Raw genomic sequence first — 55379 nt, forward strand, 5'->3', positions numbered from 1 at the left:
TAGTTCAAGAACCCTAGAATCAACCGACGATGAAGACTTTTTCTATTCGGAGCTTCAAATGAAGATTCCACACGCGTACACCCATTTCTCTTGATGTTTTCAATCTTTCTTCAGAAGGAAGTTTTCTATTCCGACATCCGATGCAAAAAGTAACTTATCGGGTAAAATAGTTTTACACCGACTTTGCATTAGTCACCTAAAATACAAGGAAACCTCTTCTTAGTTTTGAAATTATGTCGCCAAAACTTATCTTAGAATTCACGGAGAATGAAGCCGGAAAAATCGGAATCACGAAACTTTCATTTTCCCGCGTTTTTCCAACCTCTATATATAGCATGAAAAATGAGAAAAAATCACAAAACTTACCCATTTTCATCCAAGAAGGCCGCGAGCTTCACAAGGGGAGGAGGAGAAGAGATTTTCTTCATTTTTTGCTTGATCGTTGATTCAACAGTTGCTACTTGAAGGTATCGAGGTATAGTCGCTAATCCTTACCTCTGATCGTCTTTTCCGTAGCTTTTCTCTATGTCTTTCTGTGCTCATAGTTTTGAGGTTTTTGCAAAACTATCCTGATAACTTCATTTTTCTATCTAAACATCTTCCCTACGTGCCCAAGAGCATGTTTAGCGAATAATACTGCGCTGATTCTCGAAAAACTACCGTCGAGTTTCAATTCTGCTTAAAATACCCATTTTGGGGCAAAGCTTCGTCCTTTGGACTGAAAACTATCGCCTTAGCTTAGTGCTAGTAGGATTAGTTGTCATAAACGTCGTTGGTGACGTCCCCATCCAATTTGCTTTTCGAAATTTCAGTTTTGAAATTCTGAGCTAAAAATATTGACCAAAATACCCCTGCGACAGTTTTCGATCCAATAATTTTTCCGAGTTTAGAATACCCTTAGTTACGACTAATGATAACCTAGGAACCAAGTTTGATCGAAGAAAAATCGACCCACCTAATTACCAATAGTGGCCGAGACTATCCTAGGAGGAGGAAGAAAATTCTTTTTCGAAAACTTGTCCTTTCGCGCTAGATTATCGTACCTCGGAGTATATACTACTTCGTGTAACCTTAGTGAGTATTGATTTATGAGTTTCTGATAGTTTTTGATGGAATTCTGTGGTTTTACTCTAAAGGTTCTTTTGAAGAATTTCCTGAAGAACTAGGAGCGGATTGTGAAGGAACTTTCGAAGATAATCCTGGAGAATCTACAGGTGAGGGCTACTCACTGTTTAATGCTTAGGCGTCGATGCTTTCGACTTGATTTACTGTTTATGCACTTGTTTGTGTTTGATTGGAAAAATGTTTTCTGAGGCTTCGGCTGACAATGTAGATGATTCATCTACTGACTGCTTTTGAGATTGACTTACATGCTATGTGCTAAGTGGTTAATCTAGGATGTGTGATGTATGCTTTATATGCTAAGTGCTACGTGCTCATCCTAGAATGTGTTGATATATGACATGTTTGTTGACTGTGCTGATTTAATTATGTCTTTTCACTGATATCTGTGATACTGAGGAGTGAGAATAACGGGCAGGTCATGCCGATTTTATTTTGAGATTTTGGGAAAAGTTTGATAGGACGAACGAGGATTCGGGCCTTGTTATGGTTTAGTGGATCGAGACATTCTCGGGGTGTTATACTGTGATTATGGGATGTTGAAAACTCATAAGATTTGCGATAAGACTAAAAGGAAATTATTTTATAAGGAAAATTCATAAGACATTAAACAACCTCTAAATCTTCAAATAATGATAACAAACTTGAAAGGAAGCTTAGGATTCAAATCTTAGTTTTGGAAAACGAGAAGTGTCGTCGGATCCAAGTGTTGAGAAAATTATATGTTTGAGTATGTTGATACTCTTGTACTCTGGGAGCAGTTGTGTTGTTGGGCTATCTGAGAGATAAGCCGGGAAACAGGTAGTTTCCGAGTATGTTGATACTCTTTGCTCGTTGAGCAGTTTTGACCATCGGATGGAGATGAGTCGGATGATTTGGAGATCATCATGAGAGAATGTGTTGTTGTGAGGATTGTCTTTTGTCGCAGAATCGACTTTACCTTAGGGTAAGCTTTTAGAGACATTAATTTAACTAGAACACGTGGCGACGTGTCGAGTGAGGTCGGAGACGTTGTTTGGCTAATCATTTTGCATTCATGCACCATTAATGAGGTATTAACACGAGACGGACTTCGGACCTCGGTGGATTCCAAAATGGTCATAAGACCCGGATTTCCGCGTAAGAGCGCTATTAGGCGACTCTTAGTAGCAGACCGAAATGGCAGGCCTTCAGGTTTTATGCTGATCTGACTACCGTTGTTGTTGGTATAAGAGGCACGCGGGCCGAAATGGTCCCACCGTGGCTGGTGCTAGGGCTGATCCGTTGATGTCCATCCTTTCCGGAATGCATTTGGTTAACTGGGTTAACCGTCATCTGCATTTCATGCAACATGCATACTGACTTAGTTGCTGAGTGTGATTGTTAATTGTTAATCCTATTTGATGCATGCTATTTGTTATTACTGTCGTTTATATTCATTGTGGAATATACAACCCTAGGATGCTATCTCTAGCTATAAGCCTAAGTGGCTAATCTCTTATCTGTATCTATTGGTGATATTATTTACATAATTCTTTGGAGTTGACCCTCGCGTCTTCTGTGTGTGTTTTGGCGGACTACGCCCTTTGTCAGATGTCCATATCGGACTGGTTCACAATGGTCCACCCTTCGGGGGGGGGGGGGGGATTAGATACGAGATGATAGACCAGGATGACCCCGGTTCGTGGGTGGTCGACCCCGCTAGCCATCGAGCGACGTACTCGGGGCGGATCATGGAGGATCGGGTAGACAGAGTAGGACACTTGATGGAAGGAGTGCTGCGGAGATGCACTGTCAGTTTCAACTTGCCACCCGGTGTGCATTGCGGACCAGGAGTGAGAGCACCACCACCACCACCGTCGTCTTCGGATGATGAGGACCCCTCAGAGGAGGAGCCTGTGGGAGGGACTTCTGCAGAGTCCAGTTCACCCACCGTTGCTGTCATTGATGATCATGGATCGAGCCCTAAGCCCGTGAGTCCAGCACCGGAGCGCATCGCGGTTGCGAGGGGAGGGCAGATAGTGTTTGTAGACTTGGTCGTTCTGGATTCTGATTCAGACGACGATCATGCTAGCATGTAGGTTTTAGTGCTGGTGTGAGCTCCTCGAGATAGGATTAGTGTAGGAGTAGAGTCTTAGCTCTGACTGTCATTTGTTTCCTTGGGGACAGGGTAGTTTCCCGCCTATAGCTTTTTATGTGGTTTCTTTACGGGAATCACAGAGAGTTGGTTGGACTTAGGAGGTCTTCTTTTAGGCCGATTGGGCTAACTTATTCTCATTTTTGAGGTTTGTGTTGCGGACACTTAACCTTTACTTTGGTCTGTACATATTGCCTACGGGCGTTACACTTTCTACTTTCCGTCACTGGAGGTTACTCGTGACGAGGTTGCTACTTACAGCGGGGGCTGTAATTTATATTGTATATTAGTTCTGATTATCTTTTATTGTTGAGTTTCATTTCTTTCAGTTTATAATTCGATGTCAAAAAAAAAAATTCACGTTTTCCGCTTTAAGTTTTTTTTTGTTACTAAAGTGACGCCACCGAAATCGGGGTGTTACATTTATTCTCTAACACATACATTTACATATTTACTTGTATCTTGTTGTCGTCATTGCCTCTCACGCTCTCTAAAAATAAACTCTTCTCCACCACACCCAGCCACCCACTGGGCGAAGCAAAACCTACTTCTAAGACGACACATCCTTACTCCGACATAGTGTTTTGGAATTTCATACTCACTGTTGTTTAACATTTGCTACCTATTTTGTTTTAATAAAAACTTGAGGATTACTAGTATTCTCATACTTAAATTAATATATTTATTTAAGTTAAAACTTAAGTTATTTACGAATATTTTATTATGTTGCCAATTTATATTTGTATCGGAGATGTTGATCATCGTCCGTATATGTTTGGTCATATGGATTACATAATTAATTAATTATATAATTTATTTTTCTGAAAATGTAAAATAAATTATGTATACAAAATATTAAAAAAAACTCCCGTGGGTCCCACAGCCACGGGTACTGATCTAGTTTTATCCGAATCCATTGACACCCCTCTCACCCTCTGTGTCATGTCTTACGACAGACTCCTAGTCAAATGTCAAAGTTAAATTAGTTGCTTCTTAATAGAGCGGTGGCGCAGCCTCGGCAAACTCAACCAAACGCAACCGTGTTTTTGGTTTTTCTTTGCAAACGCTTTTGACACTTTCCCTCCTACTTTTCTGTGCTTTTACTTTCCCTCCTTCGTTTCTTCACTTCGAAGTTTTCGCTTTGTTTCATCTTCCATTGATCTATTACAATTCTCCTCTGAGCTTCGTGTCCACCATTTTCTTCTGTCTACTGCAACAGTTACAGACCCAAGGTAGCTTATCTAACACGCACGCGACTATTCCAAAATTTTCTGCTTCTTTCGTTTGGAAACGAAGGTTTTGATTTGGTAATTGGTAGGCATGGCTTTATTTCATACAATTTTTTCGTGTTTCTTCTTGATCTTACTATTTTTGTTTATCCTTTATTCATTTTGATTAATTGAGGTTTTGGGCTTAGGCTTAGCTTCCATTTGTTCTTTAATTTATGTAAAAGTTGTATTTATATTGATATTATATATCATTGATTGATTTTTTTGTTTTTGGATTCTTGAATTTCTAGGTTACTTAAGGTGACATATTATTATTAGGTGAGTTAGGAAAGTATGAGTGAGAGCTTGAGGAATGCAAGTGGGAGCTCCAGCTCGAGTTTGAACAGCAGCTTCCAGGACACAGAGGATGATCAAACTATAGCAAGCATATTAGCAGAAGAGGAAAGTCTCAAGGAGGAAAACAGGCTTGGCAAGCGGCTTTCCCATTTAAATTCCATTCCGGTACTAATCATGTTTTCATGTGTGGTTAATGTTTTCTTAACCTTGAGAAACTGAGGAATGAATGAACCCTTATCAAATTTAGGGTGTATTTGGGTAATTAGTTTAATTATATGCTTATATCATTAAGTATTCAGCACATAAGTGTTTATGTATAAATTTATTACTTACGGTGTGTTTGGGTAAAAGCTTAGTTAAGCACTTATAGCAATAAGTGCTCAACACATAAGCGCTTATTCAGAAGCTAATTTGAGAAGCTTACTGAAATGAGTTCATAATAGGTTATAGGAAGGTATAAGCTCATATCCATAAGCTAATCTTAGTAGCTTATGAAAATAAGCTCCAAACAGCTTATAGGCAAGTCATAAGTTATTTATATAAGCTCTCTCAAACACTTGCATAAGCTCTTTTGGTATTTTATAAGTTAAATTCAAATAAGCTCTTCCACATGCACATGTAGGAGATAATGGAATTCAATAGATGCTTGACAGGGCAAACCAAATGTTAATATGGAACATCCTAGGAAGGAGACAGGAATTGTTCTGGTTGGGCTTGGACCATGAACAAATTCTACAACTCTTTTTTGTACAAATCTTTGAATAACCGAAGTGAAAGTAAGGAGGCACTTTTTGTAACAGTTATGAAAACAAGGAATTAAAATAAAATTCATTCTCTCAAATCGAAGAGGCTCTTAGCATCTGAGAGTTCCTCATTAGTTGCAAAACACACTTTGAACTGAATATACCACATTAGAATCTTCTTAGAAGAATACTAAACTCAATCTTCAAACCTGCAATTCTAGATGCTCCTTATTAGAATAATAAGGAGAGAAGCCTTTGTATTCTGGTTGTAACTTTACCTTACAATTATTATTTAACCTTCAAAAACCCTTCTTCTCTCGTTAAGAATATGTTATCTGCTTTTTCTTCTATTTGTATATTGTTATCTGCATTGAGAATTTGGGATGAGAATACTAATTCATTATGTTGGCAGCACACTCCCCGTGTTAATGGAGAGATTCCTGACGTAAATGATGCAACACAGGACCACGGGATGCTTTCTGAAAGGTTGCAAACCCTAGCTTGATGTACAGTTATTATTATTTGTTTCATTACTAGTGACATTTGTTTTCACATTTTTTGAAAAGGTAGTCTAAGTTTTAAAATCAAGTTATAACTTGATTGAGAAATTTGTTCAATAGAGAGTTATAATCATGTCAATGATGACAGTTCAGAAGCATGGGAAGGAGCATGGTTGATGTGAAACAAAATGTTTATTTTTGTATGCATAAAGTATTTGTTTTAGTTAATAGTTATGCTTCATTTTATACAGGTTAGTTACATATGGTTTGACAGAGCTACAAATGGAGGGTGATGGGAATTGCCAGGTTTTCTCCTTTTTTTTTCCCCCATTATTTCGTACTTTTGTTACTTTCTTATATGCTCCTTCTCCTTTGATATATTTTTATTCTAACATGTGAAATCTTTACTGGATAGTTTCGAGCTTTGGCGGATCAGTTGTTCGGTAATCCTGAATACCACAAGCATGTAAGGAGGCAGGTTATCAAGCAGGTATGTTATTTCAGTGCACTAATTTCTTTGTGTATTTTGAAAATTTTCAATGCAACATGGTGTGGTCGGTCCCCACCCTTTGTTTCTTACTTCAAGTTATTTATGTAAATTGGAATTGTACAGTGTTTTAATAGTATTCAGATTTCTGAGAATGAGATGTTAAAGTCTGTTTCTTAATTTTTCCTTTTTTGGCTTCTTTTGTTTTCCTCAGCTAAAGCATCACAAAAAATTGTATGAAAGTTACGTTCCAATGGAGTACAAAAGCTACCTGAAGAAGATGAAAAAGTGAGATATCAGTGCTTATTAATCTTGCTTTCATTTTTACAAAATTAGAGAGCATGTAGTATTGAGGGTGAACACTGAACACTAATTTTATATTTGCATACTATCTTCTGATAGATCAGGGGAGTGGGGAGATCATGTTACTCTACAAGCAGCTGCGGACCGTGTACGTTATTTCAATTCTGTGAATATCTTTTTTATCTAAAATCTTTACTAGTTTCATCTTTTTACCCCCTGAATTAGACATTTGTTATCATTCCGAGAACCTTGTCATACAATTAAGGGAACAATGAACCATTATATACCTAATAAAACCAGGACCACAATTACAGGATACTGAATCAACAAGTTACATTATAGTAACATCAATACTTTATGTTTTCTATCTATAGCGGTCTAGGGGTTGGCCACTCTAGGCCATTATCCCGGGATTGACAACTATGGTCCACATAGCGATATAACGTAGTGGAGTTTAACTTCACTGTGAGCCATGCAAAAATGTTGGACTAGAAAAGCTAAATCATCCAAACCAAAATGTTGGACGAGAAAACTAAGTCGTCCAAACCAAGCCTAAGGAGACTGCTTTAGATAGTATGCAAGTTTGTGAAGGCAACACAGTAGGCTACTTCACACATTGAGTAAATAAGGACGCTAAGGAAGCTCAATGTGTTATTTAAGCCATGAGGCTCTTATGCTTCTTGTTTTGGTTGGGCTTGAGTTGTGACAATCTTGTAATTTTCTACTTTTGGGGTTCTCGTTGTGTTTACTTTTATTGAGAAGTCTCACATAGACTAGAGATATGGCTAAGATGCCCTTATATAGGGAAGGCAATCCTCACCTCTTGAGCTAGCTTTTGGGGTAGAGTTAGGTCTCCCAAATTCTAATAACTTTCTATTCTATTTTTAATTTCTACATTTATTTATTTGAAGTTTTAATTCTCAGATTTGCCTTCTGTTTATTGTTCAAAATTGATTTCTGACTATTCATGGCCTTTCCTTCAGTTTGAAGCCAAAATTTGTTTAGTCACCTCCTTCAGAGACACTTATTATATTGAGATCCTTCCGACTAACAAAAGACTCACCAGAGGTATGTTTTGTTAATGTTGCTTTCTTTAACAGTTTGTTTGTCTGTCCTTATTTGAAATTCTCCTTTAGCACTTCCATTGTCTTAAGTCTTTATTTTGATGTCAATGTTCAAGAGTCTGTTCCCTAGTAAATTTTGGTTCTCCCTGGAGACAGAATGAAAATTCCTTTAGCTTGTTCTTTCAGTTACTTTTGCAATGAATTCTCTGTTCCATGATTACAGTACTAGAGCACAAAAGATTCTTTTTAAGCTGCTATATTGAGAGCCTTAAGGTTGTTACTTGTTAATCATCATATTTCCTATGAAGGAGAAGTTTAATTATCACTGAAAATGTTCAGCAACTAATTTTTCATCTTGACAAAAGGTGTCATACTGTCATAACTTGGAATTTTTCATCTTAACATGGGAAAAAATTTAATTTGAAAGGTACCGTAAAGTAATGGTGTCATACTGTCATAACTTGGAACTTTGTAAGATCTACACTCAAATCATGTAACATTCTCCTGCTAGTTTAAGTTACACTGTACCAAAGCCTGTTTGATATAGTGGTTAGCGGTCCTCACCACTTGTCATAATAATTAAGTTAATTCTGATGTTTATATAATAGTCTTTTTGAGATCTTAATATCATTCTTGAACTTCAAAGTAGATGTGCTGTTGGATATATTGGTTCTTTAATGATTATATTTATATCATAAATGTCTGAACACAAAATAAAAGTATTTTTCGTCCTTAGCTTTAAGCTTAATCTTTAACTCCCAGCTTCATGTTTCTGACTTCTTAGTTAATAATATCTGACTAGATTTTTTTTGTATTGAAGAGCTATGGCTTAGCTTTTGGAGTGAAGTGCACTATAACTCATTGTATTCAACCGGAGGTGATATTCCTGTCAACTTTCAAATGGATTTTTCTTGCTACAAATATCTTCTATCAAACAATAAGCTTATCTTTTATTTGTTCAATGAATTTACAGATGTTCCTTCTAGAGCACCCAAAAAGAAGTATTGGCTCTTTTAGACAGATGACAGATTATGAAATCATGAGAAGAACATAGTTTATTTTTAATATTTAGCGAGGAGCATATTTGTACAAATTACGTTATACGTATAGCTAAATTTAGTGAACTTGTTGTACAGATCTAATTTTCCTGCCGAGTGCAATACTTATGTTAGAATACTAAAGTATAGAGTATAGAGTATAGACTGATAAAAAACACCAGGGAAACTCATAAGGGCTGAAAGTAGGTTACAGAGAAATGAGCTATGGATACTGGAAGAACATGATGCAACTATTTGTTAAGTCATCCATCTACGAAGTATGAAACCTTATAAAAAAGGGGATCTATGTTCCAAACAATGATGCAGGAAAAGAAGTTCCCAAAAATCAGTGGGACCATGAGCAATGCAAAAAGAAACAGATGAACTTAAAAGCTAAACTTTATCTAATATGTTCCTTGAGTGAATCTGAATATGAAAAAGTCAACAATATGTCAACAACTAATGATATATCAACAATATATCAACAATCTCATGAAGGGACTGACACAATTAAGCAAAAAAAAAATTATTTTGCTTGTTGGGCAGTATGAGAGTTGCAAAATGAAGAAAAATGAATCAATTGATCACATGTTTGCAAAGATTCCAAACCATCATCAGTGGGTAAGGGGTCTTGGAAGAACCTATAAGAATGTTAATTTGAATCACAAGATTCTAAGATGTTTTCCCAATCGATGGAGACATATAATCACAACCACAAGACAAGCCAAGGACATTAACCTTGAAATGGATCAAATTCTGGGTGCTCTAAAGGTTCAAGAGATTGAGCTTGAAGAGGATGATAGCAAGAAGCCTAAGTCAGTGGCTTTAAAGTTTCGAAACCAAGAACAATGTGTTTAAAGTAGATGATTCATCAGACGATGATGATGACTCATAAGAAGAAGGTGAAGGTGAAGATGAAATGACTTTCAACTCCAAGAAGATGAAAAAGATGTGTAACAAGAAGAACTTCGAGAAGGATACATGTTTCAAGAAGACTTCTTCCAAATTCAAAAAGGAAGATGAAACAAGTTATGGCAACAACATCATCTACGAGTGTAAGAAGCCATGCCACTGTTGGCCCATGGATTCAATACCTTTTGGTAGTTATTTTATTGAGTCTTTGTAGATTATTTAGGATAACCGAGTCAGTTTTAGTATATCAAACTTTCAGCTTGATCCAACAGTGAACGAGTTCATACCAGCCGTATAACGCAAGGATCTCAAAGCTTTCAACTTTCAGGTCACAAGGTCACAAGGTGTTGTTGCTTCTAGATGTTGGCACAACTTCACCCAAAGGACACTGGAAATCATAACTCAATTTTTAAGATACCTTAATGATTGTTTTCCATTTGATTCATCCAAAGACATCAGGAAACACATTGTTGGTGACTTTGGGAAGCTTGGAGGCTCTGTTAAGACAAGGATTCTCCTCCTCATCTCTTGGTTATGAGATTCCTTCTCCTTCCTCTTCTTGTTTTCTCCTTTCTAGCTATATTTAACTATCCTAGCTATTCATTCTCATTTCTTTCCATTCCTTCCAAATTGTATCATGGGAAAATTAGTGGTAAGTTCTGGAATGAGATCAAAAGACAAAAGGACTCATCACCTTTCATCAAATTCCATTTTTCATTTAACAAAATGGAAAATAATAGCATATTCCATTCAGGTTAAAAGGGTCATTCGCAGAAGGTGCAAGATTTTTGACTCACAGCACTGCAGTGTAAGAACAACATCACACACCATCTCATTACCCGCCACGTGTACATTCATCCACGTGTAATGTTCTCACTGGCTAAACCCCCTCTCACTCTGTCACTTCCCACGTAAACTTCACTCAAAGCAAAAAAACCATTAAACCCACCACCGCAACTCGTCGGAGATTAAACGAGAAAAATTCAAACACACACACACCACGCCCTCTTCTCATTTTCTCGAGAAAACATTTTATTTTCCCTCACTTTCTCGGCGTCCAAACGCCACATTTTCCCTCGCACAATGGCGCGGCGGCTCCTCCCCAAGCTCGCGCTAATCGTCGCGGCCCTGGCGGTCCTCTTCTTCTCCCCCTCGCAATCCGCCGTTTTCAGTGTAGATCTGGGTTCCGAATCGGTCAAGGTGGCGGTTGTTAACCTGAAACCTGGTCAAAGCCCGATCTCGATCGCCATCAACGAGATGTCGAAACGGAAATCGCCGGCGCTGGTGTCGTTCCACGACGGCGACCGCCTCCTCGGCGAGGAAGCCGCGGGCCTCGTCGCTCGCTACCCGCAGAAAGTGTATTCCCAAATTCGGGACCTCATAGGGAAACCCTATTCCTCCGCGAAGAGCTTTCTGGATTCAATGTACCTGCCTTTCGATACGAAGGAAGATTCCAGAGGCACCGTGAGTTTCAGAATCGATGAAAACGGCACCGAGTATTCGTCGGAGGAACTGGTGGCCATGTTGTTGGGCTACACTGCAGCTTTGGCTGAGTTCCACGCGAAGATTCCGATCAAGGACGCGGTGATCGCTGTGCCGCCGTATTTTGGGCAAGCTGAACGGAGAGGGTTGCTTCAGGCGGCAGAGTTATCAGGGATTAACGTTCTTGCGTTGATCAACGAGCATTCCGGTGCCGCGCTTCAATACGGGATTGATAAGGATTTTTCCAATGAGTCGAGGCATGTGATTTTCTATGACATGGGTTCCAGCAGTACCTATGCTGCGCTTGTCTATTTCTCGGCTTATAAGAGTAAAGAGTATGGGAAGACGGTGTCCGTGAACCAGTTTCAGGTATGTGTTTTGCTTGTTTTGCAGTGTTGATATGATGATATGTTTTGTTACTTTGATATTGTTTTGCATTGCATTTGCAGATAGTTGACAATGTATTTGAACTTAGTAGTTGATTGTTTGTAGTTTTTGTGCTTCTTTTTGAAATGCATCATGGTCTAGAAAATTTCCAAGTTTACTTTTAGTGTCCATTTGTTTTTACAGTTAGAGAAGATGAAGTTTGATAAAATTAGGTTTGATATATAATTAAGTAAGACAAAATTAAGTTTAAAAGAATGAATTTGTGGGTAGAAACGAAGACTCCATCCTCCTGGAGTGCTGGAAAATTTTCTTTGATGTGTAAAATTAAGTTTAAAAAATGAATATTGTTTGGATCAAATAAAAGGGTTTTCACTTTTTGAGATAAAATTACTAAAATATATATAATGGGTAATAGGTGAAAGTTCTAAGGAGTGATAAATATGTGTAATAATGTAATTATAATTGTTAATTGAAAATCAGAAAACCAATTTTACTGAAGTTTAGCAAGCTCAAAACATAGGTTTCTAAAACTCTTTTCTTTTTTGACAAACAAGACAAATAAATCTAAACCTAAGTTAATGCTCACAAGTCACAAAACTCAACTTATATTAGCAAAAATTGACAAAATTGACAAAAAAATAGGCACTAAATGTTTAATATTGTTGAAATATTTAAGACTTTCCAACAATTTCTTCACTTATCAATAGTTGTGGGCTTGTAGCTACACCAATCTATGAAGTGCTTCTTGTTCGCATAAAATACTAATGGAATTGATAAAATTTTAATTTGGATAATTTTGGAAAGATAACACAATTTTTTTATAAATTTGAGGAAAGGTGTACTGTATGAAATTAATGGCTGAGAATTCTGGAAACACACTCGTGCAGTCCAGCAAAGTACATATTACTTGAGCAAAATCTGAGAGACATATCCAGCCGTCCTCAGCAGTGAGCTCCAAAGTTGCCAACTGATACAGACCCTTTGGTCAGGCCCAGATTTGGGAAGGTATATACTAGAAAGCCCAAACAGGTGCAAGCTGTACCTGATGAGCTAACCTTCTAGAAGGTATCTTTTCAAAATAACCACCAGGTGAAGTGGCAGCACCCATGTGGGTGAGGGGGGGACCATAGGCATTTGAGTATATAGGTTGGTTATGGAGAGAGAATTAGGTAGGCAGAAATTATTCTGGAATTAGGAGAGATTGAGCACTCTCGAATTGCTCAAGGTTATCTTGTATTTTTCCTTATTTGTAATTCCCCTAAACACTGCTTCTGGGTTTATCCAGAGGATTCAGTGCTATAATTCATATCATCTTCTTCATTCATTGCTCTATTTTTCTGGTACCTAACATTGGTATCAGAGCTCCCGATCCAAAGGGAGCTTTGTATGGTGCTTACCCGCAGCGCTATGGAATCGAGAGTCGACAATCTGGAGCGTTCCATTACGGAGATGAAGGAAGAAGCTCACGAACAGTTCGAGGAGCTCCGACGACTCTTCATGAGTCACGAGCGCCGTCGCACCAGGGGACGTTCCAACACCCCGCGCCACCGGCGAGTTTCACGCGACCACAATTCTGTTTCTCTGGCTCGTTCAGACGACGGGTCGCGAACCGGGTCACGAACCGGGTCACGAACTGTGACTCGTAGTCGTGAACCTCACGAGCACGTTCATCATCGGAGCCATCTTCGAGCCGTCACAGGTCGGCGTGTGGATATCCCGATGTTCAATGGTAACGACGCTTACGGATGGATTACCAAGGTGGAGAGGTTTTTCCGACTCAGTCGAGTCGAAGAAACCGAGAAGGTTGAGATCGTGATGATCGCCATGGAGGACCGCGCGCTCAGCTGGTTCCAATGGTGGGAGGAGCAAGCTCCAGTGCGAGCTTGGGAACCGTTCAAACAGGCCTTGATTCGCAGGTTTCAACCTGAACTGGTTCAGAATCCTTTCGGGCCTTTGCTCAGTGCTAAGCAGAAGGGAAGTGTTATGGAATACAGGGAGCATTTTGAACTCTTAGCTGCGCCTATGCGAAATGCTGACAGGGAAGTGCTAAAGGGAGTGTTTCTGAATGGGTTGCATGAGGAGATTAAGGCTGAGATGAAGCTGTACCCATCAGAGGATTTGGCAGATCTCATGGATAGAGCTCTTTTACTGGAAGAGAAAACTCAGCCATGAGAGGAGGCAAATCCAAGGAGGAAGACAAACGAGGATGGAAGGAGAAGGGAGGATTTGGAGGAAGATTTTCTACTAATTCGGGAGAGACCAGAGGAAGGTCTATTCACCCTAATGTGAGTTACCAATCTAAGGGAGCAGGGGGAACTCAGGGGAATGAAGGGAAACCTCAGCATCTTAAGGAAGGGACTGAGAACACCAATAATGAAGGAAAAATCCCTGAAAGGAAATGGAATGGGGGACAAAGACTTACTCAAACAGAACTGCAGGAAAGGAGCAGAAGGGGTTTATGTTTCAAATGTGGAGAAAAATGGGGAAGGGAGCATATTTGTGCCAAGAAGAATTTTCAACTGATATTGATAGAAGGTGAGGATGAAGAGGAAGAAGAAGAAGTGTTTGAAGAGGCTGAGGATGGAGAATTTGTCTTGGAAGGGAAGGTACTCCAACTCTCTCTGAACAGTAAGGAGGGCCTAACTTCCAACAGGTCCTTCAAGGTGAAAGGGAAGATAGGAGAAAGGGAGATCCTAATTCTAGTAGATTGTGGAGCCACCAGCAACTTTATTTCACAGGAACTAGTAGCAGAACTGGAAATACCAGTGGTTGCTACTTCAGAATATGTTGTGGAAGTTGGAAATGGGACTAGGGAAAGAAATTCTGGGGTATGTAAGAATTTGAAGTTGGAGGTGCAAGGAATCCCCATCATTCAGCACTTCTTTATTCTGGGTTTAGGAGGAACAGAATTGGTGCTGGGGATGGATTGGTTGGCTAGCTTGGGTAATATTGAGGCCAACTTCCAGGATCTGATCATCAAATGGGAACTAAATGGACAAAAGATGTGTATGCAAGGGGAACCATCTTTTTGTAAGGTGGCAGCCACATGGAAATCTATAAAAAAGACAAAGCATGATGAGGGAGAAGAATATTTTCTCTCATATGAATGTTCAGAAGAGGAGCCTACAGCCAATGTCACTATACCTGAACTCTGGAGCAAGCTTCTTACTGAATTCCCAGAGGTATTCCAGGAGCCAAAAGAGCTACCCCCCAAGAGGGCCACTGATCATGCTATTCTGCTACAGGAAGGAGCACCAATCCCTAACATCAGGCCCTACAGGTACCCATTTTACCAGAAAAATGAGATAGAAAAGTTAGTAAAAGAAATGTTAGCTGCTGGAATAATTAGACATAGCACTAGTCCTTTTAGTAGCCCTGCTATTTTAGTGAAAAAGAAGGATGGTGGCTGGAGGTTTTGTGTGGACTATAGAGCACTTAACAAGGTGACTATTCCTGATAAATTCCCAATTCCAATCATAGATGAACTGCTGGATGAAATTGGAACAGCTGAGATTTTTTCTAAGCTAGACCTCAAATCTGGATACCATCAGATCAGGATGAGGGAAGAGGACATCCCTAAAACAGCATTCAGAACACATGAGGGTCACTATGAGTATTTAGTCCTACCTTTTGGTTTAACCAATGCACCATCTACCTTCCAAGCATTAATGAACCAGGTTCTGAGGCCATATTTGAGGAAGTTTGTGCTGGTATTTTTTGATGATATACTGATTTACAGCAATAATGTAGACCTACATAAGGAGCACTTGAGGGAGGTGTTACAAGTTTTAAGGGACAATCACCTAGTGGCCAATCAGAAGAAGTGTTCCTTTGGACAATCTGAACTCATCTACCTGGGGCATGTGATATCCAAATAGGGTGTGGCTGCTGACCCTAGCAAGATAAAAGATATGCTGAATTGGCCTCTTCCCAAAGATGTGAAGGGATTGAGAGGATTTTTGGGATTGACAGGCTATTATAGAAGGTTTGTCAGAAACTATAGCAAGTTGGCTCAACCCCTAAACCAATTGCTCAAGAAAAACAATTTTAGTTGGAGTGCTGGAGCAACTCAAGCATTTGACAAACTAAAGGAGATCATGACAACTGTACCTGTTCTAGCTGTGCCTGACTTTCAGAAAACATTTGTGTTGGAAACTGATGCATCGGGGAAAGGGCTAGGAGCTGTACTTATGCAAGGGGGGAGGCCAGTAGCTTACATGAGCAAAACCCTCTCAGAAAGAGCACAAGCTAAATCAGTGTATGAGAGGGAATTGATGGCAGTGGTGTTGGCTGTACAGAAATGGAGGCACTACCTCTTAGGCTGCAAATTCATAGTCCACACTGATCAAAAGAGTTTAAGGTTCTTGGCTGAACAAAGGCTCATGGGAGAGGAGCAACAAAAGTGGGTTTCCAAACTCATGGGATTTGATTTTGAAATTAAATACAAGCCAGGTATTGAAAACAAAGCAGCAGATGCTCTCTCTAGGAAACTACAATTTTCTGCCATTTCCTCAGTTCAATGTGAAGATTGGGAAGATTTAGAAACTGAGATTCTAGCTGATGACAAGTATCAGAAAATCATTCAAGAGATCACCACTCAAGGACCAGTTCCAGCTGGTTACCACATGAGGAGGGGCAGGCTTCTGTACAAAAACAGAATTGTTCTACCTAAGACTTCCGGGAAGATTCCTATCATACTACAAGAATTTCATGACTCAGCTGTTGGGGGACATGCTGGAATTTTCAGGACCTACAAGAGAATTTCTGCTCTATTCTTTTGGGAAGGAATGAAGCTGGATATCCAAACCTATGTCCAAAAATGTGAAATATGTCAGAGAAACAAGTATGAGACACTTAATCCAGCTGGTTATCTCCAACCACTTCCCATTCCCTCACAAGTTTGGTCTGATATCTCAATGGATTTCATTGGAGGTTTGCCAAAAACTATGGGAAAGGACACCATTTTGGTTGTTGTGGACAGGTTTACCAAATATGCACATTTCCTAGCTCTATCTCATCCCTATAATGCTAAAGAAGTTGCAGAACTCTTCATCAAGGAAATTGTTAAGTTGCATGGGTTTCCTACATCTATAGTCTCAGATAGAGACAGGGTGTTTCTGAGTTCTTTTTGGTCTGAATTGTTCAAGCTTGCTGGGACCAAATTGAAGTTCAGTTCTGCTTACCATCCTCAAACTGATGGGCAGACTGAAGTGGTGAATAGGTGTGTTGAGACCTATTTAAGGTGTGTGACTGGGGCTAAACCCAAGCAGTGGCCAAAATGGTTAAGTTGGGCAGAATTTTGGTATAACACCAACTACCATTCTGCCATCAAAACCACTCCGTTTCAAGCTCTGTATGGAAGAGAACCACCAGTGATCATTAAGGGAACTGATTCATTAGCTTCAGTAAATGAAGTGGAAAAGATGACAGCAGAGAGGAATCTATTTCTGGACACATTAAAGGAGAACTTGGAGAAAGCCCAAAATAGAATGAAACAGCAAGCTAACAAGCACAGAAGAGACATACAACTGAAGGTGGGAGACATGGTTTATCTCAAAATCCAACCTTATAAGCTTAAGAGTTTAGCTAGAAGGAAGAATCAAAAGCTTAGTCCAAGGTTCTATGGCCCTTATCCTGTGATTGAGAAGATCAATGCAGTAGCTTATAAACTCCAACTGCCAGAGGGTAGTCAAGTACACCCTGTTTTTCATGTTTCTTTACTCAAGAAGGCACCTAATGAAGGAGTCAACAGTCAGCCACTTCCAGTTTACATGACAGAAGAGTGGGAACTTAAGGTGGAACCTGAGAGCATTATTGATTCCAGGGCAGGGGATAAAGGTACTGTGGAGGTTCTGGTCAAATGGAAGAACATGCCGGAGTTTGAGAACTCTTGGGAAGACTACACTGAACTGTTGGAACAATTTCCTGAACATCACCTTGAGGACAAGGTGATTCTTCAAGGGGGGAGAGATGATACAGACCCTTTGGTCAGGCCCAGATTTGGGAAGGTATATACTAGAAAGCCCAAACAGGTGCAAGCTGTACCTGATGAGCTAACCTTCTAGAAGGTATCTTTTCAAAATAACCACCAGGTGAAGTGGCAGCACCCATGTGGGTGAGGGGGGGACCATAGGCATTTGAGTATATAGGTTGGTTATGGAGAGAGAATTAGGTAGGCAGAAATTATTCTGGAATTAGGAGAGATTGAGCACTCTCGAATTGCTCAAGGTTATCTTGTATTTTTCCTTATTTGTAATTCCCCTAAACACTGCTTCTGGGTTTATCCAGAGGATTCAGTGCTATAATTCATATCATCTTCTTCATTCATTGCTCTATTTTTCTGGTACCTAACACCAACCTACATTATATTTAACTACCTCATAAATGCTTGATTTTCTATATTTATAATGGAATAAGCAGATCGAATACACCATTTACTTTCAAATTTTAAATGTATGTGCAAATTTTAAACTCAAATGGCTCAAACATAATTCTAATATGTGAAATCTATGAAATTAAGTGATCAGTTCATCCTTTAAACTTATTCTTTATCTCATTGTCCTGAATATCTTAGTCCTCTTGCTCACTTACTCCATAATCCATGTAGGTCCAGGATGTCCGGTGGAACTCAGAACTTGGTGGCCAGCAAATGGAATTGCGATTGGTGGAGTATTTTGCTAATGAATTCAATGCACAAGTTGGTGATGGAATAGATGTGAGGAGATTTCCCAAGGCTATGGCTAAATTGAAGAAACAGGTGAAACGAACAAAAGAAATTCTTAGTGCAAATACAGCAGCTCCTATTTCAGTTGAATCACTTCATGGTGACATAGACTTCAGGTAGGTAATTTAAAGTTGCCCATTAACTCCTTTAGTATTCCTGATTCCAACGAATTTGTGTGTATTAACCTGTATCAATCTGGAAAAAAGTTGGCTCCTTGTACATTGTAGATAATTGTGCGACTGTATTGGGTGGGTTTTATACATTATTCACGCTTCATTGAGAAGCGTGTTAGAAACTTAGATATGAAATTATTTATGTATGCCTAACAATTCAAGCTTTTGGACTGCTAATTTATTGGAATAGTTGATAATGGTTCATGCCTCGTACTCCTTGTGGCATTTGTGTAAGAAGGCATAAGTGTGATCACTTCTGGTTTTGCTTTCACAAATGAGCCCCCTGTGACGATTTAATATACGGAATGTTTTCTGCTCAAAGTAGCAAAACAAAATTCATCCTTAGACCTTAACTATTGTAGTTCATATTGGTGATTCTAATATTTGTCTCTCATTTCTCATTTGTTGGATCCTGGATTTTAGACACTGTTGCCTCCAACCACAGTTGGTAATCCTCCTCTTTTCTCATTTTTTTCACAATCCAAAATATCGCACGGAACACCTGTTGCTGATGGCTCCAAGATTAAAGCCACATGCATTGGTTAGGCCACAAATAATACACAATGGCTATAAGGTTAATGCCAAACTTCCCTCAAGGTATTATAGGCCAAGTGCTTTAGTATTTGGGAGTAGTAGCTTATAAGCTTAAACTCCCTGCTACTTAAAAATACACCATATGTTTCATGTATCTTTGCTGAAGGTTGGTGGAAATTACCGAGTTGAGGATGAATTGCCCCACTGAATAGAAGGGTTGTATTTTGATATGCTTGAGGCTGTTGCCACAAGAATTATGAGCAAGAGTGAAGAGATGGAAGGGGAAGACTGCTATGAGGCTTGTTGAGAAGTCCCACATTGCCTACAGATATGGCCAAGATAGCCCCTATACATGGAAGGCAATCCTCACCTCTTGAGCTAGCTGTTGGTGTAGAGTTAGGCCTCCCAAATTCTAAGTTGGTATGAGAGCCTATCTTAGATCCGTTAAGTGGAGACCACCCGTATATGAGCCACCCCCAGATGTTCATTCTTGCATATTCCACACTCCATATGTCCAGCCCTAGTCGTGAGGGAGGTGTTGAGAAGTCTCCCATTGCCTAGAGATATGGCCAAGATAGCCCCTATACATGGGAAGACAATCCTCACCTCTTGAGCTAGCTTTTGGGGTAGAGTTAGGCCTCCCAAATGATAAGTATATTAGATATCTTGTAAATAAGTAAGATATCTTTTATTTATGGTTATTCGCGGCCAATTTCCTAAGTTCAGCCTTGAAGACGAGGCTTGAATTGAAGTGGGAGGCAGTGTTTGGTCCAATAGGGCAGCTGGTTCCGATTTGTCACATGGAGCCAAGGTTTGGAAAGTCTCCACTAGGAAAACAATTGAGCAGGGTGGAGAGAAGGAAGAAGGGGGTGGTTACTGAGTGGCTGGAGTGGGGTATATTTTGGAAAATGGTTTGTTTGTTACGAATAAGGAGCACTAGCTCTCTGTAGGAGCCTAGCCATGTGGCAGTAGGATATTCATCCTAATACTTTTTCATTATTGAGTTATTTACTACTTAAATTTGCTTGTTGGTTGTGAGGTCAATTTCTCTAGTGCCTTTCCCGGACCCTACCCATTGTCATCTTCACTACTCTAGTGCTTGCTTGGTTGTGATTAATTAGCAAGACAGAGGCCTGGGCTCTTAATAGCCGGCTGAAAGTTGGGAAGATGCTTCAGTATTTAGAGTTATGCCATGCTCCAGTCTAGCAGAGAGAGAATGTCATAACACTTTTTAGATAAAAAATAATTTTTTGATAAAAATATTAAGTTTAGGAAATTAGCCTACTTAGTTGATTCATGAGTAGTTGTTAACCATTCTGTCTACATTGTTAATTAGGCAGTGAGTGGAGGATTGCAACTAGTGGTTGAGTCATTAGCTTGCTGGTGCCTTAAACAAGGATGTGACGGGGGGCTCTTGAGTGGGTGAAGGAAAGAGGTCTCGACCTAGGTGGTGGTGGGAATCTTGTGTCTGATTCAATGATGGGTGTAACAAATATGTGGTGAGTTCGGAGTGATGGTGTGACAATTACGATGGAGATTGAAGGTAGAGGCTTGGCTTTGATGGTGGTTCTAGTTGTTCCAGTGAAGATAGCATAAGGAGAATAAAAACCTCAAAAAGTTGGACCAAACATTACCTTAGTTGAATTTTTAGTTATGTTTGTCAGTGGTGTATATAAGATAAGTTAAAATTATATAAACTAAAATAAGTCAGCACAACAGCTATCTTGCAGTACATTATAATGCTATAAAATTTTTAGAGTCTGCTATCTGAGGTTTATAACATTTGGATTGGCTACATTGTGGTTTTAAAGACGGACCCTTTAAGCTTTTGTCCTACCTATCATAACATGGAGGTTTGAGAAATACTTTTGAAGAATGAAATTCCCGTATGTGATCAAGCTTGTCAAGTGAAATGCATGCATTAGTCAAAATAAAAATACGAACAATGACAAGGGTTTTTTTTCTTACAATCTAATTGTATATTTTCTTACTACAATACTACATATCATGCTTAAGGGCCCTTCACTCAAGGCTGCTTTTCTTTCAGGAGCACAATAACCCGTGACAAATTTGAAGAACTCTGTGAAGATATTTGGGAAAAGTCTCTTTTGCCTTTGAAAGAGGTGCTCGAGCATTCAGGACTCTCAGCGGAACAAATATATGCAGTGGAGTTGATTGGAGGAGCTACCAGAGTGCCAAAATTACAGGTTTGAATATTCTTTTTCATTTTTGATTGCAGTCATAATTATGGCAATGTGCACTTAGTGGAATTAGATCTGCAGATATTTCTATGATATTGAGCTACATGTTTTATTGCCTTTACAGTCAATATCATTCATTTTTCTGTATTGCCTTGATCATTCTATATTGTCAATCTTAGTTATTCTTGCCTTCTCAAACATGAATTCTATTTGATGATATGCTTGTTGCATCTATTTTTTGAACAACTTGAGTATGGAAAAAAGCAAGAGCAAAGCTGACAACTCACATGTCAGACTAGAGATTTTAATGGAGAAATAGGCAACACGGATCTTGCATAAACTCTTTTATATCAAATCGAAATATGATTAAATTTGAATGTGAAGAATTCATGACACACTTGTCACTCATACTTGGTATCTATTTATTCTCAAACAAAATTGCATTACTTTGTCTTTTTACCTATTTATTGTATTGTTCAATAAAGTGGTTGCACTTTAGTTTTACAGATGAATTGTTTTACTTAGCTGTCCAGAATAATTATATAGAGGTTTACTTATTGTTATTCTATTTCATAATATTACAGGCTAAGCTTCAAGAATTCCTTGGGAGAAAAGAACTTGATAGGCATCTTGATGCTGATGAAGCGATTGTTCTTGGCGCAGCTCTGCATGCTGCAAATTTAAGTGATGGAATCAAATTAAACCGCAAAATAGGAATGGTTGATGGTTCCTTATATGGATTTGTGGTTGAGTTGAGTGGTCTTGATCTTTTGAAAGATGAAAGCTCAAGACAGTTACTTGTACCACGAATGAAGAAACTCCCGAGTAAGGTAAATCAATTGATGGTTTATGCTTAATGTGACTACATATTATCAGAGTGAATTGATCAATTATATTATATGATTTTATTAATCATTTGTAATCTTGCTTACTTGGCAGATGTTCAGATCCATTAATCATAACAAGGATTTTGAAGTTTCCCTAGCTTACGAAAGTGAACATCAGTTACCACCCGGTGTTACCTCTCCCATAATTGCCCAATACAAGATATCTGGTTTGAAAGATGCAAATGAGAAGTAAGGATTAGAAACTTCCTGAACCTCTTTTCTGACATAATTGCTGATTTAAACCCCTCAGGGAATTGTTTTTCATGCAAAATATTTAGTATTTCTGATGCCTTCCTCTTTTTCTTCTCTTCTGTTCTTCTAGATACTCTTCCCGGAATCTGTCATCTCCCATCAAGGCAAATATGCATTTCTCTCTTAGTAGAAGTGGAATTCTCTCTCTGGATCGGGCAGATGCTGTTATTGAAATAACAGAGTGGGTGGAAGTTCCAAGGAAAAATTTGACCATAGAGAATTCAACTATTTCGTCAAATACATCAAATGAATCTGGTGCTGGGGACAGTTCTGAAAGCAATGAAAACTTGGAAACTGATAGTGGGATTAATAAGACATCCGACATTAGTGCAGAGGAGCAAATTGATAGTGGGGCTAATAAAACACCCAACATTAGTGCAGAGGAGCAAGCTGTTGCTGAACCTGCTACAGAGAGAAAGCTGAAAAAGCGAAGCTTTAGGGTACCATTGAAGGTGAAATCTGGCTGGCCCCTCTTATTTCGTAGTCACATAAACTGGCGGGTGATTATCAGAAAGAAAAACATTGGACCAAGATCTTGTAATTATCTAATGCTCTCTTGCTTCTTCCCCTTTTTTTTGTTGGTGGCAGATTGATGAGATAGCAGGATCTGGGATGTCCTTATCAAAAGATATTCTTGCTGAAGCCAAAAGAAAATTACAAGCTCTAGATAAAAAAGATGCAGAAAGGAAAAGAACCGCTGAGTTAAAAAATAATTTAGAAGGATATATATACACTACTAAGGAAAAGGTTTGTAGAAAACAATATGCCTTTTATTTTCTATGCAAAATTTCCAATATTCTTTCAGAGATATGCCCATGCCCCCCCATCCATTAATCTCCACATTTTATCTTCTTCAATTAATCACCATCATCTGCACCTGTTTGGATTATTTTTTCTGATTGCCATGTATTTTCATGGGTGAGAGGTATTTGGTCATGATACACCTCTTTTTACTGGTTATACATTATAAACTTTTTGCCTACTTTTTTTTAAGGATGTTAAATGTAATGATTTAACTATTTATTTTTCTATTTGTTAATGTTGCTATTTATTTTTGAACTTGTTTTCTTGTGCTTCCTTTGTTTTGTTATCAGATTGAAACTCTTGAGGAGTTTGAAAAAGTTTCTACAAGTGAAGAGCGCCAGTCCTTTGTTGAGAAGCTTGATGAGGTTTACCCTTCTCCTTGGACGACCAAAAATTATTTTACTGATAAGAATTTTGACTTGAGCTTCTTGCATTCTGTCAGGTGCAAGATTGGTTGTATACAGATGGTGAAGATGCTAATGCTACAGAGTTTCAAGAGCGTCTTGATCAGTTAAAAGCTGTTGGGGATCCAATTTTCTTCAGGTATTTTATATTTTCAGTTGTAGTATAGCTCTACTAATTTACTATGTAGGCCTTCATAATCTGGTACTGTTTTCCTAAACAGTCTAACATCTATTTTAGGTTAAAAGAGCTTACAGCTCGTCCAGTGGCGGTTGATCTTGCCCGTAAATACATTGATGAGCTAAAACAGGTACTCTCAATAAACTTCTGATTAGCGGTGGGCTTTGACACCTTTTATTTTGTTCATGTTCTTTTGTAATTGAAAATTGTGTAAGAATCTAACTGCAACAATAGATCCATGGAACTGACCACACCTAAGCTATTTGGTCATTCAGCATCTTTCATTTAAAAGAATGCACAAATTTGTCAGCCTGAGATGTTAGAGAAGAACGAGCTTCAAAATATGGAATGGATCTGATCTAACTGGAACAATTCGTTCATGTTAATATTTATTGTTGAGGCAAAACAAACATGTACAATGAGCAATTGGTTGGCTATACTCTGGACTATATCGGAAGTAGTATATTTTAATTTACACACTTTTCTATCAACTTCAGCTAGGTATTTGGTAATGTAATTCTTAAGCATTTATATGTTGAAGTTTTGCTGACATCTGCAGATTGTACAAGAGTGGAAAACAACCAAGTCTTGGCTTCCAAAAGACCGAGTAGATGAGGTGTTTGATTTATTCTGATTTCAGTACACTTGAATATATTAAAATTGGTGCATTACCTGGAGAATGTTTTTGTTTTTTTCTTTCTTATTGTGGTTTCTAACTTGCAAGGTGATAAACGGTACTGAAAAGTTAAAGAGTTGGTTGGATGAGAAAGAGGCTGAGCAAAAGAAGTAAGTTACTCTAGTTATTAGTTGTTCTTGTAGTTTTAATTTGCTTTTTACATTGGTGATTTCAATATTATGCCCAAACTTTGCATGAGCTAAAACAAGTATCTTCATGAGTAGCTGCTTGTATAAACTTTATCTTTAATTTTGTTGTCTTCCTAGAATTCTAATACTGAGTTATGGATCCTTCTGTTGTGAATCATTTATCTTAAAAAAAATAGCTGTTGAGTGAAGATACATGAATGCCTTATATTATACTTCTAAGACACCTCCTCACTTGAAATACCTTCTGGCAAGTTTGGACAATGCATATTATTAGAAGAATGAGGACAAAAAGGATTGAACTCTACACCATTTGATCATATAAATGCTTGGACGCATGTTATGAACTTATGAAGCAACTATCCATATAATGAAATAAGCATTAAATGTACGATCCAAAAATCCTTAATATTCTTGAATCATAAAATTGAGTCCTTTAAATTATTCTTCAGTATTCTTGGTTATTAATGTTTATTCTATACTTGTTTTGAACTTCTGAAGGACTTCTGGATTCAGTAAGCCAGCATTTACATCTGAAGAAGCATATTTAAAGGTGTTTGATCTACAAAACAAGGTATTGGCATGTGATTTACATCTCCATGAAAGCAGTGATTTTTTATTTTTATTTTTTGGTTAAATATTGTGGTTTTCTATGTACACTTTCAGGTTGCCAATATTAATAAAATTCCTAAGCCCAAGCCCAAGATTCAGAAGCCCACAAAGAATGAAAGTGAGAGCAGTGGGCAGAACACGGATAGTGATGAAAAAGTTGATGAGCAACCCGAAGCTCATGATGAGTTATGATTCAACTGGGAATGCATGTAGGTCCAGTTTTAATCACATCTACCTGCATAATTTATACTCCTAATGGTAGAATGGTTTGGTGAAAAGGAGGCACTTTTAGTTTTTCACCGACCAGGAGAATAGAGTTGAGGCAACATTTGGCATCAGAGTGCTAAAATTTTGAGGTTTGGTGGCATCTACATTGTTGGTAATTAATTTCCCTTTGCTATTTGAGGGGGTAAGTTGTAATTTACAGCCACATGAAATATGTTAGGGAGAACAGTTAGTAATTCTAATAGATTTGCACCAAAGTTACACAAATTTTGCTTGAGTGAGCTCTCATAATTAATTCTAAACGATCTCATTCAATCAGCAGATACAGTTTTCATTCTCTTAAAAAATAGTCTTGCTGATGATGCGACCTAAATGTTTGATTTTTGTTAAAACTATAGATTAGCACTGTGATTTACGATAGTATAGAACATAATAAATATTTTCGAATATTAATAATTAGTAGTTCCGATTGTTTTTAAATCTTAGAGGATAATATGATTTGTTATATGGTTTTCTACCCTAATTTATTGTTTTTTTCTCCCTTTTTTTTTAAATAGATAAATTGGACACGTCGTGATTGACCAGAAATTCTAATTGTTTTCTTAACTGTTTTGGAAAATCCATTCTCTTTAATGAAACTATTACGTTATGTTTATTTTAACAAAAACAAGAGGGGTAAGAGGGGTAGCTCAGTTTGGAACGCAGGCTGAGTGTGGGAAGAACTCTCAGGTTCAATCCTCATACAATACACTCTGGGGGAGAGATTAGGAGCCTTAACTATGACTAAATATCGAATCTGGCGGTATCCAAAGGGTGATCGGGTACTGCATGTGTATACAAAAAAAAACAAGTTTCTTATCGGTTTATGGTCCTGACTTTTAAGACTTTTATAAGATAAGATCTAAATTTTGGATGAGGTTTTTACAGTAATACCATATACTTACACCAGCTGCATCCAGATCTGAAACCACCACTATCTTTGAACAGTCCTCACCGGAAATTGGAATCACCTTAAGAGACCTGGGTTGACAATATGAAAAATCGAAGAAGAATCACTGCCTCAAAAATGTAAACATCCTAAATCAAATAGTTAACTCAGGCCTCTATGTTCCCTTTGGATCTTCTTCCCAATCTGGATTTGTGGTCGCCCCTGTGACTCCTGCTAGAATGATGATGGTAGCGGTGGTCATCAACTTCCCGGTGGCTCCGATAGTGGTACTAAGTGCCGATCTCAGATTTGGATGGAGGATAATGAACGTGTGTGGAGGAACAAAAGAAATGCGACGGAGGAGATCTCGTCGTTCTCCTCAGTCCCTAACTAACCTCCTTCATCAAACAATACGCATCAACCTCCTTCATCAATCGGTAACACACATATAAGAAAACCAAAACCACCACTCCTCTTATGGTCTCTTCTGAAACAGCCACCAGGAACTGTATCGACGCCATCCCTGCACTATTAGACCATCACCATCACCACCATTGCCATTCCATCTCGGAGTTAATCGCCCCCACCGTCGTTCATCTCGAACCCATATGTGTTTGAAGAGAGGGTTCAAGAATATAAACAAGATTTAGAACATTCAACCTCCACCGCATGTGTCCTCGAGTGCACAATGACGGACCAGGTCTGATTTGCAGCGGGGTACCAAGAAGACGACGTAGGGCATGGTCGTCGTTCTCTAGTTGATGTTTTTGAGATACTCGGGGAGAATGGCCTAATTTGTTTGGAGCTTACCCAATTCATTGCTAAAGCGAAAATCACTCTCAATAACAACATTCCTAAAGATGTTTCAAAAAAAAAACATTTTTAAAGATGAATGTTGACGAAAAAGAAGTGAATAAAATGGCTGCTTTAAACTCAGGCTCATGCCTATCCGTAATTGTAACGCCCCAATTTCTCAACTGAGGAGTCACATTAGTAACCTAACAAAGTCTAAGGACTATTTCGTAATTCTAAGAAAACACAATAATTTTTTCTTTTCAAACAACTAAACACAGTTTAATACATAACATAGTCTTAATTAAACAACTCGTTCCCGACATATAATAATAGTGTCTTACAATAGCCTAAGCAAGTTTTCAAAATAAGTACGCACACTTAAACAATGACGAAAACAGGGTTTTAGTAGCAAAGTTTTCAGATAACGAAGAAGACTCAAAGCATAAACTACTAAGAGGAAACTATATAGCTTCTTCCATCCTTGCTCCGCCGGTTACTATCCCTCCTCCATCTTAGCATGGCTAAGCATCGCCAGAAGGCTCTTCATCGCCTAATAGCGTTAAGCGCCCAAACAACAAGTAGCAAATAGAAAGGGTTAACTCCATGAAATTACCACATATAAAAGAGAAAACATGTTATCCATATTTAATTGCATAGCCGGATGAATAAACCAATAATTAAAATCCAACAACATAGGGTCAGGTGTTAGTTCCCTATAATGCAACTATATGCTGCTACCAAAATGGATCGATCAATAACGTCTCGCAAGACGGGACAATCACGCGGGACTACACCCCACCTCATCGCCACTTTAGGACATCTCGCAAGATGGGACAATCACGCGGGACCACACCCCACCTCATTGCCACTTAAAGACCAAGCCCTATATGCCAAGTCAGTAAACGACAATGCCCAAACCAATGATTAATTCAGAGTAACCACATGTTATTCCTATTATCAACGAAAATAAATCAACTCAATCGCATACCAACTCAGTTCAATGACAGAAACCAGTAAACGGCCGAAGCTTCTCAGAAAACGGAGACACACGTCTCAATAAGTTCACTCAGCCGAAGTCTCCAGAAAACATTTTCCCAGTTCAGCATAATAATCATAATCCAATGCCAATTAATATAAACATTTTCATCTCAAACGCAGGCAGGGCGATAAAAGCAGGCAAGACTCAAAGACACGCTAAAACTGAGTTACCCTTACCTCCGTGAGTAGAAGTTGTGCATGGAAGTTGCGAACCTAGAACAAGGAAACACAATCATCAACACAAGCCCTACTAGAAGTAATCAATCTAATAACACTAATTGAAACCGGAAAGGAAGCTTTAAAGCTTCGGAGTTCCTATTTAGACACGAATTGACAACAGAACTTCGTTCGCTAAAACGCGCATAACTCGAGCTACAGAACTCAGAATGACACGAAACCAAAGCCAAAATTTCGACAACGAAGAGGGCTACGCTATGGCTCAGGCCATACAAACCCAAAAATTATTTTTGGACACGGTACAGCCCCAAAAAGTTTCGGCCACTACCAAAAATCGGGTTTCCCGAACTTTTTCTTCGATCTAATTTAATTCCTAGGTACTCGTAGGTGATATCTAGGCCAGGGAAACTCTCAGAAAAATTTAACGACTGAAAATACGACTTAGGGGTATTTTGGTTAAGAATTAATGACCAAAAACTCAAAGTTGAAATTCTGAAAAACAAAATTGATGGGGTTGTTCACAACGACGTTTATAGCACTTAATCTCAAGGACACTAAGCTTGGTTGCGACTTTTTGATAAGAAAGTAAGCACATGTGAAGAAAATGAGTTTTTAGTCAGTTTTTCAGATCTACGGTGACTCGGTGAAAATCCGAACGATCTGACAGTGATTATAGCATGTTGGGTTGCAGTAGAAGATAGTTGGAAAGAAAAATCGAGGTAATCGGACATTTTTACAAAAAAGCTCAAAACTTTGAGCACAGAAAGAGATAAAAAATCCCAACAGAAAGAAGAAACAGAAGTAAGATTAAGCATCCTTACCTCTGCACCTAAGCGTAGCTTCCGAAATCAGGACGATCGGGCAAAGGATGAAAAAGCTCTGCTCCACTCTCTCTCTCTCTCTAAGCTTCGGCCACTTCTTGGGAGGAAATGAAGAAAATTTCATTTTCTCCCTTTTTACAGGTGAGGAGAAATTTTGAAAAATCGAGATTTCGCGGTTCCGGTCGTATAAAACAATAAAAGCCATATTTTGGTACTTTTATTAACTTAGCACAAATCTTTGAAATAGGAAAAAAAGTATTTCATTTTCACTTAATAAATAAAAATAAAAACACATTCCTCCAACCAATTAACGCCATTCACATTTCTCAAAGAACAATACAATAAATAACAATCACAAGTGCATGTTACACTTATAACACAACAATGGGGAAACGAGCAGAAGCATATTTTGTCTGCCATCCCTCAGGGCAAATCCGTGTTCATCACAGGCTCTGCTGGGACTGGTAAAATCGTATTGCTTGAGGAAATTCTCAAATTACTAAATATATTATATAGCCAATCAAAAGCACACGGAGACTCACCCCACTGATATCTCCAGTATTAAAGGATGCGAATACATAACAATGTAGAACTTATAGAATGCTAAAAATGCCAAAGAGATGATACTTTCTCGCTAGAGTGTCAAAGCATAGGCTTCCCCTAATATGTGTTGTTATTCTTGAGGTGTTTAAAATGTCCTTTTCTGAATGTTGATAAGAAGTTGATTGAGGTCTTTGCAAAAGGTGAACAAGGAGCATGTACTGCTTCTTGCTGCAAGGGCTTCCAGGACTGAAAATCCAGGTTTCTTTTGCTAGTTTCATGTTTCAACTTTGTGTAGAAACTTTGCATTTCCTTCCAATGGAGTTCCCCATTTTCAGGCCTCCTGCTGCTGCTGCACTGATCCGGATTTTTTCCTCATTGTCCAAAATGCAGCAAAGTAACGATTCTGCAAAGAGGATCACAAACCTTTTAGCATACTAACAAATGCTATCAGAAGATACATTATTAATGATTTGTTAAGATTCTAATGGATGGGGAAAACGTCCAAACTAAGAAACTTTGTTTGGTGTAGTTGAGGATCACCCAATTGCGGATCAAGATCCTCTCTCTCCAAATAGTGTCTCATTCCATGTCTCACTAATGAAATTGTAAGTGGTTGGGTTTTTGCTAGCTTCTTTTGTTGGCTTGGTTATTATGCCCATGTGAAATGGGTTGTTTCTCAACTATCTTATTTCAATAATTGCTTTAAAAAAAAACTAACGAATTTGTCATTTGAATAAAAAAGTACCCACATAAGGTTATAAATGTCATATCCATCATCCATGAAATTTTTTAATTGACATGAAATAATTTCATTTGTTGAAATAGGAAACGAGACACCATTTAGGAGCATAAGATTTTCATCCCCAAAATGGAACATTATACCTTCGTTACTATGTAGAGCTATGACTCATTCACACTTCCACTTCATTTACACCTTATTTTCAATCTCTCTCTCTCTCTTCTCTTTCAATCATATCACCCATCACATCTTTTACATTATCTATCTTTTCTTCCTATCTCTCTCATCTCTCCACTCCATTTACTCTTTTAAGTGAAGTGTGAACAAAACTGTATCCTTAATATGTAACTACCAACTACCAAATGAAGATTTCCTAAGACCCAAATCTATCTTTCTATGTAGAGATTATATATCACAAAGTAAGAACCAGTTAGTAGAATAAAAAATATCAATCCATAGCTATACTTTCATAAAGAGATTTAGAATTTCCGAATTGAAACATCCAACAATAAACTTAAGATGCATATATCTTGGAGATTTAACAAGACTATAGGTGAATAAGAAAAGAAGAAATAACAGGGTGGATGTGTGCAATTAGAAGCTTACTTGCATCATTGATCTTGGATTTGTCGTGTATGTTGTCTCAATAGTTCTTTCTTTCTGCAATTCATGTTAACATTATGCAAATATTAGTCACTTGTTTAAACTACTAGTGGCATTAATTCAATTCATATGAGATTACCTCAAATTCAAATCCATAATGCAATGCAATCCTTTTAACATCTTCCAAACTCAATTCGATGGACATTTCCTGCAGACAAATTTCAGATTAAGGTAATACACTCCAAGCATGTGATGATATATTTTACGTGAAAACAATAATTGAATCTTACATCTTCTTGTCCATACATGTCCGCAAAGTGATAAAGTAGAGGCCCCAAATTTATCCAAATCTGTCGTGGATGTCACCAAGTATGAAAGACAACATCAAAGTGAGAAAGCAAGAAGCAAAGAGAACATATGGAAGGGGAGGAAATAAGAGAGATAAACAGATCAATTTGGAATATGAAGGAACTTACTCCCCCATCTTTCAAAATGCGCGAAATTATTTCAATGTACTCAACAACATTGTGAGCAGTATCGATAAAGAAGCATGTAACAACTGCATCCCATGCACCTGCATGGTCATTGAAAGCAGTGTTAGTAATCACCATAGGGGTAGGTTTTTATATCATAATTAAATACAGGTGTGTACAGGAGGAATTATAATGTCAGGTTAAATATGTTCAAGATTAATTACTCTCCAAACAATAAAGGGGTGGATCCATGTGCCACGCTCCCTCAATCATATTTACAAATTTAGGGTGAAATAATTGATTACACGCAAGAGACTTGTGCAGCAGTGATATGGTTTAAATTTAACTGATATCGTTCAAATTTAAAGTATTTAGTAAAATAATAATAATAATGACAAATAAGTTTCAAATTAATATTTTAAAGGCAACCATAAATTTTTTGCTTAATTTAACACGATGAATCAAGGGGGAAGGAAAAGAACCAGAAAACTCAACACTTCAGGTTTAAATTTAATAAAGGAAATAAAGATTTCCTACCTACTTGGCTTGAATCACTGTAGACTTCAACAAAGTCACCTCCACACATGGAAAAGCCTTCAGTAATTCCTGCACTGCTCCGACATATTGTAACCAAGAATATTATTATTACAAGTATACATACCGAATAACTTATTGCTATTTTAGTATTTCAACGAGCTATTCATGTTTTCATTTCTATATTTGAGAAACACATTATTTGAATAGGTATCACTTTTTGGGTGTAAAGGGACCCAAAATGTGACGCTTCAACCTAATCAGGGGGAGCCCATTTCTGACCCAAAAAGGTATAGAATATAAGTGGAAAAATAAAAGGCTTAAAAACACTTTTGGTCCCCCACGAATTTCTATTCTGCTAGGGAACAATCATAATAGAATGGACATGTGGAGGGAAGAGAGTTGGGGGGGGGGGGTGATGCGAAAATGTTTGGGGCATATGAGGCAGGAGAGAGAGAGGGAGGTAGGCATTGTTTGGATAGGTTACAGGAGGAATTTTCGCCTGGGCAGAGATTCATTCTCTGAATCATAGTTATTTTCTTTCCTTCTTAAGCATTTCTGCTTGTAATTCCCTAAGGACAGTTTTTTACTGAGCTCCCTTGAAATCCAAAGTATTGTATTATTTTTGCTGTTTCTCTGTCAGATCCTATCATCTACCCGTAGACTTTAAATCTTAGTCAAATAGGAAAACTATTTAAGACTCTTAATCCTAATTAAATAGAAATAAATATTAAATAAACATAAATAAGGAAAGGAAGAATCAAATCCTGAAGAATAATCTGAATTACCCTAAATTACTCTAAGATATGATCATGTAGTAATATATCTTTTTATATCCTAGCATTACTTATTTGAAGTGTCAAGTGCAAGTATTACAAGGATAACCCAGCTGTATCAGTGCTTATTAATTCATAAAAATAATGAATTATGTTCCCAAAACTCGGACCTTAACTGGTTTGGCCGAAGCAAGGAAGAATTTTTTTTACAGTAGTCTGTTATGTTGTGCCATTTGGGTCTTTAGATAGAAAGGAATACATAAACTTCTAAGTGGAAGATCACTTTCCTTAGCATAACTGGGAAAGGTGGTCTTAGTCTCATTTTGGTGCTCAAAAGTTACATAGATTCTCCTTGGGAGATTTGCAAAGGGAGCCCTTTTATATTGATCACTCAGTGGTGTTTCTCATTTACAAAGATCTTCCCATCAGTTTGATATCAAATGAGGAACTATATTATTAAAAGAATCAATGTATGTACCTGGCTGGATGAATATCTGGTATTGAAACAGGACGAAGTTGATCACTTTCTGACAATGAATTGCAATTGCTGTGAATCCAAGGATATATAGCCCACTCACCAGCAGTTTGGGAACTTAAATTATCCATAAAGCCAATTCGTTGAGAACAAAACAGCAACAAATAAAAAAAGCTATCATTACTTTCTGACTTCAAAACAAATAGGTACGTCATGTAACATTAACAAAATCAGAATGAAAGACAGAACCCTTATTCTTACTGGTTAAGAATAAAACTAGAGCATATCATCATGTAGTATGAAAATTCATTTCCCTGACTGATAAATCCTGCATCATAACATGATGTATTAGTTCATTTAGTTGGGAAAGAAGTATATCTAAACACAATCCGAATGAAAGCCTGACAATACACAAGAACCTGAACAGGAGATCTCCAAAGCCAGTCGACCAAGTCCAGCACCAGGAACTAAACAAGCAGGTGGACTGTTTGAGAAATTTCATGCATTTAGTGAAAAACAAATTATGCAAACAATCTTCAACCATACGAGAACTTTCTATTGGTATCAAGAGTATTAAGGGCTACCTCTCTTTACTGCGATTAGGAAATAGGTTATTGAGCTCTTCAAGGATAGGCTTGTAGCACTGATCACGTTCTTTTTTACCCTAATAAAATACAATTGCAGAAGAAAATTGCAGGCAGCAAATCAAGTTTTTAATATGTCCACCATAAATTTCAAAAAACTTTCTTTAAAAAAACAACAAATAAACAAGCAGAATCATAATTAAAATTTTAAATAATAGCAACATAAAAGAAAGCCGTACCTCTGCTGCCCAGTCCCTAACTAAATTCCTTATTACGCATCGCACCTGAGGCAAAAGCAGAAATAAAATGTGTATAATTAGCAAAACCATATATCATAATCACTTCATTTGAAACTTGTACTAAGGAATATTGCATAATAGGAAGCAATGATAAGGCAAATGGGCAATAATCAAACTCTACAGTGTCTGCAGCAGCAAAAGATCACTTTCATTACAAATGTTAGTTCATAAATAGAGCGATCAAAATAACATTTATTTTGAAGCCCTAAGTTGTCTGCTGTCCAGGCCATGCAATGATTTAAAGATGAGCTCAATTTCTTTTTTTGATAAGAATGTATATTCCATATGATCACAAAATTAGTTGAGAACTATAATCTTTTTTCATCAAACTACTGAACTGAATATAGAAGAACTTTCCCTAAAGTTAGTATTTTGACAGACAAAACTTCATGGCAATGAAAGAGTCTCTGGACCATGTATTATATATTTCAATTTATTATAGATTTCCCTGGGTCCATAATAAAAAGCTAAATGGAAGCAACTACCAAAAGTTAGGCAGCATAAAAATTATTCTTACATGCTTGTGGTTGAACCTATTGATGCAGAAAGGGACAGCGTGTAGAAGCAAGCTTTATTGATTAAATTAGCAGTGGTTTGGTTTTAGTTTCAAATTAGTATCATGGCTGAGTAATATATGTTAGTTTAAGTTATTAATATATGCTAAACATAGTCAAGATTGAGATTCAACTTAGTATTAGAAGGGGTAGAGAGACACAAAACGTGAAATATAAAAAATTGAACCAACTTTACTTTAATAACAACCAAGTACAATGAGATTATGAGAATATATAAAAAATACAGTAACGTGATACAGACTATTAACACAACAGTTCTACTTATTCCAGTAATTCGGTCGCATGCTAGTTTAATACTGATAATAAAATCTGAACCCACTAATATGATATTACTAAAGGTTGGTTTCTCTTGAGCCCAGTAATCATGACTATTAGGCTTCTTTGCATTTAAAAGTTGCCCATGAAGTGATTTTAAATTTTCAACATTGGGGGTACTATAGTCATTTTAGAACATTCTGGTTTTTTATTGAAGCTGAGCTTCAGTTCATTTTAATTAGCCGTTATGTTGAGTTTTATTTAAAAATCCATGTTTCTGTTAGGGTTTAATTTACTAGTGGCAGTGAGTCTTGATCCCTATAGGAGTCAGATTTTATTCCTCACAGATTTTTTAATCAATGGTTCATCCCTGAAAACCTCTCTGCCCACTGAAATCCAAGCCCTTCCACAATATTGCAGTGTAACAACATCTAAAAAGAACGGAAGCTGGAAACATAAATGTACCTTATCTACATCAACTAAAGGAACATTTAACTGTAAAGAAGGATCCAACCATTGTTGCCGTGAGTTGACTGTGACCTGAAATAAAGGAAAGAAGGATGAGAAAAGACAATATGATACAATGGCATGATCTAGAAATCTACTGAAATTTTCTGTGCACTATGAACTTGATACATATTTACATTTTTGCAGAAGCATTTTATTGTTAGGTATATCATAACAATCAAACTGAAGTGTATGAATTTGGGTATTATATCATAACATATTGATAGGTCAATATTAGGCTATTGTATGTTTTGGGTAAAAATCTAGTCTCGTGGGACGTGGAGAAGCAAAAAACATAATGTAGGCTCGCTGAATTATGAGCTATGGCACAAGTAGTTTGTAAGCTATTGAAGATGAAGATTATTTCAGATGACTTGAAGGTTAACAATGAAGATGCCATGAAACTGTTTTGTGACAACAAATCATCTATCAACATTGACCATAGTCAAGTTCAGCATGACAAGATGAAACTGATAAAACTCAGAATTTCAGAAGTAGTATATTACTGAAATATGGAAATATATGAGCTCAAGAGCTCTACAACGGGAAAATTTCCAGAGTCTGGGACTCCTACCAGAGAGATATTCTCTCCTAACAAACTACTCACTCAAAAGCATGAATGAATTCATTATTCTCCACTCTTTCCTGATATACCCAAAACCCTCACATCATGGGGATCATGCCAGCTCACTAACTAACTCCCATTCCCTCCACCTGACCTCACTCTCTTTCTCCTAGTGTAAACTTGACAAATCCTGGGCCTTCCACTAGGTACTTCTACCATTGGATCAATATGAGCACTTGGCCCTTCGGGCCCATTTGTGGGAGTCCTATGAGAAATATGTTGAGAAAAATCAACACATTAGTAAAGAAAAGCAACATAGTGTTTGATAGCAACAACAACCCTTCCTTCCAAACACCAGCTAGCAACTGTATCAACCAAGGGCTTGTAAACCGAACGATTTCAATCACTTACTTGCAATATGGGAATGCATGATATCCATTCACTAGTTTAAGAGAGACTGGGGGTGTTGTAGATAATGTAAATAGCACTAGTTTATGACATGATAGCTCAAAGCTGCGTATATCTGACATATTATTTTATTCCTTTGTTAAGACAGAGTTTACATTTATTTCATGTATGGTGGCCTAATCCTATAAATTGTAAGTCCCCTATATACAGATGAATTAAGTAGATTACTATTCCCTTGAACTTTCAATTCATTCCTTGACAGAAAACTCACACAAAAAGGATGAACCAAATGGGATTCCGAACTAGTTTCTAGTACTGTCTCCAGGTAAAAATGACTCAATTGTTTTCATTTAATTGTTATGCATAAACTTTGATAGTTTGGAAACAAATCTGAGACATAGAAACAGAGAGAAGAAGGTATAACCAACAGTGAAGTGCCAATAGAACAGGACAGGCTTTAATGAAGGTAACAAAAATTATACTTGAAAATGAATGTGCCAAAGTTCAAGAAGGTATAACCAACAGTGAAGTGTGAAGTTTAGCTTTAAGCAATTAATCTGAAATGTGTCGAGCTTTTAAGAATAGTCATATCAGCAACACCAATTTAGCACAAGGAACTTGGACAACATACAACCTGCTTAGATAGAAACTATAAAAAATAGGAAATTTAAAATAGAAATAGACAAGTACGAATTACACTGTCATCGGAATCAGGAATAGCACTTTCACCATATTCACTAGTCTCTTTGGTATCCGTCAAGCTTGGAAGATGGCTCCCGATATTTGGCTGACGGTCACTCTCAATGTTCACTTCCTGTTGTTATCTACAGGGTCAAATTTCTAAATGAAAAAAACAATCATAGTGCCAATGAAACATTACAGTTCTTATCTACTGAATCAAAAAAGGATCAGAGCCATGAATTCAGTAGAAACCTCATTCGGATGCAGTAGTACTGATGATCTGCATGTATCATTGCTACCTTCCACACAACCATGTTGATCAGATACAGAACATGTTATTCTCAATGGGGCTGATTCACATGAACAAGAATTAAGCCCTTCAGAGACTGTATGATATTTATGAGCATCTTCAGTATGTGGATCTTCACTTAAATCAACGTCCTGGCTCATATCAAGCGGAGGCTCAAATGCCTACAAAATTTCATCATGCATATATCAAATACTACCAACAAAAAAAAGAAATTAACCACAAAAGGAGTTTGTCCTTACCTGAAGCATGCTGAATATGAAATGAGAATTCATCGCAATACACCTGCAACATTGAAAATCACAACAAACCACGAAAGTCTAAGATTTGAAACATCAGGGTTAAATCTTCAATCAAGCTCGGTTTCTCCATTAATAAATAAATATCATCTATTAAATAAACATATTTTTTATAGGAGGGCAATGGTTGATCGGTACACATTGTTAAGAGTTGCCGCTGTTGAAGGTCTAAATACCAGAGAGACAGAGAGAGAATATGCATAAGCTGAAAACCTAATTACACCAGACTTGATAGTTATATAATGAAGCTTAAAGTTTAAAACAGTTTTTACGTGCTTTTAAGAATCAAAGGCATTAAATTCTCCAGAAGTTTTCTGTTTTTTAAAGAGGGAATGAAAATCATCTAGGGAAGTAATTATGCAGTAGTGAGTCTGAGTCTTATTCCTTAAATAAAGTATCATTAGCATCAACTTCAGAACATCTCAGCATTCTTGTATCCTTTACAAGATATAAGAAAGAGAGAAATTATAAAGCAAAGATAAAGAGTATGCAAAATGTACCTGCGCAATCTTTGAAACTTTAGAGGATAATGAGATAACAAAGCCTACAAACATAAGAAAAAGGTGCAGTAAACAAGGGAACAAATGAATTAACAGAAATCACTGGAAGCAATTATGACAGCAACAAAAGAATGGAATTAGTACAGTCAATTGGTGCTCTAATTTAGGAGTTAATAATTTATATAATACATCCTTCACATAGAACAAATTTATGCGAGTGTAGACTGATTAGTCCCACAATTCCATTCAAATTCTTTCAATAACCAGCCATATTCTAATACAAACATAATCAAGACCAAGTGTCAATCCTTGGCGTCCATATCGACAATAACCAGTAAAAGTTCAGCATGCTCAGTCCTTCAAGTCAGAGCTGGTCAGAGAGTACAAGTCTTGCACAAGCTCATGCAGATGCAAAAAGTCAGTGAAAACAGTAAAACGACAAGGAATACCATTGTTCCACAAAGTTCATAACAAAGTTATTGTAACAGCAAACAGCACGGAACCCATACACTAGGAAATGCACAGTGGAGCATCAATGTTTTGCAACAGGGACATCAAGCAGATGCAGTGGAGAAAAATACCTTATGGGCAGGTGGAAGCTTCCTAAAAGATCTCTCGTATCTTCTAACATCCCTCTCGGCGGCATCAGGATAGCTGCATAAGAAGTCAGTGAAACGAAAGGTTCGTGTTACTTCCATTAAAAAGACATTATACGTACATCCTGAATTATAAGTAGTATGATAGAAACAAAATAAAAATACTACAACTACTACTATTGTCAGATTAGTGTAACATAAATGAACAAAATATAATGGATCATCATAACAATTTACCAATACAGATAGAGAATTTCATAGTGTTTTGGAAGCATTATATACTTATGACCGTGTGTGCATTTGTCAATTGATTCCATGCATAGCATCAGCAACAGAAGACAGAAAATTTATCGAAAAATCTTAAAAACCTATAAAAATAAACAATAAAGAAAGCTTCTTGGAGAAACCTAGAATCAGAAAATCGTTTAACGAATCATCGTTCCAATTAGAGAAGAAAAGGAATGTACTTGAGGTAAGCACTGATGATGCGTCTAAGGGATTGGATTTCGAGAGCTTCTTCAAGCTGGCGACGACGATCCTCCTCTGACTCTTCCATCACTGCACAATATTTTCAAAAACGGACTGAATGTGGTTTGTGTTCTTGTTTTCAGTTTAGCCAGTGTGAGTTAACTAGTGTAACTTGGTCTCCTCCACATGGTTTGTGAGAGGTATGAGGCCCAACCTGCAGCTATGTCCTTTTTTCTATAAGGTTGCCCTGGACCTGGACTGGGCTGTTATACCAATTGGGCTTTTCTCTATTTCAATGAAGGGAGTTCAATTTAACACTTCATCACTCAATTTTCTACTCCTTTAATGTGGTAAAATATTAATTAAAATCCTCTCACTTAAATTCACTATTGGGTTCTGAAAACCCAGAAAGTGGGGTAAGTTAATGTTTCAGGACATAAGACCCGAAACATAACTCATTTCATTTGTTTTGCGATTTAAAATCTGAAACGTATTTGCTTGTTTTACGTTCCGAGAGGTATAATTCTTTGAATATAGTGTTATGTGTTACGGAATTCTAAAAACCAATAATTAAAAAGTATGTGATATGAGTCAAGTTTCAAATGCCTAAAAAGTAAACTGAACCCTTGTCGGAATGAGTCCAATGTCGTACGAGGAGTATGCGACATCTGTTTCCTTCGCGGTGGTTTGTGTTTCTTTAACGTCCCAAGGGATAGGGGATTGTCTGGATGTACCCGAACTGCATGAGTACCCTCTTCAGGGTATGTGGTCGTATGATATGCGCGAAACAAGTGTACCCCTATAATAAAGTGACGCCTATTGGCATGGTTAGTGCCTTATGATCATTGTAAGGCCTCTAGATGACGATGTGAGTGTCCATGTCATCCAAATGAAATCGTCTATGATGCACTGGCTCAACACTCTACCTAACACACCTTTATCGTGTCGCTTTATGCTTGTCTTCTGATTAATCACCCTTTAAAAAAATCTCAACTAGTGCTCGTAAATCCAAGCTAAGAGGAGTGTAGTTCAACCGCCAAGCTGCTTCATATGTCTAAAACTTGCGTCCCCTAGTTGATCATACAAAGATGCAAGTGCCATGGCCCCTCATGCATACATGTCAACCTTGTGTAGCTCCTTGAACAATGTCAAGGAGGCAATGTCAGTGTACGTATGACTCTTGTTTAGTGTGACGCAAACAAGATAAAACATGTAACATATAGCAGTGTGATCCACACACTTGACTTGGGATACCAGGAAATTGATATGGTTCAGCTTGTTGAGGAGTTTCCATGGCCTGTTTGCTTTGGAATTCACCCAACCTACAAGTAAGGAGGAATCGCTTTCAATTACAATGTTGGTGAAAAGGTGTTGCTGGCGAAACAAGAGTGCGTGTAGGATGGCTTTTAGCTCCGCTGCAAACGCCTACCCATAGGCTACATTCTTTGAAAAATACCCAAGAATCTCTTTCCTCGAATTCCTAATTATGCCCCCAACACCACACAGGCCAATGCTTCCTTTTGACACCCCATCCACGTTGAATTTTAGAATCCGCAAATAGAGAGGTGACCAAGCTGCCACTCTTGGTAAGGACACTTTCCTAGTAACTCTTATATTACATACGTTTTTGGTAAATTGGCTTATATGATAGGGGCACTCCTTCCAAATGCTCTTTATCCACCAACTCACTCTTAACAAGTGCATATCTCATTCTTCTTGGTTGTTGATTTTATTTTTGAATATAGGATCGTTTCTTCCAAGCCACAAGGACCAAACTAGAGCATAATGGATTAGACTCCAAAGCATCATATTTGTTTCAACACCCAAACAACTCTTTTTTCCCCTTAGGGTTTTTCCCACTGGGTTTTTCTTAAGGGGGTTTTAATGAGGCTCTTCATATGCTTTTTAGACACCAAAATAGTTCAAGGTTTAGCAAGGCTTTTAGCTTTTGTGGCTGGGCTTGGGATGTTATTTTTCTTGGCACTCTTTTTGCCATTCAATCTACATGAGAGGATTGTTCTCATGGTTTATCATTATTATTAATATAAGCATTTTGTTCTCAAAAAAAATAAAAAATAAAATAAAAGATAGGAAGGAGAATTAGAAGATATCTTTTTTTGAACGAAGAATTAGAAGATATCAAATATGAATAAAAGATATGTGATAGATATAGAAGTTATAGATATAAAATAAAAACACAATCTAGAATCTAATAATTAAAAAAAAATCAAGTGGTGTATATAACCGCTGGTTCCTATTTTTTTGTTTTTTAGTATTTTTTTTAATAAAAAAGAAAATAAAATAAAAAAAAAGATAAAAATACTCTTAAAACAATTAATAATCACCGAAGTCCCCGACAACGGCGCCAATTTGACGAACGCACTGTCGCGTGTGCGTGTCAAAGTATTCTGCTTTGAATGCAGTACAAGGTGTTGAACACCGAGATCGATCTCACAAGGACTTGGTGAAGTATTAATTGATATTAGAGTAAAACAAAACAATTAAAAAGAGACTTAAATCAGATAGGTGTCGGTAAGGGTCCATGCATTAATAATGTTCTATTGGTGAACGGTTTAATGCATAATTTATTGTCAATAAGTCAATTAGCTGACAAGGGTTATGAAATTATTTTCAATCAAAAGTCTTGCAGGGTTGTAAGTCAGATTGGTGGCTCTGTTTTGTTTAACGACAATAGGCGGAACAACATTTATAAGATCAGATTATCTGAGTTGGAAACTCAGAAAGTAAAGTGTCTTCTTTCTGTCACTACAAGAAATTTGCCATAGAGCAACGAATACTTTTAGTGACAGAATTTAAAAGTATGGGTATAAACATTATATACCTATAGACATATCGTAAACCGTGGGTATAGGGGTCATATTCCTACGATTGCTAGTTTCTGTCACTAATTGTTTTGGTGATGGAAACAAAACCGTGGGTAAAGACATTAATTACTGACGAATAAATGATTTTGTCACTATATGTTTTAGGAAAAACTAAAAACATCACATATGAACCGATAAGAGTAAGACTTACGTAAGTAAAAACAAAAAAATTGGAAAACACTTATCGCGCTTATCTCCATTCCCTCTTCGCGCTTCAGTTTTCGCCAAAACTCTCTCTCTCTTTGTTTTTCGCACTGTCTTCCATTGCGCCGTCCTCCATCGCTAAGGTACAAGGGTTCTACATCCAAGGTTTTTGAAGCCAAAGCTGCAGAGGTTCTGCTTCCTAGTGGTCTCGACGCAAGGGTTTCTCATGCACTTTCACTTGGAGTCTGCAAATCAACCACCTCGTGCCCTTTCTTCTCGATGCATAGGTTTATGTTCATTTCTTGTTCTTGTTCTCAAATCCTTTCACCTATTTCTATTAACTTCTTTTACTTGCTTATAGTTTTTTATTCAAAACCCTAAATTGGTGAGGCTAGTTATTTCTTAATTTACCTCAGTGAAGTAGGGTTTAAAAATTGATTTATGTTGACTTGGATTAATATTATGGGTGTTATTTGGGTAGTATCTATGTCTAATACTATTAATTTGATCAATTAAAGACTTTGGAAACCATTGGGTTGAACCTGCAATTTTCGAACTGTTGTTTCCTTCCTGTTCGGAGTGAAAATGATGTAATTTGTAAAAGTTGTACTCATATGAAATGAAGCTTTGAATTTCAACGAAATTTTGGCTTTGGTATCATGTCATTTAGGATTTTGTAGCTCAAGTTTTGATAATTTTAGTGAGCAAAGGTCTTGCTGTAAAAGGGTCCAGCTACTCCTTAATTGAATAGACATCAAATCCCCAAGTTTGTTTGGATTCAATTTGAATTGACTGAAGGTTTTTGGACCCAATTTCTGTTAATGCATAAACCATGTGGGTAAATTGTTGATGTCTTTTGAATTGGACAGGTTCTGTGCTTGGCATAGATAAGAAAGGAGTGGAGACGGGGACGTTGACATTTCAGTGGAGTGATTCCCCTAGGCCTCATTGTTGTTGTTTGCTTATGCAACAGCTTGTTTTCTTTGTTGTTTGGTGCCTCGCTGGCTCTTAGGATATTTCGATCAGGAGCTGTTTGTTTAGCTTATTAACTGTCTCCTTTTCTATTTATCAGCTGTACCATGGGTTGGAATACCCCTTGTATTCCTATTTATTCAATCCATTGGCTTATAAAAAAAATGTAGTTGATGCTGCAACTGTTTGGTAATGATCATGGCATATTGATTAGGAAAAAAATCATGGCATTCCTTCCTGCACAAATGAGGCCTTTTACTAGGATGGTCCTCAATGAGGTATGACGTACTAGCTATTTGTTTTATGCCTATGTTCCTTGGTAACTTTAGAACTGATAAATAAATCCCATGTTAAAACTTGAGAGCTTTTTGTTATTGAGTTAAAATTTTAGAGCTTTTGTTTTCATCTCTTAATTGTTTTCCCTTTGTTGATACAAGTTTATGGCTAAAGAGCTTCCATTTCAATGCTATTAAAGTTTTTAAAGTTTTGTGTCCTTTTGGTTTGGAGAAAAAGACATGCTTTGTATTATAACATAATAGTAGTTTTTGCTATGAAGCTGTCCATGACTCAATTATCCATCTTCCCACTAATCATATAGAAAGTTGGAAGCTAACTTTTTTCTAGACCTAAAAAAGAATATTCTTAATCTGTAAGCTCATGAAATGGTTCTAGTGCTGCTGGGTAAGGCTGGACAACTAAAAAAGCATGAAGACCTGGTGGATAAGATGGTTTCCAGGGGATTTGTCTCTCACCCTTTGTAGAAGTAGCTTCATCCTTCACATCAATGAACCAAATTGCAGAACTTCCAAGTATGACTATAAAATGATGGTTTTATTTGCTAATTTCTGTAGGATACAAAATGAGGTTCTTTTATTATTAAAGAAATAAATCATGTATGTGATTTGTGCTTTATAATTTTATATATGGCATAAATTTGATAAGTGTAGCTTTTGGTGTTGGACAGGGTAATCAGTTGAACACTCATTCTCCAATTGAAAGTTTATCAACTCACAAGGCACAAGGTGTTAAGTCTATCTGGGGCATTTACACTAGATTATTTGAGATTAATGTTATGTTTCCTCAATCGTTTCTTTTGTACCACTGCTATTTATTTGTGTATTGATGAAGAAATTTTTGTTGCAGGCTCCCGTGTATTTTTTTTAGGAAGGAATATATCTTTAACAAGGGCCTCAGTGGTTGCATCTCTATGTTTTGATGATTACAATTAAGGTTTGTGATGATGAACAATTGTGGTACCCTAACGTTTGTCTTTTTAAGCTGTGACAAACAGGTTCTGAATCTGACCCAAGCCTATTCGTTCAGAAGAAGAAGAACCAAGGGTTACTAAAAAGAGAGCTCATTATCCTACCATGTTCGTTCTGAACAGTGGCAAATACTTCAGAAGTTCTGAAGATGGAAGCTCTCAAGAAGATCTGAAGAACTCAAGTCAGAAGTTCTGAAGACCAGATGTTCCAGTGGAACGGTCCAGAAGCAGAAGACTCAAGTTCTGAAGACTTGCAAGAAGTTGGTTCTGAAGACCCAAGCTATTCTAGCTCTGACGATCAGAAGTTCTGAGGAACTTGTTCAGAAGCAGAAGTTGCATGGTCAGAAGACTCCAAGCTTCAATCTGACCATGATCAGAAGCTTCACCTACATTCATCTGAAGCTCCTTGATCTCAAGTCAACCGGTGAGAGGACAGGTCGCTATCACAGTACAACATCGTACAAGTCTCAGTCTGTCCGCCACCTACCTTGTACAGCCTAGCAGTCTGATATTACAGAATTGCCACTCCAACGGATAAAACCCTAGCAACGGCTACATCACAAGTCTTGGAGTATATAAAGGCTGAAGAAAGAAGAAAGAAGCTAAGAAACTTTGCTGAAAATATTCAACACATACGAACCATTCTCTTAGCATTATTTCTTCACTGTTCTTAAACTTCTGAGTTTACTATTCGCTTGTTAGAAGCACTTATTGTAAACCCGAAACCTTTTACACATTTTGTAAAGTTCATCAAGAGACCAAGGTTGGTCGGATCTTGAGAGGACTGAATCAAGGCTGATTCAGTATTTAGCTAGTCTTAAGAGGATCGGTAGATCAGCTTCTTAAGAGGATACTAGTGAGAAAATCAGTGTATTGTTAGTCACTTAGCAGGTTGCAAAGTGCAGTTGTAACACTCATTGATTTTAGTGGATTGCCTTCATCAGAAGAAGGAAGAAATCACCTTCACAGGTGGACTGGATTAGCTTGAGCTTTTATCTCAAGTGAACCAGGATAAAATACTCGTGTGCTTTACTTCCTATTATTCAGCACTTAGTTTTTATCTTTGAGTTTTGAAAAAGCTTAAAAGTATACCCGAGATTCAAAAACTCTATTCAAACCCCCCCCTTTCTAGTGTTTTTCGCACCTTCAATTGGCATCAGAGCTCCGGTTCTGATTTTAACACCTAACAGTGTTCAGTGATCCAGAACCTTGTGTGAAAAACAAATCATGGCCCAAGCCAATACTTCCACTGACAACAACAACAACAACAATCAACTCAGAGCACCAATCTTTGATGGTGAAAAGTTTGAGTACTGGAAAGATAGAATAGAGTGCTATTTCCTTGGCACTGACCCAGATCTCTGGGATATGGTCATTGAAGGCTATACTGATCCAGTAGATGCTTCAGGAGTGAAGATCCCCCGTTCTGAAATGACTGACGCTCAGAAGAAGCGTTTCAAGGATCATCACAAGGCGAAGTCCATGCTATTCAGCTCAATATCATACATTGAGTATGAGAAGATCTCTGACAAAGAAACTGCTAAATCCATTTTTGACTCCTTGGTCATGACACATGAAGGAAATGAAGAGGTCAAGGAAACCAAGGCTCTTGCTCTCATACAACAATATGAGCAGTTTAAGATGGAACCTGGTGAAGCCATTGAGGAGATGTACTCAAGGTTTCAAACTCTGATTGCTGGAATCAGAGTGCTAAACAAGGGCTACTCTACTGGTGATCATGTCAAGAAGATTATCAGAAGTTTGCCTAAGGAGTGGAGAGCTTTTGTCACTGCCCTGAAACTCTCCAGGAATTTGAACTCGTTGAAGTTAGAAGAGCTCGTGAGTCATCTCAGAAGCCATGAGATTGAACTCAAAGGAGACAAGCCTCAAAAGAAAGACAAGTCAATTGCTCTTAAGTCAAGATCTGACAAAGCAAAAGCCTATCAGGCAGAAGAAGAAAATTCATCTGAAGAGCTATCAGATGCGTCTGATGATGAAGAGTTGTCTCTCTTCACAAAGAGGCTAAGCAAACTCTGGAAGAACAGACATAGCAAGGGAAAAGGACCAAAGAGAAGTTCAGGAAGATATGAATCTTCATCTGGTCAGAAGAAATCATCTGGAAAGGAAGTCACTTGCTTCGAGTGCAAGGAATCTGGGCACTACAAGAGTGACTGTCCCAAGCTTAAGAAGGACAAGAGACCTAGAAAAGTCTTCAAGAAGAAAGCCCTCATAACCTTTGATGCAACTGATTCAGAAGAAGCTGAGTCAGAAGAAGATGAAGCTGTGGAGGCTCTAATGGCTACCACTAGTAGAGATGCTGAAGCTTCAGAAGATGATTCAGACTCTGAGAATGATGATGAGGTATTCTCTGACTTTTCTCTATCTGAGCTAAGAACTGCTTTATCTGAAATAATGAAGAAACATGATATTTTGCTAAATAAGCATAAAGAGCTTAAAAAGAAGTATGCTGCTAAAACCAGTTCTTCAGAAGTTCATGAGAAGTCAGTCTCTGAACTCATGGATGAAAACTATATTCTTGTCAATGACAATGCTGTTCTTCGTGCTAAAAAAGATGTGTTAGAAGATCAACTTGCATCATCTGATGTTAAGTATGAGACAAAATATGAGAAAACGTTTCAAAAGTTCCTTGCAAAGGGCATAGACAGAAGTCTTATGGCTTCAATGATCTATGGCATGAGCAGAAATGGGAACAGTGGCCTTGGCTACTTTCAATCCATGAAAGATAAGTCATCTGAGCCCAAACGCGAACCATTGCATAAGCATTTCGTTCCCGCTGGCACGGTCATTCCAGAGAAGGTTAAACCAAAGGTGGTGAAACCAAAGGGAAAGTTCAAACTTGACATGTCTAGATACTATACTCAGGTTCCTATGCATTATCCTCCTGTTGCACCCAAAGTTCCAAGAACTTATGGGAAAACTAACAAGAAAGGACCCAAGATATGGGTACCTAAAACAAAAAATTATTCCTGTTGCAGACATCTTATGCAGCTCAGTTAAGACACCTGTCATGGTACCTGGACAGTGGATGCTCGCGACACATGACGGGCACAAGGTCTATATTCCAAGAACTGACACCGCTTAAGTCAGGAGGAGACGTTGGCTTTGGAGGAAACCAGAAGGGAAAAATTATTGGAAAAGGTTCCATAGGAGATGGAAAAATTCCAGTTATCAATGATGTACTTCTGGTGGAAGGATTATTTCACAACTTGCTTTCCATAAGCCAAATTGCTGACAAAGGATACGATGTGATCTTCAATCAAACCGGATGCAAAGCTGTTAGTCAGACAGATGGATCTGTTTTATTTTCTGGGAAAAGGAAAAATGATATTTACAAAATCAGATCCTCTGAACTGCTATCTCAGAAGGTCAAGTGTCTCATGTCAGTTAATGATGAGCAATGGATCTGGCACAGACGTCTAGGACATGCAAGTCTCAGAAAAATCTCTCAACTTAGCAAGCTAAATCTCGTCAGAGGATTGCCTCGTCTGAAGTACTCATCAGAGGCTCTATGTGAAGCTTGTCAGAAGGGAAAATTCACCAAGAAGCCTTTTAAAGCAAAGAATGTGGTATCTACAACAAGGCCCCTTGAGCTACTTCACATTGATCTCTTTGGACCAGTGAAAACTGAATCCATTGGAGGAAAGAAGTATGGGTTAGTTATTGTGGATGACTATAGCAGGTGGACATGGGTAAAGTTCCTAAGGCACAAAGATGAAACACATACCGTGTTCACTAACTTCATTACCCAAGTTCAGAAGGAGTTTCAATCTTCTGTGATTACTGTCAGAAGTGATCATGGTGGAGAATTTGAGAACAAAGCTTTTGAAGATTTATTCAACTCTCAAGGAATCTCCCATAACTTCTCTTGTCCTCGCACTCCTCAACAAAATGGAGTAGTTGAGAGAAAGAATAGAACTCTTCAGGAGATGGCTCGCACCATGATGCAAGAATCAAGTATGGCCAAGCACTTCTGGGCAGAAGCAATCAACACTGCTTGCTACATCCAGAACAGAATCTCCATTAGACCAATTCTGGAGAAAACTCCGTATGAGCTATGCAAAGGAAGACAACCTGATATCTCTTACTTCCATCCATTCGGAAGTACTTGCTTCATGCTCAACACTAAGGAGCAATTGGGTAAATTCGATTCTAAAGCTTTAAAATGTTATTTTCTTGGTTATTCTGAAAGATCTAAAGGTTTTAGAATTTATAATATTATTCATCAAACTGTTGAGGAATCCATCCAGATTAGATTTGATGATAAGCTTGGCTCAGAAAAGTCAAAGCTGTTTGAAAGATTTGCAGATTTAAGCATTGACTGTTCAGAAGCAAATCAACCAATGAAAAGCCCAGAGGATGTTGCTCCAGAGACAGAAGCATCTGAAGATTTTCCAACAACTTCTGATCCACTTCAGAAGAAGAAAAGAATAGTTGCTTCTCATCCAGAAGAACTGATCATTGGCAACAAAGATGCTCCCGTCAGAACCAGGTCTATGCTCAAACCTTCAGAAGAGACTCTTCTGAGTCTGAAGGGATTTGTGTCTCTCATTGAGCCAAAATCAGTTGATGAAGCTCTTGAAGACAAAGGCTGGATTCAAGCAATGCAAGAAGAGCTAGATCAGTTCACCAAGAATGATGTATGGACCTTAATGCCCAAACCCAAAGGTTTCCATGTCATTGGAACCAAGTGGGTATTCAGAAACAAGCTGAATGAAAAAGGAGAAGTAACAAGAAATAAGGCAAGACTGGTAGCTCAAGGCTACAGTCAACAAGAGGGAATTGATTACACTGAGACCTTTGCTCCTGTAGCAAGGCTTGAAGCTATAAGGCTACTGATTTCCTTCTCAGTAAATCACAACATCATTCTTCACCAGATGGATGTCAAAAGTGCCTTCCTAAATGGCTACATTTCAGAGGAAGTGTATGTCAAGCAACCTCCTGGCTTTGAAGATGACAAACACCCAGAGCATGTCTACAAGCTCAAGAAGTCACTCTATGGATTGAAGCAAGCTCCCAGAGCGTGGTATGAAAGGCTCAGCTCCTTTCTTCTACAGAATGAGTTTGTAAGGGGTAAAGGTGACAATACTATTTTCTACAGAACCTATAAGAATGACATTCTTATAGTTCAGATTTATGTTGATGATATCATTTTTGGTTCTGCTAATCCCTCCTTGTGCAAGGAATTCTCTAAGTTAATGCAGGCTGAATTTGAAATGAGCATGATGGGAGAACTTAAATACTTCCTGGGAATTCAAATAGATCAACGACCAGGAGTCACCTACATCCATCAGAAGAGGTACACCCTGGAACTTCTGAAGAAGTTCAACATGAGTGACTGCAACATCTCAAAGACTCCAATGCATCCAACATGCATTCTTGAGAAAGAGGAAGTTTCCTCTAAGGTTTTTGTGATGCTGACTTTGCTGGAGATAGAGTAGAAAGGAAAAGCACCTCTGGAAGCTGCCATTTCCTTGGATCAAATCTTGTATCTTGGTCAAGCAAAAGACAGAACACAATTGCTCTATCAACTGCTGAAGCAGAGTATGTCTCAGCTGCCACTTGCTGTACACAAACCATATGGATGAAGAACCATCTAGAGGACTATGGATTGTCTATGAAGAAGGTTCCTATCTACTGTGACAACACAGCTGCTATTTCACTCAGCAAGAACCCCATTCTACACTCAAGAGCAAAGCATATAGAGGTAAAGTATCATTATATTTGTGACCATGTTCAGAAGGGCACTCTATCATTAGAGTATGTTGATACTGACCATCAGTGGGCAGATATCTTTACTAAGCCCTTGGCAGAAGATAGGTTTTTATTTATTCTTGAAAACCTGAACATGGATTTTTGTCCAGAGTAAGGTTTTCTTCAGAACTTCTGACCCTGGTACTTCTGAAGTCATCAGATGTTACCTCCTTCAGAAGTTACTCGATCAGAAGCACTTAACCCACTGGTTAAACTTCTGTGGTAGACAACAATACACGTGTCACTTCATTTGTGACATAGTTCCTTGAGTCGCGTGGTATATCTGCTATAATGATGACGTCTACTCTCCTCTACTATGCTATTTTCAGACTATATATTTTATAACCGTTGATTTTGCCTTTAATTTCTTAGAAAAACTGTCAACGGTTACCATTAAACTCACTATATGCACTGTCACACACGATCTCCCACTCACTTACACTTACGATTTTGAAACTATCCGTGTGCATTGCATTCATTCATATTCCTTCCTCCAACATTTCCTCCTCTCTCTGAACCCTAAACCTCCATCTCTGAAAATCATTGGCAAATCGAGGAAAACTAAGGCGAATGTTCCTGCTTCTACCACACAAACTGCCAAAGATCAAGAGAATCAAAGATTCGAGGAAGCTCAGAAGATTCTGAATGCACCAAATGTAGTCACCTGTGCAAAGAAAGTGGAAGAACTAAGTGTGTGCTGCGAAGCAAGAGTTGATTTTGATAATCTTGCTCAACATGGGTTTGATATTAGGAACCAAGTCAATTTGCAAGGATGGTCTGGGTACTTCAACAGGCTCGTTGGTCCAATCTATCACAAATTGGTTGTCGAGTTCTGGAAGAATGCAGTCTGCAACGACTACTACGTCGTCTCCCATGTACTGGACAAGAAAATTGTGATCTCTGAAGAATCTATAGCAAAACTGCTGGGTATGGAGTTTCAGCAGGGAAAAAGGATCAAGAATGTTGAAGCAAATGTTGCGGGAATGAGGACCGTGGTCAACAAGGCGCTTTATGACAACTGGTCTTACGAGAAAACCAAGTACAGCTTTAAGGACTTGAAGTCTGAGATGAAGATTTGGCAAAAGATCTTCATGCACTGCATTCACCCTAGAACTGGAGGAACTGATTACCTGAATGCAACTCAGAAGGTAATCATGTACTACATTTCAACTGGTGAGCTTATATGTCTGCCATTCCTACTTTTCAATTATCTGAAGGAGTGTATTGAGAAATCAAGGACCACAACTGGTTCTAAGAACAAGAGATTCATCTCTTACATTCTGTATGGAAGGCTGCTGTCAGACATCTTCGTCCAAAATAAGCTTGTCAAGACTCTATCAGATCTTGGACTTCACGAAGATCTGGCCATGACAGTTGGTGATGCTCTCAATAGCACAAAGTTGAAGAAGATGCAGATCATTGAGAAGATTAAAGTTGCTCCCAAAGAAGACACTTCTGATGAAGTTCGTCGGAGGCATTACCCCATTGATGACTTTCCCATTTGGTCCAAAAAGGACAATCCAGCATGCATTCTGGAATATGTCAGGATGCTCAGAAGTCAAGGTGATCCAATCACCCTTACAGAATTTGTTAGCACTCTTCCTGAGAGTCCTCCTAACCTGGCAACCAGGAAATCCAGGAGAACAACAAGCAGCAAGCCCTCAGATCCTAAGGGCAAAGGGATTCTGATAGAGGAACCTGCAAAGAAGAAGACTGCTTCCAAGACTGTGATCATCAGGGAACCATCTCCTGAAAGGCATCTGAAGAGAACCTCAGCTCAACAACAACAAATGTCTGATTCTGAAAGCTCAGAAGACACATGGGAAGACTTCCCAAGTGAAGAAACTGAAGATGAAGACATGCCTCTGGCTAAGAGACGCAAAATTATTCTTGAGGAAGAGGAAGATGAGCAGGATGACCATGAGATCATTCAGAATGTGATTCAGGGTATAAGGGAAGATTCAGATGCTGAAGAATCCACTGATTCTGACGCTATTCCCCTAGTGAAGAGAAGGAAGCTTCCTCTGAGGGGACCACTTCAGCAGAAGGAACCAGCTGCAGAACAAGCATCTGAACCAACTTCAGAAGTACAGAGGGAAAGAAGATCTAAACGCACTTCTGATCCAGCAAGGACTGCAACTCTCACCAGAACCTCACCAATCAGAAGCTCAAGTAAGGTAATTACTGAAAGCATTAATTCTGATTCTGCTTTAGTAGTTATACCTGAACAACCCCTGCCTATATCTACTTCCATGCCCACCTTAACTCAAACAACACCCACTCAAACTGAGACACAAACTCAAACACAAGCTGAACCTCAAGCTCCTACTTCAAGGATCCAAACAGCCACCACAGCCATCCCTTCCATTCCAATTTTCACCTCTTCCACATTCATCCCAACTGAACCAATACCTCCCTTCAATTCCTTCATTCAAGGTATTGTTCAACATGAGGCCACTCTGAGAACCTTAGTTCAACAGTTCTCTCCCAAGCCTGCATCCACTCCACACACCTTCCTCATAACCCAAACTGGTGAGATCCCTGCTGAGAAAGAAAAGGAAGATGATGATGTCCAGATCCTTGAGCCGCCTTTCAATGTGAAGCCTCTCCAACAATTTGCTTCCAATTTTGAAGATCGGATTCCAGATGCTGCTGCGACCTCCTATGTGTCCTTGTCCAATTATTCAGCAGTCAACTCACAGGATCTGAGTTTCCCTTCACCTGAAAAGACTGTCACCTCAAGGCAAAGGCCGAATACTATCACTGAAGCTGAGCATATGGATGAATCAGATCACTCAGGCGTAGAGAAGGATCATGAGATTGAGTCCATTCCTTCTGAGCACATGGAAGAATCAAATGCTTCGAGCTCCAATGCTGCCAGAACTCCTCAGCCTGTTCTGACCCTGGCCACCTCCTTCCTTCCTCAGAATCTTCCTCAACTCATTCAGGAGTTTTCTGCAGAGGCCATCAGAAGGCTGAACTGGCTGTATCAGGTAACTGATAATTAGTTTGATGCCTCTCTTGTTGATAGTCTATGGTCTGCATTTGAGAGTTGGTCAGAAGGCAAAAGTCATGAACTTCAGAAGCAGCTTAGCAGGGAGAAAAGACTAAGAGTTCATGATGCATCTGAGAGGGCCTATGAGCAGAGGCAGAGAGTGCTGCACAAGGTGTGTGAGCCCATGAGACGAGCTATGGCTGAAAGACCATGTGTTGTGTCTGAATGTACTTCAGAGGATGTTGTGATGCTCTCAGCAGAGGAAGAAGAAGAAAGCACAGATGGTATAGTTATTCTGGAAGATGCAGTTGGTGATGAAGTTCAGAAACAAGGGCAGATTCACGTTGATACTGTTATGACTTCAGAAGCTGAAGCTGCCACTCATCCACAAGCATCAGAAGTTCCCACTTCTGTTCCAGCTCCAGAAGTTGCCATTTTAGCTGCCCGGATTGACAGGATTCAAGATGATCAGCAGCGATTGTTTCAGATGGTTGAGCAACAAGGACAAGTTCAGACTGAGCAGAGCAAGCAGATTGCAGAGTCCTCAAGCAAAATGGAAGCCATCATGAAATATCTTATGGACAATCTTCCTTCCACCTCCAAGCCCTGAATTTCTCATCTCTATCATGCATGCATTTATTCATTATGACTGAATTTATTTCATGTTGACCGTGTTAAGTTTTTCATTCTCTGATTCAATGAACCGTCCATTAGTAACTCACATGCTTTTATGATTGATAAGTTTTATGCATGGTTTTCTGTTACTTTTCTTCTTTATATTCACTGCGTTCATCTTCCCCTTCACATTCAATTCCATTCTTCTCTATTCTTATCTCCTCCAAATCACCATGACTACTGTCAATTTGATATCTGAACTCAAGACTCTGGTATTCAATCAAGTCTTTCCATGGAGTGTCAATCTATCTTCTTCTCAGATCTCTCACGCTCTTGAGAAGATTGAGACTCTTCTGAACTGCTGGCTCACTTCTCATCAAACTCTCTGTCTTCAGAACCTTCAAGAAGTTCTGACTGACCTCCTGCGTCTGACCACTCGCCGGAAGGACGTTGAAGATCAGCTCCAGGGCATTTGCATGCTTCTGGAATATGAAGCAGTTAACGATGAAGCGGATCCAGAGGCGGTCCAGGAGACTGTTCACTCGAAGGAGGAACTGGCTACTCAGTTAGCCTCAATTGATACGGACATTCGTCCTCTCCACCTTCAACTTCTCTCCATGAAGAATTCTAGAGCTTTCCTATTTATCTAGGATTAGTCTTCTTCGTTCCTCTCGATCCTTTGTACTTCTTCTCCGTTCAGTAATAATAACATATTTTATTTGCCTCAATTCCTGTTATTGTTATTGTTGATTTGTTTTTCACTCTTTTTGATTATGACAAAAAGGGGGAGTACATAAAGTGGTTTTGATAAACTTTTATGGTTTTGATAAACTTTTATACTATATAAAACCAGTAGAGGAGAACAAGTATCAATACTTATAGCACATAGATATTGTCAAGCGTCTCAGATAAGGAATACATTTTGAACTAATCTTGTTTCTGACGTCTTATTCCAATTATATCTAGACAAGACTCTATGTTATTATGTGATATACGCTAAGTTCTGAACCCATCACTTCTGATGAGTATACATCTATTCAAGCGTAAAAATCTGATCACATAACCAGACTCCGAATCTAAACTATTCACCAATTCATCAAGTCATAGATTCAGGGGGAGTCAGGGGAGACCCTAGCTCAGAATCAGGTGCTGCCCTTGATTCAGAAAGAGCATAGCAAACTGTTACACAAGGATAAGTTTAATCTCTGATCTTTTCTCTCTTGTGTATTCAGTTTATTGTGTAAAAATTGTT

At 38.2% G+C, this 55379-nt stretch overlaps 3 protein-coding genes across 5 annotated transcripts; 2 read left to right on the forward strand and 1 right to left on the reverse strand.

Moving 5' to 3' along the window:
• The first annotated feature begins 4176 nt into the window (after positions 1–4176).
• Positions 4177–9084, forward strand: LOC130723050 (OVARIAN TUMOR DOMAIN-containing deubiquitinating enzyme 11). Of its 3 annotated transcripts, none has more exons than XM_057573974.1 (10): positions 4177–4552; positions 4758–4968; positions 5959–6032; positions 6298–6352; positions 6462–6536; positions 6748–6821; positions 6936–6984; positions 7820–7904; positions 8721–8777; positions 8874–9084. In XM_057573974.1, exons 2-10 carry the CDS (start codon positions 4801–4803, stop codon positions 8915–8917), a joined length of 681 nt encoding a protein of 226 aa, XP_057429957.1. In that variant the 5' UTR covers positions 4177–4552; positions 4758–4800; the 3' UTR covers positions 8918–9084. The 3 variants fall into 3 exon arrangements, with proteins under 3 accessions (XP_057429957.1, XP_057429955.1, XP_057429956.1); XM_057573972.1 differs by having other exon boundaries at positions 4177–4545; XM_057573973.1 differs by having other exon boundaries at positions 4177–4470.
• A 1703-nt stretch (positions 9085–10787) lies between these two features.
• On the forward strand, positions 10788–25907 carry LOC130723049 (heat shock 70 kDa protein 17). The gene is made up of 14 exons (XM_057573971.1): positions 10788–11700; positions 18326–18558; positions 21197–21356; positions 21935–22180; positions 22290–22426; positions 22560–22941; positions 23078–23236; positions 23584–23658; positions 23736–23836; positions 23936–24005; positions 24435–24491; positions 24600–24661; positions 25199–25271; positions 25364–25907. Exons 1-14 carry the CDS (start codon positions 10933–10935, stop codon positions 25499–25501), a joined length of 2661 nt encoding a protein of 886 aa, XP_057429954.1. The 5' UTR covers positions 10788–10932; the 3' UTR covers positions 25502–25907.
• Positions 25908–29591: 3684 nt separating this feature from the next.
• LOC130723797 (uncharacterized) lies at positions 29592–39644 on the reverse strand. Its single transcript, XM_057574927.1, has 18 exons — positions 39480–39644; positions 38998–39070; positions 38417–38460; positions 37860–37902; positions 37563–37781; positions 37327–37443; positions 35615–35689; positions 34260–34304; positions 34021–34100; positions 33856–33920; positions 33698–33764; positions 33440–33553; positions 32189–32262; positions 31655–31752; positions 31469–31528; positions 31318–31386; positions 31182–31235; positions 29592–30239 (listed from the first exon to the last, which is right to left on the reverse strand). The coding sequence occupies exons 1-18, from the start codon at positions 39566–39568 to the stop codon at positions 30168–30170; spliced, it is 1458 nt and encodes a 485-aa protein (XP_057430910.1). The 5' UTR covers positions 39569–39644; the 3' UTR covers positions 29592–30167.
• Between the last annotated feature and the right edge of the window lie 15735 nt (positions 39645–55379).

This window comes from Lotus japonicus, chromosome 6 (assembly GCF_012489685.1).
Source record: "Lotus japonicus ecotype B-129 chromosome 6, LjGifu_v1.2".
NCBI classification, from domain to species: Eukaryota; Viridiplantae; Streptophyta; class Magnoliopsida; order Fabales; family Fabaceae; genus Lotus; species Lotus japonicus.

Excerpts from the sequence above, each read along its gene's own strand:
- LOC130723050 (XM_057573974.1), top strand. The coding sequence starts at position 4,801 with ATGAGTGAGAGCTTGAGGAATGCAAGTGGGAGCTCCAGCTCGAGTTTG. Across the intron at positions 6,822-6,935 it reads TACCTGAAGAAGATGAAAAA|ATCAGGGGAGTGGGGAGATC; the intron begins GTGAGATATCAG and ends ATCTTCTGATAG. Across the intron at positions 6,985-7,819 it reads TACAAGCAGCTGCGGACCGT|TTTGAAGCCAAAATTTGTTT; the intron begins GTACGTTATTTC and ends CCTTTCCTTCAG.
- LOC130723797 (XM_057574927.1), bottom strand. The coding sequence starts at position 39,568 with ATGGAAGAGTCAGAGGAGGATCGTCGTCGCCAGCTTGAAGAAGCTCTC. Across the intron at positions 38,461-38,997 it reads AGCTTCCACCTGCCCATAAG|GCTTTGTTATCTCATTATCC; the intron begins GTATTTTTCTCC and ends TTATGTTTGTAG. Across the intron at positions 31,387-31,468 it reads ACATGTATGGACAAGAAGAT|GAAATGTCCATCGAATTGAG; the intron begins GTAAGATTCAAT and ends ATTTGTCTGCAG.
- LOC130723049 (XM_057573971.1), top strand. The coding sequence starts at position 10,933 with ATGGCGCGGCGGCTCCTCCCCAAGCTCGCGCTAATCGTCGCGGCCCTG. Across the intron at positions 22,427-22,559 it reads TTGAAAGATGCAAATGAGAA|ATACTCTTCCCGGAATCTGT; the intron begins GTAAGGATTAGA and ends CTGTTCTTCTAG. Across the intron at positions 23,837-23,935 it reads GGGGATCCAATTTTCTTCAG|GTTAAAAGAGCTTACAGCTC; the intron begins GTATTTTATATT and ends CATCTATTTTAG.